Source organism: Bidens hawaiensis, unplaced genomic scaffold (genome assembly GCF_021521415.1).
Source record: "Bidens hawaiensis isolate Kalapana, Puna unplaced genomic scaffold, B.hawaiensis_p1.1 tig00009659_1, whole genome shotgun sequence".
In the NCBI taxonomy this organism is placed as follows: Eukaryota; Viridiplantae; Streptophyta; class Magnoliopsida; order Asterales; family Asteraceae; genus Bidens; species Bidens hawaiensis.
This window is the reverse complement of record NW_027491724.1, coordinates 727,449-788,961: the sequence shown is the minus strand read 5'-3', so window position 1 is coordinate 788,961 and position 61,513 is coordinate 727,449. Positions and strand designations below refer to the sequence as shown.

The 61,513-nt window shown below is 35.2% G+C and overlaps 5 protein-coding genes, 1 non-coding gene and 1 pseudogene across 6 annotated transcripts; 2 read left to right on the top strand and 5 right to left on the bottom strand.

The window, feature by feature from the left end:
- Positions 1-23,232: 23,232 nt before the first annotated feature.
- LOC143533296 (glucose-6-phosphate/phosphate translocator 2, chloroplastic-like) lies at positions 23,233-27,396 on the top strand. The gene is made up of 5 exons (XM_077028126.1): positions 23,233-23,875; positions 24,722-24,947; positions 25,750-25,972; positions 26,488-26,701; positions 27,363-27,396. The coding sequence occupies exons 1-5, from the start codon at positions 23,387-23,389 to the stop codon at positions 27,372-27,374; spliced, it is 1,164 nt and encodes a 387-aa protein (XP_076884241.1). The 5' UTR covers positions 23,233-23,386; the 3' UTR covers positions 27,375-27,396.
- Positions 27,397-28,800: 1,404 nt separating this feature from the next.
- On the top strand, positions 28,801-29,223 carry LOC143533271 (uncharacterized). Its single transcript, XM_077028110.1, has one exon. It carries the CDS (start codon positions 28,801-28,803, stop codon positions 29,221-29,223), a length of 423 nt encoding a protein of 140 aa, XP_076884225.1.
- A 282-nt stretch (positions 29,224-29,505) lies between these two features.
- On the bottom strand, positions 29,506-31,016 carry LOC143533295 (putative serine/threonine-protein kinase PBL23). Its single transcript, XM_077028125.1, has 5 exons — positions 30,983-31,016; positions 30,666-30,847; positions 30,397-30,586; positions 29,867-30,258; positions 29,506-29,694 (listed from the first exon to the last, which is right to left on the bottom strand). The coding sequence occupies exons 1-5, from the start codon at positions 31,014-31,016 to the stop codon at positions 29,506-29,508; spliced, it is 987 nt and encodes a 328-aa protein (XP_076884240.1).
- Positions 31,017-31,809: 793 nt separating this feature from the next.
- Positions 31,810-31,881, bottom strand: TRNAW-CCA (transfer RNA tryptophan (anticodon CCA)). The gene has a single exon. It is a non-coding gene; the product is annotated as a tRNA-Trp (tRNA).
- An 859-nt stretch (positions 31,882-32,740) lies between these two features.
- LOC143533294 (derlin-2.2-like) lies at positions 32,741-35,748 on the bottom strand. The gene is made up of 6 exons (XM_077028124.1): positions 35,644-35,748; positions 34,894-34,993; positions 34,310-34,524; positions 34,138-34,221; positions 33,243-33,296; positions 32,741-33,057 (listed from the first exon to the last, which is right to left on the bottom strand). The coding sequence occupies exons 1-6, from the start codon at positions 35,740-35,742 to the stop codon at positions 32,878-32,880; spliced, it is 732 nt and encodes a 243-aa protein (XP_076884239.1). The 5' UTR covers positions 35,743-35,748; the 3' UTR covers positions 32,741-32,877.
- Positions 35,749-40,827: 5,079 nt separating this feature from the next.
- On the bottom strand, positions 40,828-42,704 carry LOC143533293 (cytochrome P450 716B1-like; annotated as a pseudogene).
- A 1,410-nt stretch (positions 42,705-44,114) lies between these two features.
- Positions 44,115-45,807, bottom strand: LOC143533292 (cytochrome P450 716B1-like). The gene is made up of 4 exons (XM_077028122.1): positions 45,307-45,807; positions 44,794-45,229; positions 44,530-44,717; positions 44,115-44,444 (listed from the first exon to the last, which is right to left on the bottom strand). Exons 1-4 carry the CDS (start codon positions 45,805-45,807, stop codon positions 44,142-44,144), a joined length of 1,428 nt encoding a protein of 475 aa, XP_076884237.1. The 3' UTR covers positions 44,115-44,141.
- Positions 45,808-61,513: the final 15,706 nt, after the last annotated feature.

Genomic DNA, 61,513 nt, shown 5'->3' with positions numbered 1-61,513 from the left:
TTTTTCACAAGAGAAGTAAACACATCAACACGCGGTATCATTTCATTCGGGAGTGCATCGAGAGAGAACAAATCAAGGTGGAGCATGTCAATGGAGATTTACAAAGAGCAGACATCCTTACAAAAGCGTTGCCACGGTTGAAATTTAACGAGATGCGAAGCTTCATCAGTGTCACAAGATTAGGGGGGTGATTGTTAGTGTAATCTTGCGTAAGTACGACAACCAGGTCCCCGCACTTATAATTAACTTAAAATGGCTAAAGTGGTTATGTGACACACCTATAATTAACTTAATAATAAATATATATGACCTAAGTTTAAATATATTCTAAGTATTCTAGCTTAAAAATTTTACGTTCCTGCGTAAGCTAGATTGGCGTCATGAGAAGATCTTTCTTTAGACAATTGAAGTTACTAACTTGCAAGGCTTTAGTAAAGATATCAACAGCTTGTTCTTATGTGATTTGAAAGCTTACTTCTTTGTCTGCGTTCTTGACCAGCTCTCAAATATAGTAACATTTGATGAACATGTGTTTACTCTTTTCATGAAATACTGGATGTTTTTTAAGGCTATGGCTGACTTGTTATCGCAGTAGATTTTAATAGGAGTGTTTATGGAATTAGTCCACTAAACATTGACCTTAGTATATCTTTAGATTCTTCGATGGAACAACAAAATATACAAATTTTCTTGCTAAACTTCTAAATATGTTTTTCAACAACCTGTTTATCTTCAATGATTTCACCATTTTAACTCATTTGATTTAGACAGATAATAACTCAAATGCAGAATTTTTCATTTGTTTATGTTATTCGCATTTTTGTATTATCATATTTACATATAAGAGTTGTAATTTTACTAATTTACTTTGTTCCTTTTTATATTTTATCTAGTATGTTCAGCCTCTTAGATGTCTTTTCTGCTGAAATTCTTTCTAAAATGATATCATCTACGGCTTGATAGATAAAACGCAGGGCCTTACTGTTTGTTTTTCTATTTTTCTCTTAATTTTTTTGTTTGTTGAGACGTAAGCGCAATCAACCCTAGAGATTCATCAAATTCACTCTCATTAAGAGTCCATGTGATCTAGAGATGTACCGGCCTCTTGATCACACCGGTTCCCATATGACCGCCCATATAAACTGTTGTGTGGCACACCTATTACTAACTTTACAATAAATAATAACTAAGTTTAAGCATATCCTAAGTATTCTTAGCATAATACTTTTTACAAAAGAAAAGGAAATCAATAAAAGGTGTCCAAGTTTAAATTATTGTATACTAAAATTCTAAACATTCCTATTAATTGCCCTAGCTAGCTATATAGCTATTTATTATTGTCAATTGTAATTAACATATATTCTGATACCTACTCATTCGTTTACGTGCAATGCAGTGCCATGGCAGGAAGTGGGAAAGATCTAAGCTGGCAGCGTTTCTCTTTATCTTCTCAAATGGATGGAAGAAGTCTGCAAGAACATACATTGACAATCCTTGGACATATGGAGGATATGGAGATGGTGTGTCATTCTGATGCAACATCAGGATACCATTTTTCATCATTTCATGAGTTATAGGTTCGGCTATTGACTTGGCCAAACGCCCAAACATGAGGATTACAGAGTAACATACACCATGTCTAGTATATCCTAGTTAATACTTCCAAATATTCGGGTTTTTTTTTTGTTTTTTTTTTTTTTTTGCTTTAGGATTTATTATGGTTTTCGAATAGTATGGATTTTGAATATGAAGTCAATTGGCAGCATGGTTATAGCACTGGTTATAATTTAACTGCTGGTCTGATCATTTTTTTTCTTTTTTTGTTATGACTTATGATGCTTATCTATTCCCTTTGGTTTGGTTTTATCACAGGCAATGAATCTTAGGTTTTAATTTATTTCTCATACAACAGCTGCCTTTTTGCTTTATTATCACCAAACATGCTTAAAATTAGGTTTTAAACGTAGAGAAATATAAAGCCCAACTAGTAGCTAAAGGCTTACTTCAAGAGTATGAACGAGACTATTTGATAGTTTTAGTCCGGTCTCCAAACTAGTCCTTATCCGTACCATACTCTCTATTGCTTTATCTAAAAATTGGACCCTTCGGCAATTTGAAGTGAAATCTTACCCGGCATGGATGTGCACTTGAATCCCATCCTTTTGGGTTTTTGTTATTTGTTATATACTATTTAAAGTAGTTACATAAAAAAAGGTAAACGGACAACAAGCTACGCAGCTACCCCTTTTTGAAGTTAATAACACATTTTCACATTGGACTCTCCATGGAGAGAGGTTTATATGGTTCAACCACCGGTCCCGACTTGCCTATATATAAACTTCGTAAGTCACTTAACAGGTTGAAACAGACGCCTTCTGCTTTGTATATCGAACTTACAAACTTTCTTATTGGTATCAGCTTTAAAGGTATTCGTTCACTACAAGAAAATTGCGTATTAGCGGCGACTTCAGTATTAGCGGCGACACTTCACAATCCGCGTTTTTGTTTTTAGAAACGAATCTGGGCCGTTAAAAGGTGTTTAATCCAATGGCTAGGGTTTTTTGTTATTCATGTCGCCGCTAATAACCAAAACATAATACCGCGGGATTATTAATCCTTTCCCTCTCTTTTGCTCCACACATTATACCCTCCGGCCGTCTCCAAACATTATCGCCGGCCACCACTCCGTCGTTGTCGCCGGTTGTCTTGGCTCCGTCGCTGTCTTCGGCCACCACTACGGTAAGGTTTATTTTTATCTTCATCCTTTTTTCACTTTATCTCACTTTGTTTTGGCTCCGTAGTTGTCCCCGTCGTTGTCTCCGGCCATCACTACGGTTGTCTTGGCTCCGTCGTTGTCTCCGAGGCCAGCCACCACTTCGGCAACCACTCAGACTCTACTGCCACGCCGGCCACCACTCCTGCTCACTTTGCCTCCGACGCCGGCCACCATGCCAGTTTAATTGCCTGTATAATTCTGGTATAATTGCTGATCTTTACAGTTCTAACAGTTTTATGTGACGTGTTTATTTATAATTTTAGGGGTTTTGCTGGTATAATTGCCGATCTGTTGAAACAATGGTGTTAATTACGACTGATTTGTGTGTTTAAACAACGGTGTTAATAAGGGTGGAAACGAGCCGAGCCCGAGCTCGACTAGGCCCGAGCTCGGCTCGTTTAACTTACACAGAGCTCGAGCTCGGCTCATTTCGAGCTCTATTTTAAAAGCTCGAGCTCGGCTCATGAGTACATTTTCAAGCTCGAGTTAGGCTCGTTTACTATATATCAACTATTTTTGTTGTACTTATTATTTTTATTTTGTATGTTTTTTCTATTATAATTTTATGTATAAAATAATATATATTATTTAGTTATATTTTTATTTTTTCATAATATCACATATATTAATTAATAATTATTAAATATATTTTTTAAAATATTATATAAATGACAGGCTCGTTTAGGCTCGCGAGCCGGCTCGAGCTCGATAAGTGAAGCTTGGGCTCGAGCTCGTTTATTAAACGAGCATACTTTTAGGCTCGATCTGAGGTGTTAATTAGGACTGATATATGCGTATATAATTTTTTGGATTTGTGTTATTTTGAAAATCTGAAAATTATCATGAAATGCATGAAAACGGGTTAGGAAAGGAACCGAAAATAGAGCAGATGCTGGACAGCATGCCTGCTACCATTAGCGGCGACAAACAATTATTAGCGGCGACAATTATCGCCGCTAAAAACTTAGTTATCAGCGGCGAAACGTTATTATTAGCGGCGGCGGGCAACAAATGAGTAATAGTGACAAATTAGCGGCGACTTATTAGCGGCGACATGTGTCGCCGCTATACGCCTTTTTCTTGTAGTGGTTGAACTGTAATTATTCATCTTTAATAACAAAGGACTGGCCTATTATTTCTTAGTCTATGTCAATGACATTGTTTTAATAGGAAAATAGTCCAAATTTTTACATGTGATTGACACTTTGGCTAAATGTTCTTTTCATATCACAACACCACCACATCCAAAATCTGCTTCCAAAGTTCAAAATGCATGGAAGTTATGACAAATATGGTTGAGACCAACTTTAAGCTTTAGTTATGACTTACCTGAGCTCACATCTAGTCAGACGAAGTGTCCCGTGGGCCAGCCTCCTCTAGGAGCCAGTCCTAGTCCTTTTTCATCACTTCATCAATGGGTTGATATAGTTAATTTAAAATGAGCTCTAAAGGATCCAACATTTTTTATGCCAAATCAAATACGACCACTCCAGTATGGTATAGATTTTTCTTTAACAAGTAGATGTGAACTTGCACATTGCCATAAAGGAGCGGTTATGGCGAGAAATTTGTGAGAGTAGGTTTTGAATAAAATTTATTTAGAATGAAAATAAAAGTAAGCATGCCACAACGTTATATTTGAATCTGAATAAAATTGACATTGGAGCATAGTAAAATAAGCACGTACGTCACACGGTCTTGAATAAATATTACATTGAAGAAAAAATGTAATAAAGAAACTTTATGCAATGAAGTTTTAAACATTTATTTTCTTTATGCTGCTACGGATTTTTGCTACCAATTTTTTTGGAATCATTTTATGATACTTATTTTCTAAAGTTTGCTATGGATTTTGCTACCAATTTTAAGATTTCATGTTTATAATACTTATTTTCTCAAGTTTGCTACGAATTTTGCTACCGATTTTATGAGCTCATTTTTATGATAATTATTTTCTCAAGTTTGCTACTGGTTTTGCTACCAATTTTATGAAGTCACTTTTATAATCCTTATTTTCTCAAATTAGCTATGGTTTTTTTCTTGCAACGGAATATTCGTAGCAAAATCATAGCAAAATGTGTCCATAGCTAATTCATAGCAAAAATTGCTATCGATTGTTTTCATAGCAGAAATTCATGGCAAATACATGTTAATGTAGTAGTGGCGTATCCAAAAATGCTTTAGTTAATTCACTAAGAGCATTCTCAATCCATTCCCTAAAATTATGTGAGGGAAACTTGTAAATTATATTGTATGGTTATGAGTGGTTGTGAGTAAAGGAGAGACAATTTATATGGGAAAGTTAAATTTGGGTTTCACTGTAGATACTGTATAATTTTTTAATATTTTCATAAAGTAGTTGTCAGTAAAAGAGAGAGAAAATATGATGATCAAGGTATAAAAAATATTATTTAATTAAACGAGAGAGAGAAAATATGGTGATTTTTAGTGTAATTATATGATATATATGGATATAGGGTAGGGAACGGGCTGGGAATGCTCTTCCCAGCCCGTTCCCTACCCTATATCCATATATATCATATAATTACATTAAAAATCATCATATTTTCTCTCACATGTTCAATTAAATAATACTTTTTATACCTCTATCATTATCTATTTTCTCTCATTCACTCACAACAACTTTCATAAAATATTAAAAAATTATACGGTGTGAATAGTGAAACCCCAAATTTTACTTTCCCATATAACATTTTCTCTCTCCACTCAAAGCCTATCATATAATTTACAAAATTCTCACAAAAATATAAGGGATAGGCTGAGAATGCTCTTAGGAAACTTATATTAGGTGGTGACAAATATGGGTTGAGACAATCTTTAAGTATAAATCTTTGCAGTAACGTCTAGTGCAACCTGTATTTGATGTCACACCCCAATCTAAGGCGGAAATACCGGGGCGTGATTCGATTGCTCACAGCTCGAAGAAACTATCATAAGATAAAAGTGACAATATCTAATTAACTATTTTATTTCAAGTACACACAATATCCAAATACAACAAAGCTATTCAAATAAATAAATAAAAGCTCAAATAAAGATTAACTTGATTATATCCTAAGGTCTTGTCTACGTGTCCAAACTTCAATCTTCAATACAAACAACCTGCATATACGTAGAAAATGGAGTTTGTCAACAACACATGTTGAGTGAGATAATCACCAATTTTGACACAACAAATAATAATATATATATGATAGATAATTGATAAATGATAAGTGATAAATGCGCAAACCAACCATGTGATAGTAATCAATCAAATCATAACAAAACATGTATATAACCAAATCGCGGTAGTGTGCCAATGAATCATTGCCAAGCGAATCAGGCATTGATCACAATGACTAAAATTGTCGGTTTACCTTCGCCAAGCGAATCGGGCTCCGGTTACTAAGACGGTCGTATGGTCTAGGGTTGAGCTCGGGATGGTACCGGTACCGATCCCGAAAATCCCGATCCCGAATTTTGGAAATAGTTGGTACCGGTACCGGTACCGAAATGTTCGGTTCGGTATCGGTACGGTACCCGTATTTCGTGAAAAATTCGGGAAATACCGGTACCGTACCGACCGTACCGGTACCGAAAACTCAAAACTTGGTACCGATTCGGTACCGACGGTAGCAAATCGGTACCGGTACCAATCGGTACCAGTACAGAAAACGCTCATCCCTAGTATGATCATACTAATGACAATCTCCAATGTTGTCAAGTAAACTATTAAACATGTAGCAATTAGCAAATAGCATTCAACTGATATTCACACAATGATTATGTTCGCGATTTTGTGTGTATATATATAATAGAAAATATGAGTAAACACGCATATGTCCCCAAAACGTTTGAAAACAGTGTATAAAAAAGGGAATGATCAAACTCACCTTAGATCAATGATAAGCGATTAATAAATGCGATTAAACGAGCTATTGAATAAGCGAATCGTCCACTACAGGTCAAATGTTATAAATGATCAGAATATGAATCTGTGGGATATGATAATACAATTAAAAGCGACCTCATGGCCGCTGGAATAAATCCAAACGGATGTTTAAAACTCAAGTTATATTATATTTAAGATTTACGCGAGCTGGTACTGACCAGAATCCAAACAGCGATTCTGAAGTTGGGTTTTGGTTAGTAGCCTTAAAACTTCATTACGAGAATAAAAGTCTTCTGGACCGAATGTTGAATCCGACCAGAAGCATGAGAAAACGTAAAGTCAAACTTGTTGACTGTTTTGCCCTTTAACGGGTTTTAAGCGGATTGACCAGTCAAAACCCTTCTACCACCGAAATTGATTGAAGGTGATTGACTAGGGAATATGTATCAACGATTTTACAGTTTACAACTTACCCGGAAAGTGAAAGCATTGATGAGAAACGGAAGTCAAAGGTCCTAAAGCAAGCAAAGTCAACGAGCAAGTCTTGTATCTTCAACGAATATGCAAAAACCGAAGGGTTTGAGGATGACCAGAGGTAGTTGACAGTTGGAGGGGGTATTAGGGTTAGATTAAAGTTTACAGTAGGGAATTACGATGTGTTTATATAGGAAAAGCAATAACGAACTAAATATGGGCTATTTACTCGTTTAGGAAACCGAATCGAGTTTTAATGATCAAATCAATTATAAAATCAGTAGATTTTGTTCTTGGACAAGGGGTTAAGTATATGGTCATGTATTTTAGTTATATTAGTTTTCTTGGGGCTTAATTCACTCGATTATGTCCTAAAATAAGCGATTTCGGGCCAAAAACGAACTAGGAAGCAATAGACATCAAACGAATTTGCACAGCAAGGCCATGGTGGCACGCGATGGTGAGTGGAGGTCCGGTCGCGCGGCGCTCCAGGGCTCATAGGGTAGAGTTTCATTTTTTACACTTTAGGTCCTTGTAGTTTCATAAAAGGTCATTTATTGAATATTTTATAGTTAAAGCAAGAAATGAACAATTTAGAAAGTATAAGGGATAAAAGGCGAACATAAGAAACTTTAATGTTTATAAATATTTGATTTTTGATTAATAATAAAGATCTAAAATGTTCCGAGTCGGGTTAAACGTACCTGAATACGGGTTTGGAAAATCCGAAATGTTACATTTGAGGTACGTCAACTCTTTCTAATTAAATAATTTTGGTACGTTATTTTTTTATCAATTAATAGAATTATGTTTTGCAAAGTTTTATAACATCAAGCACACTGCGGATGGTGAAGTCCGGTTATGAAAATGTTGTACCTTCGATAATTTCAACAAAAGGAGCGGGAACCGATCTGCTCAGGCTGTTTGAATAAGTTCAAAAGAAGATCGAGATGATTTAGAGCTGGTATATTAATACACAAAAATATTAATAACTAAAAGTTGCAATTTCAGCCCGTTTAGTTGTCATTATTTTTTAGTGTTGCGGAAAGATCTTTGAAGTATGGAAGAGAAACAAAGGAAACGTATACGTTGCTTTCAAGAGGTTATTGAAATGATTTCCACTTCTCGAAACATGTTGTTCATAACTCTGTTAACGGTCTGTTTTTATAATTAAAATGCTTTGTCTTATCTTTTATTTCACTGTTGTGAATCTTATTTCTTAATTAATAGATGTAACTGTTTGTGTGGTTCAATGCAGAGTGTACATTTATTCACTCCAAATTTATATCTCCACTCTCGCCTACGATGGATGAATTTAGAAGCTCGTTGCATTCGGTCTTTTATGATATACGTGACATCAATCATCTAATGAAGGAAGTGGGTTCTCTTAATAATTACACAAACTTACATGCAATTTTTTCCTACTTGAAAAGGAACTTCTTAGCACTTGTAGAAATAGAGATGCCTCAATAAGGTCAGTCAAGTATGCTAACTTTAATATAGCATGTATATAAAGTGCTCTCATTAGCGACATGTGTACAAAACAGAAGTAACCAAACCATAACCAGGATAACCAACGTAACCAATTAATTGACAATTAAAAACCAACTCTTTGGTTTTATGTTTTCTAAATATCCTATTTTTCGGTTTGGTGTAGGTTTTTGGATGCTAGAATTATGTTAATTTCATCTCTTATAGATGTTTCTTAATTCATAGGTGATTTGTTTTTAGGTTATGTGTTACTTCATAGGCGTTATCTTGTCACTTTGGAGACTAGTATGTTTGTTAATTTGTCTTTTGCATGTGATTGTGGATCTTGATTTAATTAATAGGCCGCAAGCTAGGTGAAATGTTTCATTGATCTTACAATGTCATCTTGCTATTGTTTTTCATGTGATCTGCCGTATGTATTTCTAATGTTTGGTATTGTGATTGTATTTCATATCAAGTAATAATTTGTTTTGTCTTTTTATCCCTAATTTGATGACTTTTTGATCTACAGGTGAGGAATGTTGTAACTTGCAATGCTTAATGGAGTCCAGTCATCGAGATAGGCTATATATACGTTATTTTGAATGTTTTGATTTTTTTGTGTTGTTAGGATAACTCGGTATTTAACATTTTAATTTGTAAATTTAGATGGAATGTTTTATATAATTTGAAATTTTGATAATATGAAATGAGAATTGTTAGCAGTTTTTTGGGGTGAGAATGGCTAAAAACAAAATAAAATTAAACAAGCGGACATAAACATGAATTCCGTTCGTTTAATTTGTGAACGTTTGCTCAGGGCCGGCCCATAGTTTGTGCAGGCTAGGCCACTTTACAGAAACCAAAAATTTTAGGTTTCAAAAAATTCAACTTCGAAATAACTAAAGCTCAGTTGTTAAGCTGCACCATTTGCAAGGTGAATAACTTGAGTTCGAAACCCAACTGTTTGTATGTTTCCATTTGATTCAACCAAAATTTCTTTACTTTTTATTATTTGTTATTCATGTTAATTTCTTTGTTTATATTAAGTTTTTTTATATATATTTTATTTATATATCTTTGATTGCACCAAGCATTCAAATTTCATTCACCATTTTTTACCGTAACTAAAATTCAAATTTTTCAAAATTTAATGTTCATTTTGAAAAATCTTCCACAGCCCATCCACCTTTTTTATCTTTATCTTGCTCACAAATAATTATTTTATTATATTTTTTGTTTTTATACACGCACAATAATTTAAAAAATGATAAATAATAACTTTTTTATTATAAAAAGTTGGTAAAACAACTTTTTATAATTTAGGGTTAGGGTAAACAAATGATAGATGGAATGTAGTTAGTTTTTATTTGGTGCATTCATATTCATTTCTTTGTTTATATAAAGATCTTTTTTATATAATTTATATATAATTTTTTTATAAAAAAACATAACTAAATTTAAAACCCAACTAAAAATTGTAAAATAAAGCCTATTTAGTTTCAGATAACTTAAAGAATAAAACGTGTTCGTATTTTAGGCCAAATAAACTGATTATGAGTCATATTTTTGTTTCATTTTAAATGTATAGCCCATTTGTTTTATTCGCACAAGGCCCTTGAGGTCCTTTGCATTTTCAGAGAAGGCCCTACGTTTGCTTATTTAGTTCACCTGCATTACTATATGTATTTGTTTACATATTCATTAGGTTGTGCGTTGTGGTGACGCCACCGGAGCCGCGAGTGGCCGGTGCTAACCACGTCGGTAGCGAACACCACAACTGCCTGGCGCGAATGGTGCCGCGAGCGAGCGGCCGTGACTAGACTCGCGGGTGGTGAAGTGAACATTGGGAATGAAATGTTTTGGGATGCGTGTTGTGACCGTTGAAGCCATTTTTTTTTAATTTTTTTTCTTTCTATATTTACCTATATAAACAAATACTTTCACACACCAAAAACCCTACAAAAATTTCCCACTCATTCTACTCATATCTCTCCAATATACCCAATTACAAACCAAAAATACAATGGAATTCCTTGTGACATCTGCCCCGATCCAACCCGACCCAGGTACCCGTTTCTCTGACCCGATCTCTTTCTTTTATGATTTAATATTTATTTATACTTATATTTTACTTTTAATAATAATAATATATTTTCCTTCCCGCCTCTTTCTCTCTCTTTCTTTCCGCCGTCCCGTCCCTCTCCTTCTCTCTTTCCGTCGCCGTCCCGCCCTTAAGCCTTGTTTCCCTCTTTTTCTTCTAACTCTCTCCTTGTCCTTTGTTTCTTCCCGCCTAAGGTTGTCTGCGCAGTTCCACGCGCCAGACTCCTTACAAGGAAGCCTGCGTGAAGACCATCTGTTCCAGCGATACGCGAGACGAACTCTTCTCGCAGCGCGCTAAGAATTGTAATTCTTCTCGCAGCGCGCTAAGAACGGTAGTTCTTCCCGCGACGCGCTAAGGATTTGTAGTTCTTCTCGCAGCGCGCTAAGAATCGTAGTTCATCCCACGACGCGCGAAGAATTATAGTTCTTCCCGCGGCGCGCTAGGAATTGTAGTTCCTCCCGCGGCGCGCTAAGAAATGTGATTCTTCCCGCGGCGCGCCTTAGCCTTCTCGCGCTAAACCCTTTGAGTTTTCTTCTGTTTAATCCAGCCGTTTGCTTTTGTGATATCTTATCTTTTGAGCCGTTGACCTAATCTGCTTTATGTCTGAAAAGCCACTTTTGGCGCAGCATGCGCACCAACCCCTTTGGTTGACAGAAAAAGTGACTGACATTATCTTTTGAAGATCTGCTTTTTCCATGCTTGACCAGTACCTTTATCTGACCCGCCCATGCCTGTTACTGTTCCCTGTCAGCTTTTCCTTTGCCCCCTGCAGCTGCCATATCTTTTGATATCTTTTGCTTTTGGAATCTTTTGCTTTTTGAGATCTTTTCCCCTTTTCTAGGGATTGTGTTCCCTAGGGTTTCCCTATAAATAATAATGTTATTCTTCTTAACACATCACACACAAACACTTAATTTAACCTCCTCCTTGCTCTCTCTGCCGTCTTCCTCTCTGCCTCCGTCTTCCTCCCTGTTCTGCCCTGTTTTTCCGGTAATATATATATTATATATAATAACTTACTTACTAATTATGCTAACTTATAATCAAGACTTAAAACCAATCATTAAAACAATAATCTTATTTATAGGTTAACTTGTGCTTGTTTAAAGTTGGTTCTTGCTTTATCTTACACCGCATCGTTTATCAAGTGAGTAATCTCGTACCTAATCCCTTTTTATTTTTAATGTTTTGGGATGTTCATGTGTTCATACAAACTTAGAGTCTTAAACTTGTTTATGAACTTTAGTCGCGCAGTATCCCATGTGTTGAGGACGTTTACTTGGCTGTTTATTTGTATGTGTGTATCATTAACCGCTTTGTTCGGCCTATTCCGAAGTTTTCATGGATCCATTAGATGAACACGGGAGACCTATCGTTTACGGTTTTCCTTGTTTACACTTGCACAGATATTTTCTTGTTTTTTTTTTTTTTTTGTGCTCATTTGGGAGCACGGATTTAACTATGAACTATGAGCTATGATCTATTTAGGCTTGATCACAATCTGATTGCACCCTTGTTAAACACCAGACATACACGTGTTGCGCGCAGATTTATTGTTATCTATGTATTGTATTAAACTTGATTTCTCACCAGCACGCAAGTGTTTGACGTTTTATTTTAACACATGTTCAGGTTCGCAGTAGCTGTTTTGGAGTTCGAGGACACGTAAGAAGTTTTCTTTATTTTGGACCTAGATTAAAATGTATCAAGACAAGTTATTGCTGTTCGAATATTATGATTTATAATATATTGATTTATGATGATTTATGTTATCTTATGTTTACTTTGCGCGTGCGCGAATGAATATATTTATTAAATATTGACACCCAATAGTGTCACGAGTAATGAAACAATATGTGGCGCCCCGATGTATAATCCGCCTTTGGTCGGGGTGTTACAGATTGGTATCAGAGCTCGTTGACTTTAGGATAGGTGGTTAGACGTAACGGCCTAGAATACCTAAGAGTCCCCTCTCGCGCATGAGAGAAGTCTCATGTTTGCGCGCTTATTGTTAATTACTCGTTATTTATGAATATGCTCGCGCTTGCGCAGTGTATGATTTTATGTTTTATTTCGCGATATTTCGATTTTTGTTGAATTTCGATTTTTATTGATTCTACTTACATACTCGTTTGTTGGATTTGAAAATCCGAAAAGTCATGGTGATACATGAATAGTTGATTTTCAATTTCCATTTACGATTATGTTCTGAGGTTGGAGACTTGAAAAGTCATGGTGATACATGAATTGTCAACCTCCAATACTCATTTTCTTGTATATTTTATATTGAAGATTGAAAAGTCATGGTGATACATGAATCGTCAATCTCCAATACTCGTTTGCTCGTATATTTTAAATTGGGAATTCGGAAAGTCATGGTGATACATGAATTGTCGATTCTTGATTCAAATTTGTTACCTTTATTAAGTCTGCATTTAGGGTCATTTATTTTACTTTAACTTTTGACAGTAACTGACTCCGTGAAACCAAGCTTTTCGAGGTTATACTTTGCGCTAAAACCAAGATATTAACCAAAATTAAAACTTTTATAGAATGCCTCCGCTATCAGCTCGCCATCTCAAGAAGAAAGAAGCCGCGCGCAGACGCTCGCAGCAACGTCCCCAGGAAATGGCCGCCGCAATAGCCCAAGCTTTGAGCCAAAACAATACCAACACCTCTGGTTACAACATTAAGTCCTTTAACGCGGGTAACCCTCCAAAGTTCACAGGTCTTGAAGGAGCCACCGTGATGCTCCAGTGGCTTGAGAAAATAGAAAACACTTTCCTCCACACCCAATGCCCCTCAGACAGACGAACCCTATATGCCTCCAGTGTCCTGGAAGCAAGGGCGCTTACATGGTGGAATGGAGTAGCTCATGCGCGTAGCGCAGAAGCTGCTTCCAGCATGCTCTGGGAGGAATTCAAAGAAATTCTGACGCGAGAATTCTGCCCTCCCAACGAAGTTAAGCGCCTGGAGGTAGAATTTTGGAATCTTAAGCAATATAGCGGTGAGGCGCGCGAGTACGCGACGCGCTTCCATGAACTAAGTTTGCTTGTCCCTCACCTTGTTACCCCTTCCCGCCGAGCCATAGAGAAATTCCTTGGGGGTCTCCCCATGGAAATTCAAGATTCTGTATGGGCCAGAAACCCAGTAACCCTCTCTGACGCCATCGAGTTGGCCGCTGTGCTCAGCGACAACCATGTCAGAGCAGGAACCCTGTTCCTGCGGGGAACTGAGAAGACCAAACCCACCAAAATTGTCCCTGAACCCGCAGAAACCAAACCAGAACCCTCAAACCGTAACAACCTCAAGCGCAGGCGCAAAGCCTATGCGCTTACCAACCCGTCCATCGTCCAGCAACCCACCTACCAACCTCCAGTTTACACGCCTAACCCACTGACAGCCTACCCAACCCCTCCTGTAGTCCATAACTATGCCTTAACCAATCCCGCACTCCCTGCCCCGCCACCTAAGAAACCTTACACAGGAACCCAACCCTTCTGCCCAACCTGTAGACTTCACCACCCACCTCAAGTCCCATGTCGACAATGTAACCGATGTGGCCGCGTTGGTCACTCTGCCGAATACTGTAGAGTCCCTCCCGCCAACCCAATTGCGCCGACACCACCAGTCTACCCGCAGAACCCACAACCAACCTACCAAAACCCACGACCCAGGTCGTGCTTTAACTGCGGTGATCCCAGTCATTTCCGGAACGCATGCCCAAGACTACAAGTTCAGATTACGCAAGCGAATCCGGTGAACCAGATTTCGAACCAAGTGGCACGCGGACGAGCTTTTAACATAACCGCGCACCAAGCGCAAGCGAATAATGACGTAGTTAATGGTACATTTTTGCTTAACGGATTTTATGCTTCTGTACTTTTTGATACTGGCGCCGATCGAAGTTTTATTTCTCGCGCGTTTGAGCAGAAGCTTGCGCGACCGCGCAACGACTTAAAAGAAAATTTTTCAGTTGAATTGGCTAATGGCGAGACTGTTTTAATTAACTCCGTGATTAAAGATTGCACGCTTAACCTTAACGAAAACGATTTTCTGATCGACCTCATCCCCATGCCTCTTGGAAGCTTCGATGTTATCATTGGTATGGACTGGCTTACGCATAATCGCGCCGAAGTTATTTGCGCCAAGAAGATGATTCGCATACCTCGAGATAATGGTGATCTTCACATCTACGGCGAAAAACCCTCCCGCGGTCTTAAACTTATGTTTTGCGCCGAAGCCCGAAGACTCATGCGGAAGAAGTGTATTGCATTTCTAGCCCATGTGGTTAAACCTGCTGAAGAAAAGAAGAAGCTTCGCGATATCCCTGTTGTGCGTGATTTCCCTGAAGTTTTTCCTGATGATCTTCCTGGTATCCCTCCCGCTCGTGAAGTCGAGTTCCGTATTGATCTTGTCCCTGGTGCTTCCCCCGTAGCTAAATCTCCTTACCGTCTTGCGCCCGCTGAAATGCAAGAATTGGCAAGCCAACTTCAAGAGTTGACTGCTAAAGGATTCATCCGCCCTGGCTCTTCGCCCTGGGGTGCTCCGGTGTTGTTCGTTAAAAAGAAAGATGGATCGTTTCGCATGTGTATTGATTACCGCGAGTTGAACAAACTCACCATTAAGAACCGGTATCCCTTACCACGTATTGACGACCTCTTTGATCAACTCCAAGGTGCCTCTTGTTTCTCGAAGATCGATCTCCGCTCTGGCTATCACCAGTTGCGCATCCGCGATGAAGATGTTCCGAAGACTGCTTTTCGAACTCGTTATGGCCATTTTGAATTCTTGGTCATGTCCTTCGGTTTGACCAACGCACCCGCCGTTTTCATGGATCTAATGAATCGGGTGTGTAGGCCTTTCTTGGATAAATTCGTGATTGTGTTTATCGATGACGTTCTGATTTATTCTAAGACCAAGGCCGAGCATGAGCAACATCTTCGGTTGGTGTTGCAAAAGCTTAGAACCGAGCAACTCTTTGCTAAGCTTTCCAAGTGTGAATTCTGGTATGATGAAGTACAGTTTCTTGGTCATGTTGTAAACAAGATGGGTATTCATGTCGACCCATCCAAGATTGAAGCAATCAAGAACTGGATTACGCCGACCACTCCTTCCGAGATCCGTTCCTTTCTGGGCTTAGCTGGTTATTACCGGCGCTTCATTTCGAACTTCTCGAAAATCACATTGCCTTTAACAGCTCTAACGCACAAAGGTAAACCGTATATTTGGGGCTCGAAGCAAGAAGAAGCCTTTCTAACGCTCAAGCGTTTGTTGTGTGAAGCTCCTGTTCTTGCGCTACCTGAGGGTAATGATGATTTTGTCGTGTATTGCGATGCATCCAACCAAGGTCTCGGTTGTGTTCTTATGCAACGAGGCAAGGTTATCGCTTACGCATCAAGGCAACTCAAGGTTCATGAAAAGAATTATACAACTCACGACCTCGAACTAGGCGCAGTTGTTTTTGCCTTGAAGATCTGGAGACACTACCTTTATGGTACTAAGTGTATCCTTTACACTGACCATAAAAGCCTTCAGCATATCTTTGATCAAAAGGAACTCAACATGAGGCAACGCCGATGGAACGAACTCATCAGCGATTACGATTGTGAGATCCAGTATCATCCTGGTAAGGCTAATGTGGTAGCCGATGCGCTCAGCCGAAAACCCTGCCAGCTTAACTGTATCTTGCCGCGCACGCAGCTTCACTTCGCGCCGATTCGAAGCAATCTTGAATCACGCATTCGTGACGCGCAGCGCGCATCCATCAGTAATGGTAACCTTCGCGCCGAGTTAGCGTGTGGCGCGGAAGCGCACTTTGTCCCTAATCTAAGTGGAATTCTCTGTTATCTTAATCGCATCTGGATTCCCTGTGATGAGAATCTTCGCGCTGATATCCTGAGTGAAGCGCACAAATCTCGATATTCCGTTCATCCTGGCGCTGATAAGATGTACAAAGATTTGCGCCTTACTTATTGGTGGCCCGGTATGAAGAAGGATATTGCTGTGTTCGTAGCTAAATGCCTGACTTGTTCTAAGGTAAAAGCTGAACATCAACGCCCATCTGGTTTGCTCGAACAACCAGAAATTCCTACGTGGAAATGGGAAGGTATAGCGATGGATTTCATTACCAAGTTACCTTTGACAGCAAGCAAACATGATAGCATTTGGGTAATAGTGGATCGTTTGACTAAGTCTGCTCACTTTCTGCCCATTCGTGAAAACTACCGTGTTGAGCAGCTCGCGCAGCTTTATGTCAAGGAAATTGTCTGCCGCCATGGTACTCCTTTGAGCATCATATCCGATCGCGATGGCCGTTTTATATCTCGCTTTTGGAAATCTCTCCAATCTGCGCTAGGAACTCGCTTGGACATGAGTACGGCATATCATCCTCAGACTGACGGTCAGTCTGAGCGAACTATTCAAACTCTTGAGGATATGCTCCGATCTAGTGTTCTTGATTTTGGAGGTAATTGGGATTCGCACCTGCCTTTGATTGAGTTCTCTTATAATAACAGCTATCATTCCAGTATCGGTATGGCCCCATTTGAAGCACTTTACGGTCGTAAGTGCCGCTCCCCGATTTGTTGGAGCGAAGTGGGAGAAGCTCAAATCACAGGACCCGAACTTGTTCAAGAGACAACTGATAAAATCGCTAAGATCCGTGATCATCTGCTGACTGCCAGAAGCCGACAGAAGAGTTACGCAGATCGCAGGCGAAAGCCTCTCGAATTTCAAGTTGGTGATCTTGTTCTCCTCAAAGTGTCGCCCTGGAGGGGTGTTGTCCGCTTTGGGAAGAAAGGTAAGCTTGCTCCTCGATATGTTGGACCATTTAAGATTCTCGCGCGTGTAGGAAAAGTTGCCTACAGACTTGACCTGCCGCCCGCGCTCAGTAATGTGCATCCAACGTTCCATGTATCCAATCTCAAGAAGTGTTTAGCTGACGAGAACCTTCACATTCCACTTGATGAAGTTCAAGTTGATGAATCTATGCATTTCGTTGAGAAGCCTGTTGAGATTATGGATCGCGAGGTTAAGCAAACCAAGCGCAGTCGTATCCCTATTGTTAAAATTCGCTGGGAGTCCAAGCGCGGAGCCGAGTTTACATGGGAAAGGGAAGATCAGATGAAGATCAAGTACCCGCACCTGTTCTCTGCGCAACCTACTTCGAGATAAATTTCGGGACGAAATTTCTTAAAGTAGGGGAGACTGTGACATCTGCCCCGATCCGACCCGACCCAGGTACCCGTTTCTCTGACCCGATCTCTTTCTTTTATGATTTAATATTTATTTATACTTATATTTTACTTTTAATAATAATAATATATTTTCCTTCCCGCCTCTTTCTCTCTCTTTCTTTCCGCCGTCCCGTCCCTCTCCTTCTCTCTTTCCGTCGCCGTCCCGCCCTTAAGCCTTGTTTCCCTCTTTTTCTTCTAACTCTCTCCTTGTCCTTTGTTTCTTCCCGCCTAAGGTTGTCTGCGCAGTTCCACGCGCCAGACTCCTTACAAGGAAGCCTGCGTGAAGACCATCTGTTCCAGCGATACGCGAGACGAACTCTTCTCGCAGCGCGCTAAGAATTGTAATTCTTCTCGCAGCGCGCTAAGAACGGTAGTTCTTCCCGCGACGCGCTAAGGATTTGTAGTTCTTCTCGCAGCGCGCTAAGAATCGTAGTTCATCCCACGACGCGCGAAGAATTATAGTTCTTCCCGCGGCGCGCTAGGAATTGTAGTTCCTCCCGCGGCGCGCTAAGAAATGTGATTCTTCCCGCGGCGCGCCTTAGCCTTCTCGCGCTAAACCCTTTGAGTTTTCTTCTGTTTAATCCAGCCGTTTGCTTTTGTGATATCTTATCTTTTGAGCCGTTGACCTAATCTGCTTTATGTCTGAAAAGCCACTTTTGGCGCAGCATGCGCACCAACCCCTTTGGTTGACAGAAAAAGTGACTGACATTATCTTTTGAAGATCTGCTTTTTCCATGCTTGACCAGTACCTTTATCTGACCCGCCCATGCCTGTTACTGTTCCCTGTCAGCTTTTCCTTTGCCCCCTGCAGCTGCCATATCTTTTGATATCTTTTGCCTTTGGAATCTTTTGCTTTTTGAGATCTTTTCCCCTTTTCTAGGGATTGTGTTCCTTAGGGTTTCCCTATAAATAATAATGTTATTCTTCTTAACACATCACACACAAACACTTAATTTAACCTCCTCCTTGCTCTCTCTGCCGTCTTCCTCTCTGCCTCCGTCTTCCTCCCTGTTCTGCCCTGTTTTTCCGGTAATATATATATTATATATAATAACTTACTTACTAATTATGCTAACTTATAATCAAGACTTAAAACCAATCATTAAAACAATAATCTTATTTATAGGTTAACTTGTGCTTGTTTAAAGTTGGTTCTTGCTTTATCTTACACCGCATCGTTTATCAAGTGAGTAATCTCGTACCTAATCCCTTTTTATTTTTAATGTTTTGGGATGTTCATGTGTTCATACAAACTTAGAGTCTTAAACTTGTTTATGAACTTTAGTCGCGCAGTATCCCATGTGTTGAGGACGTTTACTTGGCTGTTTATTTGTATGCGTGTATCATTAACCGCTTTGTTCGGCCTATTCCGAAGTTTTCATGGATCCATTAGATGAACACGGGAGACCTATCGTTTACGGTTTTCCTTGTTTACACTTGCACAGATGTTTTCTTGTTTTTTTTTTTTTTGTGCTCATTTGGGAGCACGGATTTAACTATGAACTATGAGCTATGATCTATTTAGGCTTGATCACAATCTGATTGCACCCTTGTTAAACACCAGACATACACGTCTTGCGCGCAGATTTATTGTTATCTATGTATTGTATTAAACTTGATTTCTCACCAGCACGCAAGTGTTTGACGTTTTATTTTAACACATGTTCAGGTTCGCAGTAGCTGTTTTGGAGTTCGAGGACACGTAGGAAGTTTTCTTTATTTTGGACCTAGATTAAAATGTATCAAGACAAGTTATTGCTGTTCGAATATTATGATTTATAATATATTGATTTATGATGATTTATGTTATCTTATGTTTACTTTGCGCGTGCGCGAATGAATATATTTATTAAATATTGACACCCAATAGTGTCACGAGTAATGAAACAATATGTGGCGCCCTGATGTATAATCCGCCTTTGGTCGGGGTGTTACATTCCTTTTCTTCGTCCGACTCTTCGGAGGAAGACGACCTTATTTTTGAAGCCGGGAGAATAATAGTTAACCTGTTGGTTGAACGGTTTCAAGGACGACAAAAACTAACAAGAAAACCACCTCTTCGTCGTGATCGAGTGGGTGCTAATGGAACTTTGGTACATCACTATTTTAGCCCCGATTCCCTTTACGACGAAGAACATTTTAGGCGTTGATTTCGAATGAGTAGACAACTATTCATGCGTTTATCTAATCATTTGTTGGATCGGTATCTTTTTTTTTTCAACAAAGAGAAGATGCAAGATGTAGACCGGGTTTAATGACCATCCAAAAATGTACAACTGCTATTCGTCAACTAGCGTATGAAATTTCGTCAGACAATAGATGAATACCTAGAAATGTCTGAAAAGGTTCCGCGAGACTCCATTCATTTTTTCTATCAAGGTATACATATATGCATATATGTTTCGTTGAGTTGTATTTTATATATTGTCCAGGGGTTTACTTGACAATGTTAATACACAGGGATCATATCGATTTACTCACGAAAATATTTGGGCAAACCAACTTTATATGATATCCAACGCGTATACGAGGTGTACGGTGAAAAACATGGTTTCCCCGGAATGCTCGATAGCATTGACTGTACGCATGCTGGATGGGATATGTGTCCTACGGCCTGGCGAGGTTAGAGGTGCACAAAAAACCCGAACCCGGAACAGGACCCGAAAAAAATACCTGGAACCGGTTTTTTTATACTCGAACCCGAACCCGACCCTACCCGTAGGGTACGAATAGGGTATGCATTTCGGTACCAAAACCCGTACCCGGAACCGGGCCCGATTTATACCCGGTGATACCCGAAACCCGAAACCGGTTCCATACCCGGAACCAGGTTTTTCCAATACCCAAAATCGGGTTTTTCAAATACCCGAAAATACCCGAAAAATACCTCAAAAATACTCAAATATACCCCTAAAAATTGTAACCACTTAAAAAATCTAATTTATACCCAAAAAAACCCGGAAAAAGCCCAAAAATAGGGTTTTTTCAATACCCGAAAATAGGGTATTCAAATACCCGGTTTTAGAATACCCGGTTCTATAACCGACCCGAACCCGATGCATAGGGTATGGTTTTTAGAGAGAATACCCGGACCCGAACCCGACCCGGGTATTGCCAATACCCGATTTTCCAATACCCGGTCATACCCGAACCCAGGTATTTGAAAATCCCGATTTGTGCACCTCTAGGCGAGGTCAGTTCAACCCAAGGTTTAAAAGTTTGGAATCGCGCCTCGAGGCGTTTTCCCACAGCCTCTCAAGGCGTAAGCCTCAAGGCGACACGAGGCGTAAGCTCGAGGCGGAATTTAAAAATTAATACAAAAATTATATATCTTATTAAAAAAATACTTAACATCAAACAAAGAACTTTCCAAAATAATTTCATCATAAGATTCACAAGTCATGAGAAACACACAAAGTCTAAACCATAATAAAAGACATAAGTTTGAAACTAACACCAAAAGTCTAAACATTAAAACACACAAAAAAAGTTTGGGTTTCCCGCCTCTTTAATGCCTCAGCCGTTTTTTTCACCTCGAACGTTTTTTTCCGCCTCGGTCATGAAGAGGCGTACGTTTATTTCTATCCCCTAAGGCGCCACCTCAAATTCGTTTTGCAGCCGCCTCGTACCGAGGCGCCGCCTCACAGCGTTTTTTTTAAACCATGGTTCCACCTGGGTTATCACCCCGGCCCCAGTATTATACTTGGGCGGCGGCCTCCCATGATCTTTGGTTATGACATGTGTTTTTTGGTGTTTCCAGGTCAAATAACGACATAAATGTTATCGAACAGTCACCGACATTCGATGACATTATTGACGGGGTTGAGCCAACTCAGTCGTTTTATGCGAATGTGGTTCAGTTCAAGCATGGCTTATGGGATTTACAATATTGTCATCGAATATCGGTGACTGTTCGATAACATTTATGTCGTTATTTAACTCGGCAACACCAAAAACGCATGCCATAACCAAAGATCTTGGAAGACCATCGCCTCAAGTATAATACTGGGGTCGGGGTGATCACCTCAGTGGAACTGGCCTCGCCAGGCCATAGGACACATGTCCCATTTAACATACATACAATCGATGCTGCCGAGCATTCCGGGAAAACCATGTTTTTCATCGTGCACCTCGTATATGAGTTGGATACCATACAAAGTTGGTTTGCGCAAATATCACCGTGAGTAAATTGATATGATCCCTGTGTATAAACATTGTCAAGTAAACCCTTAGACAATATATAAATATAACTAAACGAAATATATATGTATATATCTATACCTTGACAGAAAAATGAATTGAGTCTCGCGAAACTTTTTCAGGCATTTGTAGGTACTCATCCATTGCGTCTAAACAAAATTCCATACCCTAGTTAACGAATAGCATCCGTATATTTTTGGATGATCGTAAAACCGGGTCTACCTCTTGCATCTATTATTTGTTGAAAAAACGGGTGCCGACCCAACAAATCATTTGATGAACGCATGAATAGTTGTCTACTCATTCGAAACTAACGCCTAAAATGTTGTTCGTCGTAAAGGGGATCGGGTCTAAAATAATGATGTACCAAAGTTTTACTAGCGCCCACTCAATCACGAAGAAGAGGTGATTGTCTTGTTAGTCTTTTGTCACCTTTGAAACCGTTCAACCAACTGTTAACTGTTATTCTACCGGCCTCAAAAATAAGGTCGTCTTCCTCCGAAGTGTCGGATGAAGAAAAAGAATTCCATTGCATTTTTTGTTTATAATTAAGTGTATTGGAGATAAATGGATGAGTTTTTTTGTGTGATAAAATGTTTGTTTATTGATGTACATAGAAAGTAAAAAAAACACTCTACAACAGTCAAATGGCACCAGCCCCCAAAAGTTCCACTTTAATGGCACTTTAGCACCCGCGAGCCTGCTAACGGCTGCTAGCTCGCAAGGCAGGTCACGGCGGTGCATTGTGGTGTGTGTGGCCAACGTGGCTCGTGTCAGGCTGCTCACGGAGATGGTGACGGGCCACAAACAGTCTAATATTATGATATAACGACATGTGTTACATATTTTCAAATAAAATTTTTTTATATCTCACCTCAACCACTTAAAATAATAATCATTGCTTTTACATACACCAATTACCAATACAATATTTTCTCCCAAAATGGAACACAAGTAACATAATAAAGGGGCCATGTGGTAACTTTCTTGAACAGAGAAGCATCTATAAATTGGTTTCTTGTGTCCACTTCTGCAAGTGCAGTGCATGGGTTTTCGCGATTCACATACTTGTACCATACTCCCTTACGCCGCCGTTCCCCGTCGCGCAAACACCGCCTTGTAAACACCGTCATTCACCTCTCCACTCTTGTTCATTTCTGATATCCCAAAGCCAAAATATCACCCTATTTCACCACCCAAAACCCACAAATTTCACACGCAAACACACCATGAATATCATCAATTCTTCAATTAAACCCTCTTTCTCATCTCCAAATCCAATACCCAACAAGGTTTTCCCTCAAATCCCATTAAAGATCCAATCTTTATATTCAAAACCCTTAAATTTCACTCTGAAGAAGCCCATTTACGTCTCTAAATTTCAAGATTTTGGTGGGTTTGTGAGAACCAAGAATGATGAGATCGTGTGTAACGCGTATGAGGCTGATCATTCGCCGCCGTTGGAGATCAAGATTGACGAAATGGGTCAATCGGAAACGGGTCAAAAGATGAAAATTGGGTTGTATTTTGCCACTTGGTGGTCTTTGAATGTGGTGTTTAATATTTATAACAAAAAGGTTTTGAATGCTTTCCCATTTCCATGGCTGACGTCAACTCTTTCTTTAGCTGCTGGATCTTTGATTATGTTGGTTTCATGGGCTACTAAAATGGTTGAAGCTCCAACGACTGATGCTGAGTTTTGGAAATCGTTGTTTCCGGTATATATGTTATTAATTCTTTATGCATTATGATCATTGAAATTATTATAATTTGGATCTTTATGTATGTATAGCCAATTGAAGCAATATTTAATGGTGTCTCATATAAGATATAAAAATAGTTTTAATAGGCAATATCAAATTGCCCCTTTACATTTAGGGATATTTATTGCTCACTTCAATTGAACTGCTTTGTTGTAATCGATCTTTCGGATAATTTGTGTTGTTTATGTATTCTGTCTATTGGGATTCTTTTGTTTTCTGTGAAAGATATCGGATTTTTTTAATTAGTTCTTTATGAATTATAATAATTTGGGTAAAGTTATAATCTTTAATTATTTATCCATATAGTCAATTCAAGCAGTACAATAATCAAATGCCCCCTTTACATTTAGGAATTTTATTGCTTACCTTTTAAAATCTGATTATTTCAGCATTGGATAATTAGAAAATTAAGTTATAGTAACTTTTGCCCTTATATATAGAACTTGTTATTGATTGTCATTTTAAATGCGTATTTAAACGTCGTTACTGACTGCCAAAATGAATTGTATGCATACAAAATGATAATAATAAGCCTAACAAACTGTTATCAAGAAAGCAATATCCACATATGATTTTAAAGATCCACTTCAGTTAAACTGTTTTGTTGTAATCATTCGGATACTTTCTGTTGTTTATGTATTGGGTGTGTTGGGATTCTTTTGTTCTCTGTCAAAGATATCTGATTTTTGATTCTTTCCGCTCGATCATCTTTAACCTTGCAAATGTTTACACGAATTTGAGTTTAAAATCTTGTTTCCTTACATTGTTCTAAATGGGATTTTTGTTTTATAAAATATGCAGGTTGCTTTAGCACATACAATTGGACATGTGGCGGCTACTATAAGTATGTCAAAAGTTGCAGTCTCATTTACACACATCATCAAAAGTGGTGAACCTGCATTTAGTGTATTTGTTTCAAGGGTTTTCCTTGGTGAAACGTTTCCGATTGGGGTTTATATGTCACTTTTGCCAATCATTGGTGGTTGTGCACTGTCTGCTTTAACCGAGCTCAACTTCAATATGACAGGTGAGCAATTTCTGTTACAGTAGAGATAAATGCAAGTTTAATTATTTGATTTGAAATTGAAAGATTGGAGATCATTAGGCTCTGTTTTAAGGTTAAACCCTTGGTTTCTTTATTCTTGTTTTCTTGCAATTATTTAAGTTTTCAAACCATCATACTTAGCTAGAAAATGCTCGAAAGACCTCGCTCGAATTTGGCCCGCTTGTAAGCGAGTCTAGCCAGGTCAAGGTCAGGTTGGCTCGTGGCTCGCTCGTTAGCTCATTTAGGTTAAAGCCCAAGTTAACATATACATAATAACAAAAACAAAAAAAAATGTACCAAGTATAAGTCCCACTCATAGCAGAGCTATTGGTAGAGATGGTATCGGTTTTATGGTATTTTTAGTGAAAAAATATTGAGAATTCTCTTAATTTTGAAAATTCTAGTTTGGCTCATTTAAAAGTAAAGCCCAACTTATATTATACATAAATTACAGCCCAAAGTTATAACTCAAATTTTAATATACATAAGGTATGAATGTTGTAGTTTATAAATCCTACACTGAGCTTTTCAAGATAAGCGAGCCCTGGCTCGGCTATTTTCAGTGTTAATCATACTTAGCCCTTCATCATAAACACTTGGGAAAAAAAAACGATTTTGGACAAAAAAGTTGCCAATTATGTCGAAATCAGTTATTTTGGAATGTTCTTGTTTTTACCTTTTTGGGCCAAAATGTAATGGTTAGCCTATGATGATTAAAATTTTAATATTTCTTTGATCAAGGTTAACTTTTATTTATGTTTCTGTGTCCTTTTTTCACTTTCAGGGTTCATGGGTGCAATGGTCTCGAATTTGGCATTTGTGTTTAGAAATATATTTTCAAAAAAAGGAATGAAGGGGAAATCCATTAGCGGGATGAACTACTATGCTTGCTTGTCGATGCTGTCTTTGTTGATTCTAACACCGTTCACCATCGCTATGGAGGGCCCACAAATGTGGGAAGCCGGTTGGCAAACCGCATTAACACAAATCGGTCCCAACTTCGTGTGGTAAACTATCATCATTCTCCCATTATATCATATCAAGTTTATCTTTTTTCCCTTATGCATTTATATAAGGGTGACGTCATATATACCCCTTCAATATTTATATGTCAAAAAAATTAATATCAAACATATTTATGTAATTAAATACAATTTACAGAGTTATCATTATAAATGAGGGGTATAAATGTCATGAATTAAAAAATGACTATATGATAATATATATTTTTGATTGGGTATTTTTATTTTTGAGTAAGTTACACCTTTTGTCCTTTAGGTATATAGCAACTTCTAGGTTTCGTCCTTAAATTAAGGAAATAACATAAATTGTCCTCTGTGCGCAAATTTGTTTATAGCTTACACGTTTCATCCTTTCCACTAATGGGCGTTAATTTTTATTATTATTTTTTTTGTTAAGTTCAGTCATGTGCATTGCACTTGAGGTCAATTTGGTCCGTGTAGGGGATATAGGAAATTATGGATAGATTACAACTAAATTGGATTTGCACTTGTACTTTCAGGTGGGTGGTGGCACAAAGTGTGTTCTATCACTTGTATAACCAGGTGTCATATATGTCTTTGGATCAAATAACTCCTCTAACATTTAGTGTCGGGAATACTATGAAGCGGATATCGGTTATAGTGGCTTCAATTATTATCTTTCGCACCCCCATCCAACCAGTCAACGCGCTTGGAGCCGCCATCGCCATCCTTGGAACTTTCATTTATTCCCAGGTAAACTGTCTTCTTTCTTAAAGTATCAGAATGTGTCGTCTTATAATATCCAGAATGCGTCGTCTTACAATATCCAGCGGGGCATATATAGTTAGTTGAACCACCAAACACTAATGGTGTAAACGAACCAATCCCGATCTCGGCTCATGAGTGGTTTTTGAGCTCATACTTGGCTCGTTTATTATCTGTTAAATAATTTATATTCATTAATAATAATTATTTTTTTTTCAATTTTGATATATACATTATAATTATGGTTCTTATATATAGCATAAATATATATTATGTTGTTCTCTTTATCAAATTTTTATATAATAATAAATATTATGTAAATAATAATATATATGTTAAATAAAAGTTGTACAAATAATAGCTAGTCTGGTGTCGCGAGCAGGCTTGATCTTAGGGCTCAAGCTCGTTGAATTGCTTGGGAGTGGCACCAGCTCGTTTACACACGTACCAAATACTACGAAAGTTAGTTATGGTTTATAAGTCTGGATTTGCGTTTTGGGACTAATTATATTATTAGTTTGAAATGTTTCATCTACATTTGTATTGTTGATGGTTCTATTGTTGACAAGGATAATTAGATATGCTATATTATAAACTTTATCAGTGAATAAATTTATTTGAATTTGTGATTTGTGTATTTCATGAACAGGCGAAACAGTAAAATGGTAACGGACGTTTTCGCGGTAGATTTAAAGATGAAACGAGCTTTTGTCAAAGACCAGCTGGAGATGCAATTGAAGATAGATAAAGACATCAAGTTATTGAGAGGCGGTTTGCGACAGTTAGATAGTAAAATAAGAGCAAATATTCGTTTCGTGACGAAAGAGGCAATGAATTTGTGTTTTTGTTTTTTACTTGTTTTTGATATATTTGTTGAAGGTAAATGAAAACAACTTTGATGAATGTTGGGTGTATATATACAAACATGTATATAGTTATCTCTCTCTCTAAATAATATATAGAGAGAAAAAGATTCATAAATGTTATGATCATCTGCCCATCATCTGAACCCCAAGAAATGCAGTTGACCACATTTCACGGGTCAACAGAAGTCAACGATTTGAAAAGCGGGAAGTTTGAGTTTAGGATAGATGGAGGTGGAATATACAAGCTATCTCGATTCGTGTGCCAGCTGCACGATTTGATAATTATCAGTGGAGCTTGAGTTAATGTTGCTTTTACAAGAAGCGATTGTGGCTCATCCACGGATAAGGTATTCGAGTCATTTCTCTCATTTAGCTTAACCTTGTAATATGAGTTATATGATATATATTAAGGGGGTGTTTGGGATTACTTATTTTACCTCCTTATGACTTTTTTCATAAGTTAATAAGTTACAACTTTGTAACATATTAACTTATCCTCTCACAATAACACACAATACCAAACACCTTTTATGATATTCTAGCTGCTAGGGGTGAGAATATAGAGATTAGATGAAATAGAAGAATAAATTTAAGTTGAAAAGAGAGACATTCCAATTTTTGGAGGGTTATATTGCAAATTTGAGTTGTAAACATGTATTTGTGTTGTATGATTAGTGTTGTAACTTATTGATTATGATTATAAGTAGTTTGATTTGGGTAAAAGTATTTTGAATATGTTATATGGATTCGTTTGGGTCAACTCTTATTATACAAGTCAAAACACGACGCTCTTATTATACAACAAGTCAAAACACAACACTCTTATTATACAAGAAGTCAACTCTTAATATGAGTTATAACTTCGGATGTTTTAACTATGGTTCACTTGTCAGATATTAGTTTATTACCTCATTTGGTAAACCTTAATCACCCTTTTAATATCTCATATTCTCATTTGATTAATTGTTTTATTTTATTCTATAAAAAGTTGTTCTTGTGAGCATAGTTAAAAAGTGAAGGAATTATAGAACTTGCATAGGCATGACTGCATGAGTGTGATGATTATGCCAAAAGGGAAAAAAACATCTCATTATTCACTTTATCCAAAGCCTTCAAAGGCATTGCCACTTTAGTATAGATGGAATATATTGCATCTCATGCACAAAGCAAAAGTGCATTTCACCAAAGGCATATATTTTCCAACACTAGATACAAAACACCATGAACAACACCGCTGCCACTACCATCTTGCCAGAAAAGATGGGTGGTGTTGATCTTGTTCCGGTTGAGGTAGGGGCATGTGGTACGGTGGCAAGCCTTGTCTTGAAGGAGATAGAATATTTCAGAAGACTCGAGTCTGGCGGTGATGATGGAAAGTGTTCCGTAAAGAACTCCATAAATCCTAACAAGCGTCATGGTGATGGTGGTTCTAGCTTTTGGACTCGTTTTGGTTTCTTGACCATTATATGGCAAAGGGGGGAGAGCAAAGGCAGTAGTGGTGGTGCTAGGAGTAGGTATTTGCCTAGAATGTGCACCATGGTGCATGTCGCTGTGAGCCGCTTGCGCAACCACCATAAGTTAACCAAGATTCCAAGCTTCAGTTATCAAAACCTTAAAGACGACAATACCAAATCCGTGGTTTAAACGAAGTCTTACAAATTTAAAAATGCATTTGCTAGATGTGACACACCTCACATTTATTTTTGTTTCAAATTCTATGTTTACAAATATTCACCATGGAATGTATATATGCCCTTACTTTTTATATGTTCAATCTTTGCTCAAAGGGAAACCAAAAGGTATCTCTCCTAGCTAATTCTATGCTGTACTAATGTGGTCTTTATGCCTCAAAAGTTGTACATTTATTTTGTTCACTGTTGGTTCAACTCTCGACTATTCACCAACATTACTTGGTTCATGGTCATCTTAAGCCGTGGCTAAGTACTCGAGTGCCACAACAACATCGCTTATGTATGGCCTTGTGCTTGCTTCTTCTTGTAGACACATTGATGCAATCGCGACGGCTTGATGTAAGCACTTTATCGGGTAATTACCATTTAGCAACGGATCAGCCACCATTGGAATCTTACTATGTTCTTTAAGCAAAGGTTTTGCCTACCATAGATATAAAATGCCATATAAATGTATAAGTCCGACATTAGTTTTATTTTATATGAAATTAATTGACAAATAAACGAACAAGGGTCCACTCTTTGTGGAATCCACATCACCGCGTGTATGCGTGGACCTTTTCTTCAATAGATTGTGTTTCTTTAGTATAGCTTACCCATATAATGAGATTTTGCTCTTCAGATGGTTTTTTGTCATCAATGACTCTTCTTCCCGATATTAACTCTAGGAATACAACCCCGAAACTATATACGTCTGATTTTGTTGTTAATTCTCCGGTCGTTGCATATTCAGGAGAAGAATACCCGTAAGTCTCCATCACTATAGTCGAGATATGATCCTCTCCTACTTTTGGGCGAATCTTTGTTTGCCCAAAGTCCGAGAGCTTAGGATTCATATTATCATCGAGTAACACATTTAATGATTTTAGATCACCATAAATGATTGGAGGAACAACCAGATTATGCAAATATTCGAGCCCCTTAGCCATTCCTTTAGCTATCATCATCCTCGTATGCCAATCGAGTGGTGTCCTCTTCTCATTCAAATCTTTACACAAATAAAGAAAGTAAAATAAAAAAACAAAAGATATGGAGACATACATGAAAATAAACAAGCATTTTATTTCCAGGTCGGTGCTCTTTCTAACATTAATTTTTTAAAATAATATATCTATATCAATATTACCAAAAAGATGTTCTTCTAATGAGCCGTTTTTCATGTATTCGTAGACCAACAACCTTTGATGCCCGTTCACGCAATATCCGATAAGATTGACAAGGTTGGGGTGGTGAACGCGGCCAATTGTCAGAACCTCGGCTAAAAACTCACTATTTCCTTGTACTCCGATCATATCAAGTTGCTTCACCGCGACAACCTACACACAAACCCGAATATCAAACCACAAACCACAATATCATCACGTGATCTACAAAAATAGAATAAGAATATGATACTTTGTTTTTGTCTCTGAGGTGACCCTTATAGACCCTCCCGAATCCACCTTTGCCCAGGAGCAACTCGGGGTTGAAGTTTTTGGTTGCATGGGCCAGCTCGTGAAACGTGTAGACCTTGGCAATGACTTCCGAATTCCCATGTTTGAGTACCTCATCGGCTACCATCTTTTGCATGCTATTTTCTGTTATGTAACCACATAAATAATAATTATCTCAATATATAATCGATCACATTTATTTGTTTCCTGGATACGTTTGTTTGTTTGTTTGTTTGTTTGTAATTACATTAAAGGATTACGATCATGCAAAATACAAACCTTTTGGCATGCCATTTTCGGCATCTTTAGCCATCTTGTCGATTAACAATTTTTAAATCTGTATACAGAAATCATGTCCCGTGAGTCGTTGATCTCCGTTTTTGGCCAAAACTACCAAACTGTTTTCCTGTCGGAAACTAGATCGAATGTCATTGTAGGAGGATTTAGATTAATTCTTAGAAACCAAGATGACACATTTGAATAAAAGTTTAATGATGCATAAAAATGTGAGTTGTGGGGAGATAGATGTTTGGAAATAAAGTCGGTCGGAAAATGAGAGAGGGTGGGAGGAGAATTCGGAATATTTGTTAACTAACAAACTACTACTTTATATATCATTTTATTAACCAACTACTTTTTTCTTTTTAGTGATGAATGAAATATGGTAATTGTAAGATGAATTGCATCACAAAAATATACCAGGCGATATAGTAGTATTCAGTTTCAAACCAAATTGTTTTTTGGGTCCCTAAGATTTTTAATGCCAAAACGCCTATGTTTATATATATCGATTGAATAAGAGCTAGACGCTTTGAAATTTATAGCTTATGGTAAAGTTGTTAATCATCTCTTTTATATTGCTATTTGGGTTTAAAGTTTGAACGTGTTGTTTTAGTCTTTAGAGTATTGGCTTTAAACTATCTCTCGGGTTTTTGTCTGCTTTTGTTTTAGACTAGGCTAAAGAATTGGATGACTTGATGATGGACACACCAAATGAGCTTATCATAGCGATTAGTAGCTAACAAAGAAATCACATTTGGTTCAGCCAATAACCGAAGCCTGTGAAAACAGAAATGGTTTAAAAATTAAAGAAAATCAACAGGGTTTGAACCTGACGTGAATCGAACACGCAACCTTCTGATCTGGAGTCAGACGCGCTACCATTGCGCCACAGATCCTTATATTTTTTCTGTCGGTCCGAAATTATATATTCTAGTAGACTTTCAACTTAACTTAAAATATTAACCTTTTCACGTTAATATATGATCATAGCTGGGTAAATAGCATTTAATCGAATGTCTTTTAGCAAGGATTTTCAGATTAAGGATCATAACGATATATATAAACATTTATTATCTTATATAATTATATTGCTTTCCCATTAAAGGCAAATGTTGATGGTACAATCTGAACCTCTTTATGGTGCGAATGTGTTTATGACCGACGTTGAGAAATGTATTAAAACAATAGCTATGAGAAAACATTAGCAGACTCGATTTCATTATTAAAACTTTATTAGAAATTTGTGAAATCACTTCTTATCTTGTAAGCTAGCTAGAAGTAGAAGCAAAATCAAGGGACCTTTTTCTATAATGAGATTTTGAAAACAAATTGTTCATATACTCTTATAGGACCTCTCTATATCGAGCCGCCCTTCACGTGCCCCCAGCTCGGGCAAAGGTCCAATGAATACCCAAGGAAACGGGGTATACAAACTGACAGCTTGGGCCGGGTAGGTTCAAAACTGGTTTGCGGGAACGAGCCTAGGAACCAGTATACGAACTGATAGGTTGGGTCAGGTCCTAACTCCTAACCAGTTTGAGCCAAACCGATTTTTTTTGGTGTAGCAAGTCAGGTTATAAAATGGGTTGGCGGGCCCAAACCGACTTTTTTGCACCTTTACTTTTATAGCGCGTCTATACGTGAATTAATATGTGAATATTGGTATGTAAGTATTATACCTAAAGAGTTACTATTATTTTACAGTGTCAAGATTGGGACATTTATGGGCAAGAAGCTGATAAAGAATGACACCCATATATTTCATACTAATTTCAGAATTTCTTTACACAATCAGATTACAGAGCATCACCAAATTATATGCAATTAAAGCCCTTTCACATCTAGAAAAAACATTTCTACATGAAATTCTGTTATCACTCTTACAAAAATAATCATCGTCTGATTTCATCAACTGGCGGTGCTGCAAATCTAACTTCTGCTGGGCGCGCGACTATCACCGTTTCATCGGCAAAAAGGGTTTTTATAAATAACGGGGTTTTCAGGGGTCGTCGTCCTGTCATTTTCGGGTACACGTCTTCAAGAAAAAAGTAGGCGTGGCCAGCTATCATTCCCTGTATTTTATAATTTTAAATGTTAAAGTTTAGATGAGGTTGATTTGGGTCCATGATTGCAGCATTGTCTTGAAACTTCATACTTAATGAAAATTGAAAAGTTTGCAATTTTCGTTTTTATGGGATATGTAAAGTAACAAGTATTAACAGCATGAAACATATAACAATAAATATTAGGGACTTACAAGTAGATCCACCCAAGCACTAGCACCAACAAGAACAGAGAATCCCAATAAAACCTGTAAGTAAAATAAGAAGATTAACAATCATAAAGATCAAATGAATTCCATATCCCCTAAGTTTAGAAAAAGAAAGATCCAAGATTAACACCCTCTTTTCTATGTGCAAACTTCTTATAATCAACACCATTACAAAACCAAATACACCCCCAACCAAGGTCGGTTCACCCAGTTCATCACTTTTTTAATATAATTCTAAGACACGAGTCATGTTTCTATTGGATGGTTATATATTATTTTATATAAACTAAACTTTTTTTTATCTAACATTATTTAACTTAAAAGATTATACAAAAACAGAATTCGTAACATTTTTCTCTCTATTTAGAGGGTATAATATTGGCAAACTTCCATATCGACTCCCAATTCTCTAATTTTTGTTAGTATAATCTCGATCAAGTTAAGTGGTCAGTTAGTAAAGTCAGGTTCAAAATGTAATTAGTAGAAGTATTATGCCAATAATGCCACTGGTATTAGTAAACCTAGCGACGTATCGCATCGCTTGTGATCAACACATGCCATATCATTTGCAAAGACAGATCATTTCAAAAAAACAACCTAACCAATTTAGGCATCATCTTTATTCTTTTTTGATTGCGTATTTTCTATCATTGATCATTCGTATCCAAATTTTCTTCTGTCATTGATTATTCTATCATTTTGTGGGTATGGTCTTTACTTCACGGATTAATTCAACAGAATCACAAAAGAAGAAGGCCAAATGGCTGACATGTATAGCATTTAGGCAACTTATACATTTATGTATAAACATTAACAACATAAATTAGAATATAATGATAAAATTTTAGAAACTACAGACTAATATTTGTCAAGAACTCACCCATGGTAAGTAAGCTGCTGTGAAAGTAAAGAGGCCCAAGAAGCTCATATGAATATATGGATTTTGCTTGCTCCATACATAAACCTGAAAAAATAAAAACACAGGATTTTAAACTCAAGTAACTCTAAAATGTTTTAACAGTAAATAACTGTAAAACAAAATAACAAATTACCATCATGAAAGTTAGCGAATTGCTAAGAAATATAATCTTGGCAAAAGATTCTGACACATAAGGTATCATCCCTCCAACAAGCACAATAGTGGTCAACACAGTTGACCCAAATAACAGCATATAAAAGAAGTCCGCGGTTCTTCCTCTAAAAGAGTTTTCTTCTAGAAGCTTGCAGTATCGGGCCAGAAAGAACATGTGAAACAGAAAGTCCAAGTCTGTAAATGAACCACGTGACGTTAATAACAATAAAGCAAAAGAACGAACATGAAAACTTAAACGAATGGATTTTCTTGTTCATGTTTGTTCATTAAGAAAATGAATGTGCTAATGTTCGCTTGTAATATTCTAAACGAGCAAACATCTATCAGAAGCGAATGTCAACATCATTCTAAATTGATGACAAAAATACAAATATAGCATTAGTGAATAATTTCCTTACAGAAAATGTAATATATTTACTTTTTTGAAAAGCATTTCTTTATTATGTAAAGTATACATCTAAACATGGGTGATGACAAATTACATTACTTGTTTCTATGGCAACAAAAAACTCAAGTTTGTAGAAAATGTGTATGAAAGCTTACCCATCTTGCGGAAATAAAGGAAATTGGTGATCAAGCGCCAGATTTGGTATTGCTTGACAACAAGATTAGGATTGAGGTACAAGTTATACGGGGAAATGATCTGCATAAAGTTAATACAAAATCAAGTTAAATACTATCTTTAAGCTTCTGCCTTCATATATTTATCTAAAATGCCACATAAAAATCATCATGATGGCCAAACAAATAGTGTTCATATGTCACTCTTGTAATTACTACAAATGTTTAATGGCAGCATTAGTCTAAAATTTTTCGCCTCTGATAACATACAATCAACTCCGTTGAAAGATTTTTCAACTTTCTACTGTTATTTTAGAGTTTCATCCCAATTCATTCATAAGCTGTATAGTCAAATATACTATATATAATAATCAAGCAACAAGAAGAAATGAGTGAATGAGCCTAAAATCGGACGGATAGTTTAAGTAAGCCATTGGACTTCAGGGAAGATAAGACATAATTAATCTTTGAATTCAACTTTGGAATGCATAATTGATAATCAATTCCTCCCTCAAACCCTAGTTTATTGAATTCCTACAACTCAATGCAACGTTACATAGCGGTAGCCTCTTAATGGAGATTGAGGTGAACAATGGATGTTACATCTTCCAATAAAAGGCTACCAAACAAATAGCTCCGTAGTTTAATTTCACGCAACCGATACCTAATAATTTGATTGATGGTAACATCTACAGAAAATCAAATAATCATTGATATGATAATAGTAAGTACCTCAAGGGAACAGCCGATGGTGGTAACGATTGCTGCTGTGAGATAGGAGCGAGTGATAACAGGCATCTGTTTGTACCATTCCTCCACAGCCTCCGCCATTTTTAATATAATAATAATAATAATAATAATAATAATAATAATAACAATAAATTCCAATCAATCAATCAATCAATCCGGAACAACAACAACAACAACAACTTCTAATCAGCGATCGGAGATTAAAGGCACAACCACCTGGACTCACTGGTTAATAAATATATGCCTTCTTTTTCAACATTTGGCGCGTGACTACCACGCACCAATCATACATGGTTGTGAGGTGTCTTCACCAATCACATGCTTTTGCTACAGGGCCATATCTCATGTTTCTTACCTGGCTGACGTCGACAAACTTAAACCACCTTAACTGTTTTCATTGAGAGAACTCTCAAAATAACCCGTTTTTTCTCAAATATTTTTATAATTTGGACTGTCAAGACGTATTGGGAAAAGATAAAAATAAAGACGAGATTTCGAAAGAAAGTCAGGTACAAGACGAGATTTGGGGAAATAATGTCGGTAAAGTTCAAATTATTTGTAATCTTGGAGGAAAAGTTCAAATTTTTCAAAAAGTTTTTTACTTAAAAAACCGTCTTAAGAGACTGTTTTTTTATGTTTCCTACCTTTCTCGTCCAAATTTTCAAATTCTTGAAAAATTGTATTTTTTACAATTATACCCCTCAATCACCGTCACCACCTTGAATCACCACCACCATCACTGATGCCGTCGGCCCCACCCAATCACCACACCGTCACTACCACCATAACCGCCTCCACCACCGCTGAACCATAGCCGCTGCACCAAAAACGAATGACGTCACTGCACCCAAACTCACCGGAACTCCTAACAGATTTTTACGACCACGAATCCCTGAGCAGTTTCAACAGAATTTGTTAGGAACCATTAAATATTATTATTATTATTATTATTATTATTATTATTATTATTTAATTTTGCCAATCAGTCGATTCTTCGTGATTTGGAATTTGCAAACTATTTATTGCTTGATGGCCGCAGCTTCCGATCATGCCGCCGACATCACCAAGCTTTGCACCCACTGGTATTATTATTATTATTATTTTATTATTATTATTAATCATAATCATATTTTTTCCTCTTTTCTTTGTGAATTATGAGTTGCTATCCCTAAGCAGTTTTAACAGGATTCGTGGCCGGAAAAATCTGTTAGGAGTTCCGGTGAGTTTGGGTGCAGTGACGTCATTAGGTTTTGGTGCAGCGGCTATGGTGCAGCGGTGGTGGAGGCGGCTATGGTGGTAGTGACGGTGGTGGTGATAGGGTGGGGCCGACGACGTCGGTGATGGTGGTGGTTCAAGGTGGTGATGGTGGTTGAGGGGTATAATTGTAAAAATTATAATTTTCCAAGAATTTGAAAATTTGGATGGGAAAGACAGGAAACATAAAAAAAACAGTCTCTTAAAGACGGTTTTTGAGTAAAAAAGTTTTTGAAAATTTTGAACTTTTCCTCTTAGATTACAAATAATTTGGACTTTACCGACATTATTTCCCCAAATCACGTCTTTTACCTAACTTTCTTTCGAAATCTCATCTTTATTTTTATTTTTTCCTAATGCGTCTTAACAGTCCAAATTATTAAAGATTTTGAGAAAAAATAGGCTATTTTGGGACTTCTCTCACTAAAAGGGACTATTTTGGGAATTCTCCCTTTTTGTTTTTTTTAGCGGTCAAAATAGATCGCTACAATTACATACTCACCCAAATCATTTTCATTCCATTCTCACGGTGAAACTCACCTATAGGTGAGAGAAAACCCCGTGGGCCGTGACTCAATTTGAGCCCTCTATTTTTTGTCTCAAGTAATACTTGAACCCAACACCTTCCCTTATATTAAATTGAAGTCTTTGAGTGTCTCGCTATAACCATTTGAACTATAGATCATTGGCAAAGCACCTTAATTGTCTTGATTGGTTTATTTTAATATAAATATTTATATTAGAGTTTCTATCACATCCGTGTTTATTGTTATCAAATTACGAATGTATGTGCTTTAATAATGCGTGTTGAACCTAACTATTACTTAGGTCGACTATGTTTAGCATTGGTCAATGATGATCAACAATGCCAATGAGGGTTGATGGGTCACTAAGGAGGTCCAGTTAGAGCATCTACATCAAGCTATGACATCCGAGGTTCAGATGATGTGACAAAGGAATGGATTTGAAGTGGCAAACTTCTCTTCCTGTGGAGCAAGTTTGTGAAAGTGGAGTTTGTAAATGCAAAAGTGCAACAAACTTGCAAGGTTAGGGTTTTTGAGAAGGTTTTTTGTAGAAAAAAAATGGAGGTTTTTGAGAAAAGTTTGAAATATGATGTGACACGTATGTTGAGGTTTGTTGTTGATTCTCTTAGGACTATTTTGTGTCAATAGTTAGTGCTTGCCAATTAGGTTCGATTAAAGATAGTTAAGGCTAATTTGAGTCGATATTAATGAATCGGATAAAATATTAGCAATTGAGGCCATGGAGTAAAAATTGGTCTTTGGATGCCAATTACATTCGAGGTGTGTTGTCGATTCCAATAAATTTGAGGCATGGAGGTGGATGAATGGTTGAGGTAGGTGAAGGAGATAAAGATACAAGAGTAGGGCTCATTTTTTCTACTATTGTTCTTAGGAAGGGTAAAATATGCATTTCACACCCATTTAATAGGGAGATTTAACGGCTGTCAAGGGCAAAGAACAAAATTCATATATGTAGACCACCATAGTAATACCTTTACAACCACCAGCTCAAGTATGTAATTACTAAACTATGGGGATCAATCGTGCAATATCTACAAAGCATATGGACCAACCATGCAGTAAGCCTTTAAAAAATTTATTCTTTGATTTTGATAATAGCTACAACTCGTTTTTAAAACACATACAACATAAAACAATTGTCAAAGAAAGCAAAGAGCCAATTGATATTCAAAATTTAATATTGGGACTCAAAGAGGTAACTTTTATCCAAGAGGGTGGGTGGTTGAATTATATCCTTCTGAGGAGAAGAAATACGCTATGCTACCTAGCAGTGTGTGCAACAGTAGCATTTCTGTTGCTAAGGGAGGGGTGGAGAGAGAGAGATTGGATTTGGTATATGGTATTCCTACTTTTTCATAATTTTGGTGTCAGTATTTTCGAACTTATCCTAGTTGAGTTAAAGAAAGTATGATCGATGATAACACTTTTGTCTATTTGAATACTCATATCAAGCTTCTTTTTCTTCGCTTGTAAAATAACGATATTTAGATTAATTTCTAGGGTTTGGATGAAATACAAATTAAATTAGCATGATAACTGTGAGAATCAATAGTGTAATTATATGTACAACATAGTGTAATTAGAGTGTAGTGTAATTACACTATAATATAACTGCATAATTAAACTACTTGATTATCACAATTAGCAATTAACACAATAATTTAATTTGTACATTAACTTTTCTGAGTATTTCTAATCGAATGACACAATCAAACACATAGACTATACACATAATATTTAAAGCTTTTCGCTTCATAGAAATAAAATATCGCCTATCAAAAAAATAATAATAATAAACAAACACAATCAAAACCCAAAACCATTATTTTTCTTAAAAATATAAACCAAATACTAACTTGTCAATGGAACCATCACAAACACAGTCAATCTTTTATGTGGAAACAACAAAAACCTAAAATCATTTTATCACTCACGTTTTGGTAAAGTAAACTGCGGTTAAGTTATTTTACAAAAGGGGACAAAATTGAAAAGGACGATAAGGATTTATAGAAAAAAAAATCATAACTAAAATTTAATATAAAAACAAAAAAAAAGTAAAAACACAAAAATGTTTCCACCGTCTTCTCGTTCCAAAAAAAAGTATTTAGGAAAAAAATTATTGTGTCTTTTTATTTATCATTGTATTTTTTATTTATTTCTGTAATAGATTGTGTTTTTTATCCTTAATATTGGTTTTTTTATATTGTGCTATATTTTGCTCGGTATTGTATAATAAAGTAGAAACTTTACTCGGGCAATGAAAGATGGCCTTAAATCTTGATCACATCGATGCCATATAGGCATATAATGTTCATTGCCTGTTTTTATTTTATGTTTTGCGCTTCATCTAGTTGCGAACTTGCGATCCATGGTGGATCTGGTCATTGCTTCAGGCCAAATAAAACTTGGTTTATTGGATTTTAATAATTCATTTTAACTGGTATTGGCCGATAATAATCTCTATTCATTTTATCACCACTGGTGGTCTCAAATTTAAAAAAGTTAACCCCCCAATGGTCCCCCGTTAAAAATGACATAACAGCGTTATATTTTTTCCGAGTTTCAAACTAATGGTTTAGGGCATTTGATCGTAAGGAGGATACGAGTCGATTGATGTAAAACTTAGCTCGAAATGGTGATCCAGACGACTTGATTATTGTTAATTGTAAGTTCAAACACCCGAATTAAAGCATTGTTTCATCGTTTTGGAGCGCCGTTTCGAATGAAGTTTTACATCAATCGACTCGTATTCTCCTTCCGATCAAAAACCCTAAAACATTAGTTTGAAATTCGGAAGAAAGTATAACACCGTTAAGTCATTTTTAACGAGGGACCATTGGGGGTCAACTTTTTTAAATTTGGGACCACCAGTGGTGATAAAATAAATAGAGATTATTATTGACCAATACAAGTTAATAAGGATTATTAAAATCCAATAAACCTAAAAACTTTTGACACAAACATTAGTAAGCATGTGACATCATTACATTGTCTATGTACTCATGTATATTTAACAATTTTTATAAACTAGATGCTTTGTAAGTTTATATTATAAAAATTTTATAGTGTATTATTATTTAATTATATAACAAAAATAGTAATAACCAATTGGCGATCCATAAAGCCAAAGCTTTTAAACCTAGGTTTAAAAGTGGAGGTTTTGGGTTCAAATCTCATATACAATTAATAAAGATTGAAAAAATTCGTCATTCAAAAAAAATAGTAATATTATCAAAAGGAAAATAATATAGCTATTACAAGATGTTAGTTATATTTTAAAATTTAAATTAAACATTATTGAGCGTGTTTGTGAGATATATTCTGTTAAAAAAAAAACCCTCCTACAAACATCTATGCTTCATATGACACCATGGTTTATTTTAGGGGCTTGACCCGAACCAACAAACCTTGATCAAACTCTGGCATAGGAACCCTCTTAAAGGATTCATCTTTCTTAAGTAGCTCCCAAGTGAATCCTGTCACCAGACGATGCATCATCACTAAAGTTTCCATTTTTGCGAGCTCGATACCAGGACACATCCTAGGCCCAGCTCCAAACGCCACGTAACTACATGGTGGTGGTGGGGCATGTGTCTCAAAACGAGTTGGGTCAAACATGGTTGGATTTTCAAAAATACTATCATCCATATGTGTCATGGAGGCTGATAACAACACCTGGAAAAACATAATATGAAATCATTTATAAGTGATTTGTGTAATGATATTTTGTCTCTTCAATCCTAATTGATTAATCAGTTATGTCATACTTGCCACCCTTGTGGAATTATGAATCCTCCATACTCAATATCTTGTCTAGCTCGTCGAAAGCTCAAAGTCACAGGAGGGTTTATTCGCATCATCTCGGTTGCTACTCTCCATGTGTACTTCATCTTGGTGAGGCTTCCCATGTTAAAGAGTATTCGGCTGCTTCATTACCAACAATTTCTTGTTGTTCTGCAACTCAAATATATGACTTGGTTTGATATACGGATTATAAATTGGTTTCTACGTATTCACGCCCTTAAGGCTTACACGTGCATAAACATTATGTACGTATATGCATAGGCCCGGACAATATATGACATTAATTGATATTTTTTGGCATATGATTTTGCAATGCTTGTAACAAAACAAGGGTAAACATGCATTACCTCGAACTGTAGTAGAGCAAATAGATTTATCCTTAGCTAAAAGCCTAACCAAGAATGTAAGAAGGACGGAGGTTGTATCATATCCAGCAATCATCACAACGATGATGTTGTCAACGATCTCCTCTTCGGACATCATTGTTGTGTTATTTTCATCACGAATGCTAAGCAACGAAGTGATTAGATCTTTATGAGGGTCCCCGTGTTGATTTTGTTTAAGTGCCTCTCTTTTCTCATGTATAAGATGTATAAGCATCGGCACGAGCTTCATCCTTGCAATGATCGCACGATGGTATTTGGTAAAAGGCAAACTTATTGGAATTGACAGCAGACCTTCAATCATATCTTGAAAACGTGGTAGCATCTTCTCTCTTTTGGGTCCTCTTTCAATCCCAAAAAGAAGCGAACAAATTATGTTGAAGGTTAAGATCTTGATCAAGGGTTGCACCTAGTCATTATATATAGAGAGAGAATAGTAAATAATAAAATCTGATGCAGTGTGTGTGTGTGTGTAAGTATGTATAATAAACTGTTTATAAAAGTATTTATATGGTTATCATTCTGGGGCGGATAAAATATTGTTTACCTGGACCTCCCCTTTACCATGCCAATGCGATAGAAGGTGGTGCCGGACTTCTTCATCTACTTTTGCAACATATTGCTTCAACACTTCAAGCTTAAGAAACGAAACTAGGGCCACTCTTACTCGTTTGTGATCATTGCCAGACAACTCGATTATATTTTTGGAACCCAAGATCCTACTGATCGACGGTGGTTTGAGTGTTGGTTAGTAGGTTCCCATCGCAAGTGTATATGAACTTATTCGCGGTTGGACCATGCAAAACAACGGTCGGATATCCAAAAAGACTTGCTTTCCAAATGGGACCGTGGTTTGATATTCTTTTTTGAAACCATTTATCGACCCTATCGGCCTTTTCAAGGCCTTTAGAAGGCCAAGGCTTTGCCCTATCACTGGCAGCCCCAACGGACCAGGTGGTAGTCAATCGTTATACTTATGCTGTACAAGGAAAAAAGTAGGAACCAAAATCAGCAATAAAAGTATTAATAAAGGCATAAAGACCATGAAATATTCCATGACTAGAAAACACAAGGTACGGTACTATCACTATGAGATCAGAATTCCTTGTATATATACACACAACCTAATTATCATTTTATGTAAATGGCATCTATTGGAAGAGATCCATTTTTCATCAAATTTTCCGGAACACGAATCTGTATTATTATCTAAGTAAAATATGTTTATTGTCGATCTAATTTTTTATAGAAATTTTAAAATATTTAGAGTTCGATATCAACAAGGGAATACTAGTAAGTAGTAACCAATCATGTGACTTCTACAATAATTACAAGTTGTACTAATCATTCCAAATAATTAGTAAATATTAACATTTTCGTGCAATTTCGTAACGGTCTAATCATCTAAGATGTATTAATCATTCAATTGTTTTTTTTTATCAGCTTAAGTTTCACAACTTATTTTTTCTCATGTCTCAAGTGAAACTAGAACTTATCAAATATGTAGGGCCACACGTACTCTTTCTTGATCATGACCGGACAACTCGAGTATATTTTTGGAACCCAAGATCCTGCCAATCTGGTGGTTGAGTGTTGGTGAGTACATTCCCATCACAAGGGTATATAAACTTATTAGCGGCTAGACCGTGCAAAACAACCGTTGGGTATCCAAAAAGACTTGCTTTCCAAACGAGGCCGTGGCTTGTTATTCGTTTTTGAAACCATTCTTCGACCCCTTTCAACGCCTTTAAAATTAAGGCCGATGCTTTGCCCGATCACTGGCAGTCCCAATGAACCTGGTGGTAGTTGACCGTTATACTTCTTCCTCCGGAATAGGAAAAGACTAGGAACCAAAATCAAAAGTAATTAAGAATAATGATAGTCATAAAAACCACGGCTAGAAAACAAAGGCATGAGAGAAATTAAATCCTTGCATATATGATGTATATTATTATTATGACCAGACTGGTGTTACTCTCGTGTTCCTTTAGTGTTGGTCGGTTGTCTTTGGCATCATTAAAAGGCATGCATTTTATTAACCGATCTCTAGAAAGTAGTATTAAATTGTAAAATCGCTACCAAATAACTTTGGCCAATATTATGACATTTGTCACGCAATAATACTATGACGTCGTAATTAACATTTTAAGTCATTGTAATGAAATTTCATAAAATAAATGTTTAAGGGTATTTAAAGTCCTACTATATATAAAGCAATATTTTGTTCAAACAAATTTCCGCTACAATTAAATAAACTCTAATGTATTATAAACAAGTATCAACTGCAGGTCATACGTCTAGCTAGGACCTTGAAGACTGGTGTGACAATATCGATTTATGATACCATAAACACTTTTGGTTTTCGCTTTAATTTTTGTTAATAATATATTTAAAGAAACTCGTTTCTCATAATTTGTTTATATATTGAGCAAAAAAACAAAGGAACCATGGATGCTGATTATCACAACATTCACGCTTGACAAGACACCATGGTTTACTTTAGGGGCTTGAGCTGAATTAACAACCCTTCATCAAATTCTGGCATTGGAACTCTCTTAAAGGATTCATCTTTCTTAAGTAGCTCCCAAGTGAATGTTGTCACCAGACGATGGATCATGACCAAAGTTTCCATTTTCGCAAGCTCCATACCAGGACACATCCTTGGGCCACCTCCAAATGGCACGTAACTAAATGGTGGTGGTGATGGTGTGTTTTTTTCAAAACGAGTTGGGTCGAACATGGTTGGATTTTGGAAAATTCTATCATCCATGTGTGTCATGGGCATAGATATCAACACCTGAAAACACATCATATAAAATCAATACAAGTGATTGCTTTATATATATGTGGTATTTTGTTGATTAATTAGTTTTGTTCCATACCTGCCATCCTTTTGGAATTATGAATCCTCCATACTCAATATCTTGTTTTGCTCGTCGGAAGCTCAAAGCCACAGGAGGGTTTATCCTCAGTATCTCAGATGCTACTCTCCATGTGTACTTCATCTTCGACAGGTCTTCCCATGTTAAATATTCTTTTGGTGCTTTGTTGCTTGAAATTTCTTGTTGTTCTGTAATTGAGGCTTGTGCATACATCTTAATATATGTTTTTGCAATTGATTACAACATAGAGGAATATTGTGTTACCTCGAACTAAAGTAGAGTAGATAGATTTATTGTTAGCCAAAAGCCTAGCGAAGAATGTAAGAAGGATGGAGGTTGTGTCATATCCCGCAATCATCACTACGATGATGTTGTCGATGATCTCCTCTTCGGACATCGTTGTTGAGCTATCATCATTATGAATGCTAAGCAATGAAGTGATTAGATCTTTTTGTTGATTTTGTTCTTTAAGTGCCTCTTTTTTCTTGTGTAAAAGGTCAATAAGCATCGGCACAAGTTTCTTCCTTGCCATGACTGCACGATTGTATTTAGTGAAAGGCAAATTGATTGGGACTGATAAAATACCTTCAATCATATCCTGGAAAATTGGTAGCAATTTCTCTCTTTGGGGTCCTCGTTCAATCCCAAAAAGAAGCGAGCAAATTATGTTGAAGGTTAAGGTCTTGACCAAGGGTTGCACCTACACGGTTATAATTTTGAATGGTTATAATTCTAGTGTAACACACTTATATATATGTACAAGTTCGATTATTTTACCTGGACCTCATTTTTCCCATGCCAATAGGTTAGAAGGTGGTGTCGGACTTCTTCATCTACTTTTGCAACATGTTGCTTCAACACTTCAATTTTAAGAAACGGACCTACCGCAGCTCTTACTCGTTTGTGATCATTTCCAGACAACTCAAATATATTTCTGGAACCCAAGATCCTACTGATCGACGGTGGTTGAGTGTTGGTGAGTAGGTTCCCATCACAAGTGTAAAAGAACTTATTTGCAGTTGGACCATGCAAAACAACGGTCGGGTATCCAAATAGACTTGCTTTCCAAACTGGACCATAGTTTGTTATTCGTTCTTGAAACCATTTATCGACCTTGTCGGCTTTCAAGGCCTTTAAAAGACTGAGGCTTTGCCCTATCACAGGCAGCCCCAACGATCCAGGTGGTAGTTGATTGCTATACTTCTTATCTTGGAAAAGGAAAATTGTGGGAACCAAAATCAACGATAATAATAAAATTATAAAAATCATGAATTCCATGGCAAGAGAACACAAGGTTGTATTTTGTGGCGGACTTCTCTGGCTTTATACATGCTGGTTGGTTAACTGGCCGGCTGTCATTTTATATATTATCTTCAGAGTCAATACAAAATTATGGAGAATAATCAAATTGTAATTACACGTATATGATAATGTTCATCATCGTACTCAGTACTCAGTATATCCCACCAATAGCAATGCTATGGTAGGGTCTGAGGAGGGTATATGATAATGTTCATTTTGGATTATTAAATATGTGAAATTGTTCACGTACGGTATTTACTAGTTCTTTTTGTAATATATATAGATTGCATAAATAAATTGGTCGTTTATTATTATTATTATTGTTGTTGTTTTTTCTTTTTTTTTTTGACAAATTATTCCGTCAGTAAAAGTCTATTCTATTGGTGAAATTATATGCTTCAACCAATAATTTGAAGTTGTGTTAATCATCTAATAGATCTCTAATTATAACCGTACAATGAAAATAATGTTGGAATTAATTCCCGTTCTCGAGTCAATGAGGCAGGTTGGGCTGACCCATCGAGCCTATGATGGATTGGTGTCTTGTTTATCAAGTTGAGCACGTGATTTGGTTATATGGAATAAATTACTTATGAACAAGTCGAGCCAATGACTTGGACAACAAGGAATTTATTTATTAATTATTATTTAGACATGCTTTTACCAATTAGTATTTGAGTATGATTATAGTTTTTGTATTCTAGTCTAGTTGGGTTTCCAAATCTAAATTATTATATAGACCCGAGCTTGTGGGTTATATCATTAAGAGTTTATGTATTGTAATTTTCGAGCTAATGAGAATTACGAGATTGAGCTTATGATCTAAATTCGTTTTTGTGTTTATCTATTCTAGTTACCAAACTTCAATTGGTATCAGAGCTCGGTTTACAAACGAGTTCGTTAGTTTCTTCTTTCAATCGCCTCAAGACTTGGGAGGAGTGTTCTTTTTACACCATTAATTGTTTTTTGATCAACAACAATTAATTCAAGAGCTTGGAGCGCCTACTTTACGAATTAATTCAGAGGGGAAAAGGTGGTAATTTTTGTTCAATAATAATTAATTGTTTTCTGTAAACAACTAATTCATCCTTAGTCGCACCCGGGAGGAAATGAAAATCAATCTGAAATTTTCTTTTCAACCATAGATTAATTGGTTTTCTAAGAATCAACAATTAATCCATCACCAATTCGTTTATTAACAACCGACGGAGTGAATATTCAGTTTTGCGCTTTAAAGATCACCACAAAGCAATCATCGATTCAAGATTCCCGCAAACCTACAGTCGGTGAGGAACCATGACAAGCCATGCGAGTAATCAGACCACCATTTCTCTACAATGTCCGATGCTAACCAAAATGAATTACACCATGTGGGCTGTTCGGATCAAAGCGGTGTTCCGGTACCACAGAATATGGGATGTTATTGAGCCGGGAAGTACGGACGAGAAGAAAGGTGAAGCCATCTCTCTTTTCTTTCAATCCGTACTGGAAGATCAAATCATGCAATTAGCCCGATACGAAACGGCTAAAGAGGTTTGGAATGCCATAAAAGCCCGGTATGTTTGAGCGGAGAGGGTTGTAGAAGCACGTCTACATACCCTAATAACCGAATTCGAAGGAACGAAGATGAAGGATTCCGAGTCTATAGATGACTTTTCCGGGAGAATATGTGGCTTAGCGACTAAATTTGCAGCACTCGGTTCCGCCATAGATGAAACAAGATTGGTGAGAAAGTTTTTAACTAGCATGCATGCCTAAAGGATTCAGAAATATTGTAGCTTCTATCGAGCAAATGGTAGATCTCAAGACACTCAAGTTTGAAGAAATAGTTGGGCGTCTTAAAGCTTTTGAAGATCGTGTGAACAGTGTTGATGACAAACTTGAGAATAATGGGAAGTTACTGTTCAATATGGCTAAGTCTGGAAAATTCAAACGGAAGGGCAAAGAAGAATCTGAAAAATCCTGTGAAGACTCAAAAGTTGACCGAAACAAAGAAGGTAATTCATGGAACAAAAGGGAATATTCAGGGGTTCAATGTTTTCATTATGACGAGATGGGTCACTTCACCTCAGTATGCCCGGAAAGAAGAGAAAAATGGGCAGAAGCAAAAGAACCAGCAACAAATAAGGAAGTTTTGATGAAGATTAGCATTAATGATCAAGTTTTTTTTAATGAAGAAAACGTGCATCCGAAGCGGTACGAGTCGGAACCGATGGAATATGGTTTTTGGTATGAGTCCAAACTCAAAAATTACAATACATAAGCTCAGGTATATATACCAATTTAAATTTGAAAACCCAACTAGACTAGAATACAAAAACCAAAATCATACTCAAATACTAATAGGTAAAACATGTCTAAATAATAATTAATAAATAAATTCCTTGTTGTCCAAGTTATTGGCTCGACTTGTTCACCAAGTAATTTATTCCATGTCAAGTTACGTGCTCAACTTGATAAACAAGAAACCAATCCATCATAGGCTCGATGGGTCGGCCTAGCCCGCCTCGTTGACTCGAGAACGGGAATTAATTCCAACAATCACCCCCCCCCCCCTAATTTCCGACTCAAGATAGGCGAATCTCACTCCGAGCATGTCTATTTTGTCTCAATTCCCCCATTCTTTTACCCCGGATGTCTCGACATAACCCGCCAATTCACCATCTTGAGTTAAAAATAATTCCGGGTCATCGAAATCTTCTTTTCCTCGCTCGAAACGAATCTTGCCATCCAACATAAAATCATTAATTTTCTTTGGAAAAGTGGAGGTTCGAGTCAACCATCTCGGGCTAGACGGACTTAATTCAGCCCGTGAAACATTCTGTGGACCAAAAGAAACTTGTTCCAGGCCAATAGAATGGGTCGAACCATGCTAATGACTTGAGCAAACCTGCTGATTTGCTGCTGTAGTTGCTAATGGGCCATCTTTTTGGTCAACATTCTGGTCAACAACGGAGGAACCAGAAAGGTTAACATGTTCATAGTGGGTATTTTGGTCACACACATTTATTATAAGTTGATCAATTTGCTCTAAATTTACTACCAAGTTTCAACTGGGTTTTCACCATTTTCAAACCAACCCCAACCATGTTTCCCATTAAAAATTACATCTCGAGAAACATGAATTTGGTGTCTAACCAGGTCGTACATTTTGTATGCCTTTGTCCCGGGTCGGTACCAAGATAAAACATAGAGGTGCTTCAGTCATCAAACTTTTTAACCGAAGTAACTGATAACAAACACATCGGTGTTTCAACCTGAATCGGTGTTTTGACCCGAGTCGGTGTTTCAACCCGAAGCTTAACTTGTACAAACGATTTCTTGATCTAACCGACTTCATAATCACCCATGTTCGGTTGCTTGTCCCAAACTTAAAATATTGCTCGTTAAGTTCGGGATAAAATAAATGTTTGAGATAATTATCTCAACATCATCATCACAAGTAATTGTAATGGAGCCTTTTCCTTTGATGTCCACACATGAACTATTACCGAAACGCACTTGCCCAACAAAGGTTTCATCTAATTCAGAAAAATAAGATTTCATACCTGTCATATGATTACTCGCCCCGTTATCGAGATGCCAAAAACCATCCTCCATCGGTTCCGACTCGTAGGGCTTCGGATGCACTTTTTCTTCATCCAAAAAACTTGATCATTAATGCTAATCTTCATGAAAACTTCCGTATTTGTTGCTGGTTCGTTTGCTTCGATTAAGTTTGCTTCAGCCCGATTTCCTCTTCTTTCCGTGCATACCGAGGCGAAGGGACCCATCTCGTCACAACGAAAACATTGAACCCTTGAATAATTCCTTTTTTTCCACGAATTACCTTCTTTGTTTCGGTCACCTTTTGAGTCTTCACTCCAAACTTGGGTATATCATTAAGAGTTTATTTATTGTAATTTTCGAGCTAATGATAATTACGAGATCGAGCTTATGATCTAAATTCATTTTTGTGATTATCGATTCTGGTTACTGAACTTCAATAAACATTTCTCAAACTATTAGATAAATATCTGAAAACGTACTTATCATATATCTTTTGCTGTAAATGATTGGATTATAAAATTTAAGGGCATTAATTATTTAAAAGGCCTACATATTGCAAATACGCCACAAGACTCATTTAAACAAGATTTATTTACAAGGTATTGTATATAGTACGTAATTAAAGAAATAGAGAGCATCATTGATGATGAATTTATTGATAAATTGTCATAAAATGAAAACTCACTTCAGTTATGAAAACTCTAGAAACTCATTCTTAACCACATGTTTTTAATTAATGTTTAAATCTTGTGGTTCACAATTAAAATGAATAAAAAATGTAAATATAAATATAACTTTTTCTCTCTCCTGAAAACATTTATAAAAATTAGTAAAAAAATGTTAAAAAATAGCAAAACATTTTTTTTTTGATGTTTCGATGTTTTGTATTAAATGTTACAACATATATTACATGTAACAAAAAAAACCATTTTACATAGGGTTTTCGCAGGTTTTCACAACTCAAGTGGGTTTTCATTTTAACCTTACCCTATATATATATAGGGAGAGGATCAAGAGAAAACTTATCTTTAAAGAGAAAACTTAAAAACTCCTAAAGAATTATTTTTAATTAAAAATAAAAAAAGATTTTCAAATTTCTGTTTCTTCCATTATTCTTATATCTTCTTACCCTTTGCTCGAAAAAAATAAAAAAAATCCGTTGTAATGCACATACGTATTACTCTGTGATACCGATGTATTACACTTGTGTATTACTATGTATTTCAATATTTGTGTATTGTATATGTGTAGTAGTGTTGCATTAGATGGGAAAAAATAATAATAAAATAAAAGTCGATGTGGTGCGAATGTGTGTTAATGTTGTATTACACATACGTACTAATGTGTATTTGATGTGTGTATTAGTCTTATATTGCATATATACAATAGTGTGTATCAAATATGTGCAATAGTGTTGTATTCTATGCAATACAAACACTTTTGCATATATGCAATGCACAGTATTACATATGCGCACTATACCGACGAGGTTACCGACAAGGTTTTTTTTTTGAACCAATAACAACATATAAGAATAATGGGGAAAAAAAAGAAACTTCAAAAAAAAACTTTTTTAAAAAGTTAAAAATAGTTTTTTAGGAGTTTTAAGTTTTCTCTTTAAGAGGAGTTTTCACTAAATCTCACCCATATATATATATATATGATGGTTCAGGAGAGGAATGGGATTACTACGAGAAATGATTATGTGCCACTAGTTTTATTTTAGGTTATAAATGCTTAAAGATAAACGAGTAAAGTATTAATGCATGCTCTCTCTTCAATTAATATAACTAATAAATATAATAGTTATCTATTCAATTAATATAACTAATCAAATTATTATAATTGGAAAATATTAAGAATTCATTTATTTTTATAACTTATTTTTTTTCTCTTAAATTTTTATCCTACACAAGTACAATTTATTTATACATTAAAATTTCTTTCTAACCAAAACCAATTTCTTCCAACTCAATATATTAAACTACTTTTATTCACAACCCAACTCAATTCAACTTTTTAATAAAAAATTAATTTCTCTCTTTTCCACCTATACAACCCAACCCAACCCAACCCAGCTTTTCACTTTTATTCACAACCCAATCCAACCCAAACAAATCTATACTTCTATACTATATAATAAACAAAGCTTTGTAAGTGCCACTTGTCATCACCATGATATTCCTTACAAAATTTTTCCTCCTCTCTCTTATATTAAATACATTTCTCTTTCTTATTAATAATTTTGTATTTCATTTTTTTTATTTTTAATAAATTTTTCATGATTTAAAAGTTTTAATACCAGCATAAATATAATATTTTAATTTATATAAATATATTATATTAGTTATTAATATTAGGTTTTTATAAATAACCAATTTTCACATTCTTTGAATAATGATTCCAAAAAATAAGGTTTTAAATATATTATATTAGTTAATTAATATTGACATGTTATAAGAAATGATATTATTGGATGAAAATGCAAGATTAATTTACAATTAAAATTTCAGTAAACTTTAACTTATTAAATAAATATGATATTTACTAAATTATAAGTTTTTTCTTTCTACCCCTTAAAATACAAATTCACTATTGATGTATATTCTTAGTTTTTATGTTAATTGAAATGAGCGTGTTTCTTTACACGGTTAAGTATCAAACATGGTTCAGGTCAAAATAGTTTATGATTAAAATGAGTTCCGGTCCATGGGTTGGTTTAAAAAAAATAGATATTACAACTGCTTTTTTTAATTGACTTAAAAATCCACTAAAATATAAACTAAACTATATGATTTGGTTTTTCAAATGGATGAGACAACTTCTTACATTGGGAATACAATGCTAGATATTAACATGCTGTTAGACCAAACCCAATGCTAAACAAAAATCCCTAGGAGGAATTTTTGCCACATCATCATATCCACTATCTTTTTTTTATTTCTCTCTTCATTAATATCGATATACTCACAAATTTTTTCTCCATCTGCACTTGGTGCAAAAACTCCTCTCTCTTCCATGTCATGAGCCACCTCACCAAATGCATGCTAAATGCATTGTATTGGTGATGGTCTTAATAAGATGATAAATTGACTTTGTATATCCTTCTATTATTACAGATTTCAAAAATATAAATTTTTTTAGCGAACGAGTTATACTTGCACCAAAAACTGAGGCCGTTCAAGAAATTAGCAAACGCTTTCTATCGATGTTCCCGGGAGATTTAAAATATTACCATTATTTAGATGATATCTATTAGACATAAAATGATACATTACAAAAAAAATATTAGTTTCCTGATGTTTTAAATCACCTCAAAATCTAAGGTTAGTCCTGAAAGATGATGTTGAAGTGATGTTGCTTAAGTGGTCTATGTAATGAAACTAAAATACATGTGAAAATACAACATGATAACAATGATATAGAAGCGAAAAACATATCCGAAAGTAACACTGGAACTTACACTTTTAATCTTAAAAAGAAAAATCCTATACCTTAAGATAAAATGATTGATTTTAAAGAATGAAATTTTCATTTTTTTTTTGTTTTGCAATGAAGATTAATAAAAGCTGTCAGTTACTATAGATGGTTGCTTTTTTTTTGAACAATTTATTTTAACTCATGACTAGTTATACATTGCATTATCTTGAATTAAAAGCACAAACACTATGAAACTACTAAGTTTTGATATAGAAAGTAAAGTTACAAATAAAACTACAAATATTGTATACAATGAAATATTTAGTGATTTATGAATTTCTAATTACTTATTATGTTCATATTATGTAATGTGTAATTTATTCTACCGTATAATATATCTTTATATCTGTTGAACATAATTTTTGTATTTGATATTGTGTTATTATTTAAATAAATTTATTTATTCTAACCCGTGTACTACACGGGTAACTAACCTAGTTATTTTAATACATATATCTTATTAGTTTTTAATTTATTCTATCAAATTTAGTAAAATTAATAAAAATATTTATTTTTTAAACAATATTATTTTAAGTATAAAAATTATTAAAAATGATAATATCATAATTCTATTAAAAAAAACCTTGAATTTTTACAACTATTAAAAAAACAAAATTTTATATATAATAATATTAAAAGATACATATTTTTAAAAGTGCTCCATTTCTAATAAAAATGATATCGAAATATTCGTAAAAATAAACTAAACAAGACTATGTTTTTAGATTTTTGAAATAAGTCAAATAATATAAATTATTAAATAAAATTCAAATTATATAAAACTCAAATAATATAAAAAAAATAAATTGTTTAAAAGAAAAAAAATAATATTTAATTAAAAAGTGGGTTGTGACCTAGTTTGGGTTTGCAACCCGGGTTGTAGTATGAAAAGGATTTAATCTTTTTATTTATTTCTTAAATAGTGTCATGACTTCCTAAGAGGTTACCAATAAAAGTAGTCTAATATCCATCAACACGTGGTTATATTGTGATGAATAGTACAAAAAACTATCTTACACATGTTTGCATTAAATATCAACAAAAAAGTCCACAGCTAACACAAAAACATATAACCTACACTTGTTCTAAGAATAAGAAAACATATAATCTACACATGAAGAACATATAACCAACTCACAAAATTCAGCATCAATAAACTACACACGCACACAAAAACGTATAACCTACACACGAAAAATATATAACCTACACTAAAAAATTTTATTATACACAAATACAATTTATTCATGCATTAACAAGTGTAGGTTATATAATTTGGTGTACGTTGTATATTTATTGTTTAGATTTAATTGACACATTTGTATGATATTTTTTATTATTATTTATCACAATAATTTTTCTAAGTGTATCAATTGAAAAAAAAAATATTATGTTTTGATATTTATTGTTAAAAATTGTGTGTTAATATATGCTAATAAATTGAGTGGAAATAAATTGTTTTTTTAATAAAAAAAAGTATTATATGAATAAATTGTGTTTTTGTTGAATAAATGAAAATGGGTAAATCTAACTATACTATTGAATCAATAGATTTTTTTGACGCATGGCCTCCTCTTATTGGTCCAACTCAATTGTTTCCATATATAACAAACACTTCTTTAATTTTCTTCACAGTTAACTAACTTAAAAAAGAAAATAAATATCAAGCCTTCCTAGATTTTATTCACATTTAAATAATTTTAAATTCATATTGAATACCAACTTATATCATACGACCATTAGACATATTTTTAAATCATAGTCAATACATTAATTATATTTAAATCATAATTAATGCATTAACTATCTTAAAATGCATTATTCTAGTTAAGGTAGATCTTTAAAATATCATTTATTATTTTTAATAGTTTTAATGAACAATTTAAATTATAAGTAATTAAATTAAATTATTTTAAACACATAACCATTTTCGTACGCAACGACTCAGAATCAAGTTCAGAAATCTATATCTATATCTATATATATTATATTAAAGCAAGTTCCTTTTTAGGCACATGATCATATCCTATTTGTTAACTTGACTATCTTTCATAAATAACTCAACATTAAATATTTTGTTATTAAAATGATTCTATATTAAATTAAAAAAACCTCCTATTGAATGCGCCCCTTTACTATATCTTATAACTAATGACTCATTCGATCCGAATATTTCATGACCCATTTGTTAGTTATATGAGATAATTGATAATTCATGTTCTTATTGTATGATTTTGTAAAGTGTGATATTCGTCAATTTTTTAACCCGAAACCCGACCCGTTCCGATTTTTGAAATACCCTAAAATTTAATGTTTTTATACGAGTATTTAGATAGTGAAACCGCTTTTCATATTTTGTAAACTTAATATTTTTTATGAGATGCTATTTAAACTTGTGCTTGTGACGTAATAATATAATATATAGATTGTTGACAACGGTTTAAATCATTATTCTTTTCCAATCCTAATAAATGGTTAAATAAGCTAATAATTAGAAAATGTGCTTTTCAAATTTAACAATTTAATTATGTTAAATTCAGTAAAATTTTTGTATTCTGAAACTTATTCGTAATATTGGATGATTGCTATAAAGTAAGTGATTTATATCACTAAATGAAAATTCAAGTAAGTTAAAACACTAGGCGGTTACGATTTATAGATAATTAAAGAAAGTTGAATTGTAGGAATGATTATAATAATTATTGCATTCATTTAAATTTAAATTGTAATGAACTAATTTGCCGGTTCACCATAAAAAGTGTTGACTATCTTATGAAACTGATTAATAATTGTTATTATTAGCCTTAAAACACATGTTTTCTTTAGACCCTTTTAAATACCAACTTATTCTCTTTTTCGAGCACACACCCCAATCTGTCACACCCAGACCAAAGGCGGCGGAACATGCCGAGGTGTAACGATTGTCCATAAGCACATGACACTAATTAAAGTGACATTATTTAATAAACTCATTTCATTTCACAACATCGAAAATGTCATATAACAATTATCCATAAAATAACCATAAACAAGATATCACAAAATATGGCAAATTGGATATTGTTCATTTTTACTAATATCCTAAGGTCTTTGATGTCGTTTTCTTCACAATCATAAATCAACCAAGATGCAAACCTGCAACATTTCATAAAATAAAGTTTGTCAACACAAAGGTTGGTGAGCAATTCATAAGTTTAATCATATTAGTATATAATAAAGATAGCCACAAAACTTGCATACGAAACGATAAATAAAAGTGGTAATTTGGATAAATAGATATCGCTAAACACATTAGCGACACCTAGCTATAAGGGGATGCTAAATAGTCTAGGATTTTATAGTTATCGTTAATTGCATTACGTTAACGACACCTTGCTATAAGGGGATGCCAAATAGTCTAGGATTTTATAGTTTCACAAACCAAAAGCGATAAACACATAGGCATATAAGCATAGAACACCAAATCGAGCAATTATTTAGGTAAAGTATACAACTACATTTGTGGTTTAAGATTCAAATATAAAGCATTTTGTTGAATAAGTATGAAATGTCACCCCAAAATAAAAGATGGAAAATGGGATATGAAGTACTCACCTTCAAGTAGTAAACTTGAAAGATGATAATTTGGAGATTTGTCGGAACGACGAGTTTAACACACAATGCCTAAAAAGAAAAGAAGTCTTCAATTTAGAAAGGTTGTCTTGAAGGTCTTTAAACAAAATAAATATTGAGAAATGTAAATAATTAAATGTCACACCCCGACCAATGAATGCGGAAACGTCGAGGCGCGACATGATTGCTCATTGCACAATGACACTATAAAGTTACAATATTTAAACAACTCATTTAAATCCATATCATCATAAATAACACAACAATTGTTCATACAAAATGCCAAATAGATAGATAAACAAATAACTTGTTCTTTTATTTTCTAATATCCTAAAGCCAAGATAATAAGTTTCTTCAAGTAATCCAATCAAGCTAACATCAAACCTGTAACATTGCATAAAATAAAGTTTGTCAACACGAAGGTTGGTGAGCAATTTTCATAGTTTTGGACAATAACTATATAGTATGAAATCCACAACTACTATATGAAAACAATAAATAATAGCAACAATTTAGATAATAAAACCGTCAATAAGAATACATTGACAATAATGAAATCGTCAATAAGAATATATTGACGACACCTTTCTATATGGGGATACCATATATACTCGGAATTAACGTATGATCATACTTTGATGAGGCTACCCGCCTTAGCATTCAAGAGGCTACCCGCCTTAGCATTCAAGAATTTGCACATAATCATGTAAAGCATATAACACCAAATCGAGCATTTATTTAAGTAAACATATACAATACATGTTGTGGTTTAAGACTCAAGTATAAATCATTTGAATTTGAATAAGTATGCAATGCCACCCCCAAAACGAAAGATGGAAAACGGGGGATGAAAAAGTACTCACGTTAACAAGTAACTTGAAAGATAATGTCGTGAATAATCGGAGAGATCGGTTTAACGAGCAAGACCTGTATTAAACGGGTCTCGTGTTAGTAGGTAGTCTTGGAAGGGTTTAAAATAAAATACATGACAAATAAAGTAAATAAATAAAGTTTAGGATTTAAAATGTAAATATTTGAGAAATTAAAGAAACGAGTTTTGTAAAATAAGTTTACTCGAAACCGGGTCTCGGTATTCTATTCATTAGTTTTTTTTCTTTTTTTTTTACTCAACCTATGTTAAGTAATAATGTGGGTTAAAATGCGATATTGCAAAACCCTTGGTTATAAGAATACCAAGACGAGGTTTAAACGAGTGTTCGGGTTTGTCGGTTCGAGACTTGATAATTGACCAAGCTCATAGTTAACTTCCCAAAATAATAAATGTTATGAGATAACTCAATAAAATCAAAATAGACTTAACCAAGTATGTAGTTCTATTGTGAAGAACCTTAACGTTTGTTAAGCGAGTATACGACCTTATCGGTTCGAACTTGTTATAAGATCAAGTTGGTTACCGACATGCCAAGTATGTTTAGAAATTAACTAAAATTGATTTAAAATATAATCTTGAAGAAAAATACGAGTTTTGGTGGCTAAAAACACACTTGTGTGTCTTAAGCGAGTGAACTCGGTTTAGTTCGGTTTTTTTTGGTTCGGTCCTTGACTCGGAATAAGACTGAGGATGGTTACCACATACCCAATTACCATGGAACTTGTAAAATAACTTATAAATAATAATACTCAAGTTTTACATTCAAAAAGTTAACAATAAAGCTTTTAAACAAAAGTTCGGTTTTTGGTTCGGTCCTTGACTCGGAATAAGACCGAGGATGGTTACCACATACCCAATTACCATGGAACTTGTAAAATAACTTATAAATAATAATACTCAAGTTTTACATTCAAAAAGTTAACAATAAAGCTTTTAAACAAAAGTTTGGTTTTTGGTTCGGTCCTTGACTCGGAATAAGACCGAGGATGGTTACCACATACCCAATTACCATGGAACTTGTAAAATAACTTATAAATAATAATACTCAAGTTTTACATTCAAAAAGTTAACAATAAAGCTTTTAAACAAAAGTTCGGTTTTTGGTTCGGTCCTTGACTCGGAATAAGACCGAGGATGGTTACCACATACCCAATTACCATGGAACTTGTAAAATAACTTATAAATAATAATACTCAAGTTTTACATTCAAAAAGTTAACAATAAAGCTTTTAAACAAAAGTTCGGTTTTTGGTTCGGTTCTCAACTCGGGATTAAACCGAGGCTAGTCACCACATACCCAATACCATGGAACTTGACAAATATGAACAATAAACTAAAATATGTAGAAGCTAAGCAAGTATAACAAGTTATATGGTTAGATTTGTTAAATATATAAACAAGGACTACAAAGTCCTCCATGTAACCTTGCCTTACTAGCCCGACATTTCAACCGGCCGAGACCGGAGAAATGAAAGACCGAAGGTAAACAAGGAGTGTATATTATATATATGTTGTAACATCAAGCTTTAAGTATTGAGAAGTTAGTTAAAATAAAAGATTAGCTTATGAATAACAACCTTAGAATTCAAGAATTTGAGAGAGAAATGAAGAAATGAGCAAGCACAAATGAAGAAGATGGGTGTGTATATATAGGGTAAGTTGAACGGGTCTTTCATAAAGGGTGTTTCATGAAAATGGGTTGGTTATAGACCCAAGAAAGCACAAACTACAAATGGGTCCTTCAAGTCTCCATTTTGGTAGTTTTAGTCCCTGGAGTTCGTTTTGAGCGTTTCGGGGAATTTTAAGAACCGAAAAGGGTGTTTTTTTTATCCAACAACTATAAAACAAATATTTAACATACAATTCATCATTTTGATAATATCGAAAGGTTCGGGATACAAAACGGGTCGGGTTTACATTAAGAATACAAGTATAAAATAACCCGAAATTGACAAATGTCACATTAAAGTTCAAGGTTTAAAATGTAACTATTTAAGAATTTATAATAACCCTTTAAAAATGTAAGTTTGCTCGAAACCGGGTTAAAGTATCTAACCTTAATATTTACTCAACCTATGTTAAGTAATAAGGTGGGTAAAATGCAAGAATGCAAATCCCTTTGGAATAAAGATACTAAAACGGTTTTTTTTTTATCGAGTGTTCAGGTTGTCGGTTCGGGTCTTGATAATTGGTCAAACCCAAAGTCAACTTTCCAAAATATTGAATGTTATGAGATAACTCAATAAAATTTAATAAGACTTAACCAAGTATGTAGTTCCATTGTTTTAGAACTAACAACGCAGCGAGTGTTCGGTTTTGTCGATCCAAACTTTGTTATGAGATCAAGTTGGATCCAACATTTCCAAGTACTTAAGAAAATATTTAAAAATCAATTTGTAACTATTTTTAAAGAAATATACAGGCTAAAAAAAAAACTTGCGTGTCTTAAGCGAGTAAGAATCGGTTTGGTTTCCACATGTCCAAACACTAAAGAACTTGTATAATAATGTACAAATAAAATAATTTAAGTTTTACAACCAAAAGTTAACAATAAAGTCTTTAAACAAAAGTTCGGTTTTCGGTTCGGATCGTGTTTCAGATTAAGACCGAGGTAAGATTCTACAAACCCATAACCATAGAATTTGTAAAAATGATTTTAGAAACTTAGATCTAACAATAAGTATGTTTAAACAATTATTTAACAAAACTAGTAACAAAGTTCGGTTTACGGTTTAGAGCTATTTACGGTTAAACCGAAGCATAGACTCTTAAAAACCCATAACCATGGAACTTGTAAACATGACCAACAAACTAAAATAAGCAAGATTAATATGTATGAACAAGTTATATAGATGTATGTATATCAAGGACACGAAGTCCTCCATGAAGCCTTGCCTTATGAGGTCCGAAACCTCACCGACCGGAATCGGAGAAGTAACTACCAAAGGTAAACAAGAGGTGTATATTATATATATGTTGCACAACCATAAACAAGTATTAATAAGGCTACATAAACTAATTAAGATGAAAGACTAAAAACCTTCAAGAACACTTATGAAGATAACCTTGAATCTTTGATGTTTGAGAGAGTTTTTTTTTTTTTTTGAGTTGTAGCAAGGGAAAATGAAGAGGAAAGGTGGTGTATATATAGGGTAATGTTGGTGGTCAAATATGGGTGTGAGACACAAGAGTTTTCATGCAAAATGGATCAAGACAAAAACACAAAACAAAAATAATAATAATAAATAAATAAATAATAAATAATAAATAAATAAATAAAAATAAAAATAAAAATGGGATGTTTTCAAGACCCAACAAGTGTGAAACAATATTGTAATATAAATCCATCATTTTGATTATAACATAAGCTTCGGTTTACAAATCGGGTCGGTTTACATAATAAACAAATACAAAAACGAATACAAACAAGACCCGAAATTGACGAGTGTCACAACTAGGCAGTTACGATTTATAGATAATTAAAGAAAGTTGAATTGTAGGAATGATTATAATAATTATTGCATTCATTTAAATATAAATTGTAATGAACTAAATTGCTGGTTCACCATAAAAAGTGTTGACCATCTTATGAAACTGATTAATAATTGTTATTATTAGCCTTAAAACACATGTTTTCTTTAGACCCTTTTAAATACCGACTTATCCTCTTTTTCGAGCACACACCCCAATTGATAGATGCTTCCCTTCACCCAACCGTTTTCTACTTTGAATCTAGCTCCCCCCCCGGCATCGTGATTCGAATCATGTATCAGTCAAGATATTTAAACCATCCATTTACTTGTCTCTTTATCATGAATCAAAACCCTAAGTTTATTTTTTTCCAATAGTATGGCACGAAAAAAATCAAATTTTTTTTGTTATTCAGTTTGGGATCAGTTACGGGGTTTGAATGAAGATATCAACTTGTTTCTTTTATATTGTATTAGTATTATTTTCAAATTCTGAATCACTTTTCTTTTTTATTAACTATTTATGAATACATTATTTATAGTGTAATAAGATCTGATTTTACTAATAGTTATATTAATAATATAAATTAATCATTCCTTCAAAACTATGATTACTTAGAAACGAATTTTACTTGTATATATGTAAATTTATCTGTTCATATTAATACAAATTTTTATA

Coding starts and splice junctions, on each gene's coding strand:
- LOC143533296 (XM_077028126.1), top strand. CDS start 23,387: ATGAATATCATCAATTCTTCAATTAAACCCTCTTTCTCATCTCCAAAT. Junction 23,876..24,721: donor TTTGGAAATCGTTGTTTCCG/GTATATATGTTA, acceptor TAAAATATGCAG/GTTGCTTTAGCACATACAAT. Junction 25,973..26,487: donor ATCGGTCCCAACTTCGTGTG/GTAAACTATCAT, acceptor TTGTACTTTCAG/GTGGGTGGTGGCACAAAGTG.
- LOC143533271 (XM_077028110.1), top strand. CDS start 28,801: ATGAACAACACCGCTGCCACTACCATCTTGCCAGAAAAGATGGGTGGT.
- LOC143533295 (XM_077028125.1), bottom strand. CDS start 31,016: ATGGCTAAAGATGCCGAAAATGGCATGCCAAAAG. Junction 30,587..30,665: donor ACCTCAGAGACAAAAACAAA/GTATCATATTCT, acceptor GTTTGTGTGTAG/GTTGTCGCGGTGAAGCAACT. Junction 29,695..29,866: donor AGCAAAATCTCATTATATGG/GTAAGCTATACT, acceptor TATCTATGGTAG/GCAAAACCTTTGCTTAAAGA.
- LOC143533294 (XM_077028124.1), bottom strand. CDS start 35,742: ATGGCGGAGGCTGTGGAGGAATGGTACAAACAGATGCCTGTTATCACT. Junction 34,994..35,643: donor CCATCGGCTGTTCCCTTGAG/GTACTTACTATT, acceptor AACTTTATGCAG/ATCATTTCCCCGTATAACTT. Junction 34,525..34,893: donor CCTTTATTTCCGCAAGATGG/GTAAGCTTTCAT, acceptor GTTCATTTACAG/ACTTGGACTTTCTGTTTCAC.
- LOC143533292 (XM_077028122.1), bottom strand. CDS start 45,807: ATGGAATTCATGATTTTTATAATTTTATTATTATCGTTGATTTTGGTT. Junction 45,230..45,306: donor ATGGGAAAAATGAGGTCCAG/GTAAAATAATCG, acceptor ATAACCGTGTAG/GTGCAACCCTTGGTCAAGAC. Junction 44,445..44,529: donor TAATTCCAAAAGGATGGCAG/GTATGGAACAAA, acceptor ATGTGTTTTCAG/GTGTTGATATCTATGCCCAT.